Genomic DNA, 72,089 nt, shown 5'->3' with positions numbered 1-72,089 from the left:
TTATACGACCCATTATGCCCGTCGTGATGGGCCTGGCTCTACCTAGTCATGCGTCCAACGTAGTTCCCACTACTGCCACAGTTACCACTTCGCCTTGTTTATGATTTGCGACCCATGCAAACTCCTGTACTCCACCACTCTCCGAGCATCCAATTTGTTGTTGCTTTGGCGTGCAGTACACCGCTTGCCAGTGCAGTCGTGCATCAGAGTAATCTAGTGACGGTACGGAGGTAGTACACATTGTGAATAAAAGTTGTGTTGTGGAACTTATACTGTACAGTATAATGTACACACACGAAGATATGGTAGAAATGTTGCTGATCTATGGAGAATGTACGTTGACGGGAAATACGTTATGAGATTGCTTGTTTGTTGATAGTACTGTTAGCGAACATTATGATTATTAAGTTAATATGTCTGTTTTCTACCCTACTCTACATACCTGTACTGTACCCTGTGTAAGTAGGCTGTTTATGTTTTCTCTATGTAAGTAGGCTGTTTATGTTTTCTCTATGTAAGTAGGCTGTTTATGTTTTCTCTATGTAAGTAGGCTGTTTAGGTTTTTTTATTGGTAACGCCACCTCTGTATGAAAATCACTGGCTGTGCTGTGTGCAGTCTGTGGCTGCTGTGCATTGTTGTAATTCTCGCCATTGTAGTGTTAGGCAGCTGGCTGTGAACAGCGCGTAGCGTTGCGCAGTTGGAGGTGAGCTGCCAGCAGTGGTGGATGTGGGGAGAGAGATGGCGGAGATTTGTAATTTGTCATGAACTGCTATATTTATACATGATGATATCAAGGTAAATACATTGCTTGTTCTTTATTAATATCTTTCATTTGCTAACTATCCCTATCAGTAGTTAGTGCCTTCCATAGTTTGAATCTTCTATTTAGCTGGCAGTAGTGGCGCTAGCTGTATTGCAGTAGCTTGAGCAGCGAAGATTTTTGTGAGGTAAGTGATTTGTGAAAGGTATAGTTTAATGTTAGTCAGGGCCATTCTTTTGTAGGGAATTTTGAAAGTCAGATTGCGTTGCGCTAAAAATATTGTGTATCAGGTTAAGCACAGTCATGTAGAATTGTTCAAAGGGGACGTTTCATATGGCGACCCTGCCAGGATACCTCACTGGAATCTTCTGATTTTTTTTCTTGTAGTTTGTGTATTTAGTGTAGCTTTTGTTTATTGCTAGCGCGTAATTATAGAGAGAATTTCCTTTGTAGTTGTAGTTTTTCATTGTTGTACAGTAAAACAGTTGTGGCATGCATGTAGATTTGCACCAAGTATTTCGCAGCTGCAATTAACTAGATATTATTTTCAGTGCTATTTTAATGTGTTCTCTTATTTTTGATCTTCAAATTGTGTTTTTCTGTGTTGTCGTGTGAAATACTATGATAATAATGGCGTGTGAAAAACGTAATACTAGGCTCCAAAGTAAACTGAGAAATGACAGTGAAAATGAAAGCAGTATGTTAGCGCCACCGCGTGATGAATTAACTGATGTTCAAAGTAGTAATTTGGTAATTGCGCATAGGGAAATGGAGTGGGCTGCAAACAATGGTGTACACAGTGAAACAGGTAGTGAACAGGGAAGCATTATCGATCGATCGGTCGGCAGCAGATCGGCTCAGGAATCAGAAATAACAGGACACAATTTCGCAAATACTGTAGATTCAGGTTTTGGGTCATCACCGTTTTCTCAAATAAGTCAAGACACATTTTCTGCTTGTCAAAATGTGAATGTTGCCGGTGCAAATTCACTGCCGAAAAGCACTGAGGAACATGTTTCAGACACCAATGCATTGTTATTACAATTAATACAACAAATAGGACAAACACAGCAAAAGCTTCAAAAGTTAGACACACTGGAACAAAATCAGAGACAAACACAGCAACAGCTTCAAAAGCTAGACTCATTGGAACAAACTCTTGAACAAACGCGTGAAGATTTAACTACTGAGTTACATAACATTGAATCGAAATGTCAAAAAGTCTGTAATGACGTAAGAACTCAAATTTGTGAGCATTTCCAACCTATTTTTTCGTGTCATGAAAATGCATTACAGAATCACGAAGCAGCCATAAAAGAACTGCAAACTATTGTTCATGAAAATCACAACACCTTGCAAGCTAAAATTGACGCAGTTGCATCTACCGATTCGGTTACGCAACTTGCAAAAAGTCAAGAAAACTTAAAAGACACAGTAGATACGATTTCAACACAAATGGACACTCTGAAACTTGGTTCAGAAAAACACACTGAGGAAATGTGTTCACTATCGGAGAAAGTAGCCGAACTTTCGGATCAGGTCACTAACTTATCTACAAAGGTAGATGATGATCTGAATAACACAACACCTGTAGCCTTCACTGACACTGAAGAGTATGTAGAAATTAGAAAATTCAAACAAAATCAAAATCAAATCAATACACAGTACAAAAGAGAAATCCGGGAAGTGCAAGATCAGTTGGCACAAGTAGTACAAGAATTACGTATTTCAGAGGACACTCGCGCCCCAATACGGGAAGAGGGACATAGAAATACGGAACAGCCCCAAAATAATAACACAGCGCATTTCGGAAGTTATGAAAGAAATTGGCGAGGTGCACCGAATTTTGAAATGGAACCGCCGACACGACGTAACAATGACCGATATGCTACTCGCCGACACGATGATTTTGACTATAAGCTGATCATTACTACACGTAAATTCAAAACATTTAAGAATTCTGGCAACGACATTCATCCACAAGCATGGCTCCATCAATTCTCGCATTGTTTTCCTCCCAACTGGTCGTTAGAACACAGATTAGAATTTATGTGTGGCTACTTAGAGAATGAACCAGCTGAAAGAATGCGATCGGTCATTCACGATTGTCACAGTGAAGGAGATTTTCATCATGCCTTCCTCTCAGCATATTGGTCTCAAGCTACACAAGACCGGGTAAAATATAGCATCACAATGATGAAACATTTCGAACAATCTGAATTTTCCAGTCTTGTGAAATATTTTGAAGATATGTTGCACAAGAATCAGTACCTGTCAAACCCATACAGCCCCTCAGAACTCATCCGCATTTGCTTAATCAAATTACCTGAACATTTACGACACATTATTTTGGCAGGGCGTTGCAAAGACGACATTGAAGCATTTCAGGGACTGTTACAAGAACTGGAAATTGACACTGACAATCGCGGAACGCGAAAACAGGAACACAACAATTACAGGTCACTTCCGTCACAATTCCGTGACGATAGAAGCAATAACTGGACACGACAAGGCTATTCTTACAACGCAAATCGTGACCCAAACAGACACCACCCGTATGACAACCACTGGCAGAGTAATAGTTATAGAGAAAGATCGCATTTCCGTAGTAATGAATATGACAGAGATTACCTTAGAAACAGACAATATGGGAACCAGAATAGTTATTATCAAGGGAGGCAGAATAAATTCAGGCGCAACAGTTCGATGCACATTTACGATTCAGGGAGAAATTCTCCACCACGTGACCGACACGAAAGAAACTGTGTAAACTACCGACAAAACGACAGACCTGAATTCCATCAGAACTGGCGGGATTCGAACAGAGCAGGGCCTTCTCGTCAGAGTAAATTTGTAGAAGTTAGGTCTCCTAATCCCAATAACGACGCGCGCCAACAAAGAGACAGACAATGACTCGCACAGCAGGCAGCTGCGTGCGGCCGCTGGCTCAGGGAAAAATAACAAAGACGCTAGCCTTGAGAAAAGATTTAGCATTCTTTACCGATGTAAACAACATGATAATTGCTTTGAAGTTGAAAGTCTGTGAGTACTATGAAGAGTAAAGGATTGCACCACATTTCACATGTAAAACCGTTTATTGAAAGATAATCTGCTTTTTAACTTAGTCTTTGTCATAAAATTTTTCGCTTCACATTACTAGTATGCTGTGTCAGACTTAAGAAACTGTTAACATTCAACAATGTTTGAAGTTAAATATCCAGTCAAGAACCAAGAGAACTTATTTAAACAGAAATTACGAATGCATTGTTATTGTGAACAGGAGACACAGTGTTATTGTGTGTGTACATTCTTGCTTGTTAGTTGCACGATTACGTAACGACTATCAGGCTTACATACTTAGGACACATACTGGTACTGCTAATGAGATTTTAATGCAACATTTTGGTTTACTTGAAAATACATTCTGGATTTAAAGTACTTTCTGTGAGATACCAGATGAGACAATAGTTTGTTTATGTGACAGCTACACGATTTTATCACGACGCTACTAATGAGTGACAATTTACAATGTTGATTTTGCGGTGTTTCTGTTTTATATCTGCACAGATTTCCGTATTATTCTGGAAAGTAAAACATGTTTTAGTAGTAACTTTTTTGGTATAGCAACAATGAGACAGCCTTTTTCGTGGCACAACAATACGTTACTGTACAGTACTTTCTTCATCACGCCAATAAGCATAATAACTACGATATCTATACGCAAAGCATTTCACTTTTGTTTATCATGAGGTAAGTACATTGACTTCTGCAGAACTTAGCTTTCGGAGGACGATAACTACGACACTTCCACACAGATTATGTTGCAACAAGACGCACATTTAGCGCTACAGTACATGTGTTTGAGTTATTAATTTTGTACTTAAATCATTTATTATTAAAGATATTTCAAGGACAATGATACAAAGGTTTTCCGTAATACATTTCATTCCATTGTTGTAATCTGTAACACCTGAGGGTATAATTACATTTATCCTCAGGGGGGTACACGCCTACTTTGTGTACCATGTGTGTGGCAACCACAAGGAACCCTAGCTAATATGGTATTTGCTTATACAACTTTACACATCGGTACCTTATTTCTCTAACACACAAATTACACAGCTATCTGATTATTTAACTGAGAGAGACAAACATTTATTTTACTACATCAGTGACACATGTTTACGCAATTACACAGCTGGATAACTTCACACTTATGAAACTGTATTTTGTCTGTACTTTGTAAACTGTTCATATTTTTTCGGAATCATTGTGATACTATGAGAGCTTTGAATGATGTATTTGGTATGAGATCATGATTTTTAAAGTACGTTTGAGGCAGCTGACAATTTTGACATGAGCAGAGAATTTTTTTTAGGTTTTGAAATTATTGCAGAAAGCTACGACGTTTTTGAGATTTGACTGAGGTGTTATGATATTTTTACGATGACGATGTGTATTATGCTGTTGTGGTATGTTTATGATCAATAAGCTGATGCAATTATGATGAAATATTGAAGTGTCGTTGCAAGATTGACGTGTCGACGAATATATATATGTGTAATAAGGTAAGGAGTAATGAGTAGTGGGACTTTGACTTAAGAAAAAGGATGTTGGAAACCAAGAATCGTACTTTAAGAGTTGTGAAATATGTGTATATGCGTGAATGTATCACAATGCTGGCGAAAATTTTTTGAACACTGTTATATTTACAGGATTTTTTTTCTACACATTTGTTAAGCATTTTCGACCTGTGAAATGTTTATATGAGACTGTCACTGTAGCGGAAACTGCTGTCGTAAATATGTCGGTAAGAAAGGTAAGTGACCGTGACGTAATGCGTTGCGAGCGGCCAGTTGTGCCAGTTGCCTGGAGGAGAAGCCATTATTGCGAGCCCTTTTCAGCGGCACAGGTGGAAGAGAAGGAAAAAGGGAGGCCATTAAACTCGCTGTTGACATTCCTTTGTAGAGGGCATCGCTAATGCGACACGCTCGTTACTTGGAAACATATGATTTTTGTAATGCGTTGTGGGCACACAGCTGTGTCAAACACCTGGAGAACAAGCCATTAGGGTGTGCCTTTCATCGCTAATGCGACACCCTCGTTACTTGAAAACATATGATTACTCGCACTTTGTGCTAATTACTGAAATGCTTATGAATTGATGGGAAATATTCGTACATCTGCACACCTGATTATGACAAGTGTCTTTCTCCGAGAGTTGAGTGCTACTGACTTACGAAATGCCACATGACTATTGAATGATATTTTTATGCTTTGCTTTTCATAGTTGCTTATTTCACTTGATATCTGGTTTCCAGCTGTGTTGCAGCATTGCTTTTATAAAATGAAATGCATTTGCTAATGTGAACACTTTCTGTCAACAGATCTATTAAATAATTATTTTATGATCCACATTCTTTAAAAAAGGAGCACTTGGAAAGGAAAGAACAATAAGAAGGAACTAGTAACAGTAACACATAATTTTCTTTTCAAGTACATGGTAATATTTTTTTTTTACAATAATTTGTTATGGTGCACCACTTTAATTACTTAGACATTAAGATGTGATTATACATTTCCCTTATCTGCATTGTTATCTTGTACTATTTTTTCTGCTTGAGCTATGTCATGTTTAGGTATAAGTTACTGCTGTTTGCCAGGCATAGTGTTACTGAATTTGACTTTGTGTTACTCTGCTAAGCCAGTTTTACTACTCATTTATTTTTATTTTTGCTGCACAGTGCCCTATATTAGTTGTAATATTGCAATTGCTTTGGCATTTGTATTTTTGTCATTGCTGCTTGTGTTATTTGTTATGTGATGCTGCATTGCCTCGTCCCTTAGTTTAGCATCTGAGCTCATTAGATTTAAGTTAGCTTAAGAGGGGGTAGCCTCTAAGAGAATGAGTTGCGATGAATTGGAAGAAATGCATTGAGAAAACAGGTTTAGGTAGGATTTTCTTGGAAATAAATGTTGAGGTAAGAAATGTGTGAACATATAAATACAGAAAGCATGCTTAGATAGAATTTTTTTGGTGGAAACAAAGGATGAAATAAGAGGAAAGATATATGAAGTTTTGGGTTGGACTGCAGTACCAAATGTTACACTGAAAACGAACCCTGTCCTTTCCTATTGGTGTTATCCCACTATGTGTTTGTGTACCCTTGAGTATTTGTTTTCTTCCTGTCTCTGTGTAGTTTCATAGAATTTTTTCTTCTTTTAATATTAAGCTACATTCACTATGATGAGGAATACTGTTATCCTCGAATATAATTGGCATTAATAATATGTTATTTACTTTGTAAAGATGTTAGACATTATTAATTCTGTTCCGTTCAATGCTCATGTGTGAAGTTGATGTTTCAAAAGTTATTGTGACCCTTTATGTATGTACTCATGTCATAATTCCTGTAACACTGACATATATGTCTATTTCTATTCTTTTGTAAAGCCTGTACTACAAATGTTATCTGTATTATTATGTTCTTTAATGATGTATTTTGTACCTTTGTAATTGTATTTTCATGTTGTAAATTTATAAAATTGTAATTGTCACCAGTTCATGATATTATTAACTTGTAAGTTACATTTCACTGCACACGTTTCTGTTGGTCATAGTATATGGACAATATGTGAGAAGTAGGGACTGTTAGTGTTTGCATGTGTGTTAATAATTCAGCAAGGGACTGGATAACAGCATTGCTCGTTCTAAGGACAATTCCAAAAACTTTGTGAGTGCACAAGTGGTGGTTTATGGACTTGCTATATTCTCCGCAAGACTCTTTGATGGTGAATGTGCACCTGCACAATCGCAACAGATGGCTGCTGGCCATCTCTACAAGGACTACAGTGGGTCTGCACCTCTGGTGGCCCACCAATACCGTAATCTCTACCAGGACTACAGTGGGTCTGCTCTGTGATGACCTACCAATACTCTTCAAAACGTCGAATGACTCTGCTGTGGGTTTGCTCTGTTGTGGCCCATTACCTGTCAGCATGTCAAGAGTCAGCACTGTCTTTCCGCTGGAAGGCCAACACTACTTCTTCAAGACTGCATGGAAATCCACTACTTCTGTGTGCATTTTCTTTTACTGCTCAGACTTTGAGAAAAACACTGCTATTCTCCTGTTATGTACAATTAGGACTGTCTTTATGGACTGTGAGAAAATTTGAGCTTTTGACCAACATAATATCAATAAGTGTGTGCATTTGATTTCTTTGTTATTGTAATTATGAAAAATTTTATCAAATCATTATTGGCCACTGCCCAAAAAAAAAAATTTGTAAAATTTTTTGTGGGGAGCATGGGGGCTATGTAAGTAGGCTGTTTATGTTTTCTCTATGTAAGTAGGCTGTTTATGTTTTCTCTATGTAAGTAGGCTGTTTATGTTTTCTCTATGTAAGTAGGCTGTTTAGGTTTTTTTATTGGTAACGCCACCTCTGTATGAAAATCACTGGCTGTGCTGTGTGCAGTCTGTGGCTGCTTTGCATTGTTGTAATTCTCGCCATTGTAGTGTTAGGCAGCTGGCTGTGAACAGCGCGTAGCGTTGCGCAGTTGGAGGTGAGCCGCCAGCAGTGGTGGATGTGGGGAGAGAGATGGCGGAGATTTGTAATTTGTCATGAACTGCTATATTTATACATGATGATATCAAGGTAAATACATTGCTTGTTCTCTATTAATATCTTTCATTTGCTAACTATCCCTATCAGTAGTTAGTGCCTTCCATAGTTTGAATCTTCTATTTAGCTGGCAGTAGTGGCGCTCGCTGTATTGCAGTAGCTTGAGCAGCGAAGATTTTTGTGAGGTAAGTGATTTGTGAAAGGTATAGTTTAATGTTAGTCAGGGCCATTCTTTTGTAGGGAATTTTGAAAGTCAGATTGCGTGGCGCTAAAAATATTGTGTGTCAGGTTAAGCACAGTCATGTAGAATTGTTCAAAGGGGTCGTTTCACCTGTTGTAGGTGGACGAATTGCTGTTCAGGCAGAACGACTGTACAGAAGACGATTCCCTGACAAGCCATCGCCTTCGCACCGGATGTTTGGTCGTCTCACATCTCGTCTACGTGAAACGGGAAGCTTAAATCCAAGACCTCGACATCGTCCTAGAACACGCACAGATGAACGTGCTGAAGTTGCTGTGCTCGCTACCATAGCTGTGAATCCTCAAATCAGCACACGTCAAATTGAGCGTGAGGTTGGTGTGTCGAAATCAAGTGCACAGCGTATTCTTAAACGTCATAAATTTCATCCCTACCATGTTCATTTACACCAGGATCTTCATGGAAATGACTTCCGCAGTAGGGTAACATTTTGTCGGTGGGCTCAGCAAAAACTTCTGACTAATCCAAATTTTTTTGCAGATGTTCTCTTTGCCGACGAGTCATCATTCTCCAACAAAGGAATTGTCAATATGAGGAATATGCATTATTGGTCCGCAGGCAATCCAAAATGGCTCCGTCAGGTAGAGCATCAACGTCCGTGGAAAGTTAATGTTTGGTGTCTGATTATTGGAGATACCATTATCGGACCTTTCTTTATAAATAGCATCCAAAATGGCAGACAATATTCCAGATTTATTCGGCACAATCTTCCTGTTCTCTTGGACACCGTACCTCTGAACCGGAGAATGGTCATGTGGTATCAGCATGACGGATGCCCTGCACATAACGCCTTACGAGCACGACGACTTCTGAACCGTAAGTTCCCTGGTAGGTGGATTGGACGAGGTGGCCCAGTTAGGTGGCCTGCCCGATCTCCGGACCTTACACCGCTGGATTATTTTCTTTGGAGAGCAGTGAAGGATGCTGTTTACCAACATGAACCAACAACACCAGAGGACATGAAGCAACGCATTATTGATGCTTGTACAGCCATCAAAGAGGAAACAGTAGCTCGAAGTAGGGCGTCCTTCATCCGCAGAGTGACCCTATGTATGCAAGCCAATGGGCATCACCTTGAGCATGAGATGTGAACGCTATGTTTAGTATGTAGTGCTGGTATCACAGTGGAAGTTTCTACAAAGGGCCATTTTACCCAGTGATGTTAAGAAACATTTGTTTGCAACAATTTGTCATTTAACGCATTAGATAAACATAACACTGATAATTATGTGATAATAAAACTAATTGGTTAAACATGTTTACATTCACCTTCTATTTCCTACCTGAACTTCCCAAATCAAAACATTTTTACCTAAACAACGGTAAAACTTTTAGTCCACTTGCTCGTTTCACTAAAACCACCAACATGAATTTTACTATTACGAGTGAATAATTAACTGTCACTTGCGCTAGATCTACCGTAAAGTAAAGTTTTAACGTTGAACGGCATTACCTTTTTAGTAACGGATTAACGATAAGCGAAGTTAACTTTGTGACTAACGTTGCGGTACACAGATATGTCAAAGATCCGCATCACCCCTAGTCTATGGAATAAATACCTGCTGTAATGTACCTCGTTAATGCAGGATGGCAGCAGACCGTATTATTCGTTTCGGACCTCTCGATAAGTATAGAAGTGTGATTACGCATGTCAATCACATTGCGATTACGGGCAGCATGGGGTTCACGCCTGAGCCTCAGGACGTGCGCTAGCAGCGCATCTCGGGTGTTTCAAGCGTCAACTTCGCGTCTTAATTTTTCGGGATGTAATGGGAATATTGCGATGCCGTCAACGCCATTGTGTATGTGCTTTGTCATGCTATGGATTGCTGAAGAAAAAATATAGGAGATCCATTTTAAAAAACATAAGTTTGTGTTAAAAAACACATATGCTTTCGTTTCGGAATGTTTCCAAATATGTACATTCATGGGGCCCCAGCCCTACATTGATACCGGTGAAAGTCGTTTTCCAATAGCTGTTACTGTTCCAGAGATATTTTGGGTGGACAAGATAGGTGGGACTCCTTGTATATAAAATATATTCACCAACAATCAGTCCTGTCTTAGACATCTGCATGTGTTTATACCTTAACAGCTGCGGTTTCCAAAAGCGATTCAGAAACTGTGTTACTCTTTGGGTGCCATGTATCCGCAGTGATATTGCAACTTTTGTGATTCCTCGTAGTAGGAGTCCACAAGCACATTTTTTGCTAATAAAGTTCACAAAACTGAAAAACTTGCATGCCACTGCACTTTTCCTGAGTGAATGTGTTTTCAAATATCCAACCTAGAAGTAAAAGCGATAGACAAACTCGGGTTTCGAAATGATAGCCAAAACACACAACGTTGGTACCACTGTGAGATCGATATATCGGTATTCGTCCAACACCCTTTCATGGTCGTTCGAAATGCCGACAAGCAACGGAGCCGTACCAACGTCGGGCCTCAGTAGCCGGTCCTCCACGGTCGTGATGGTTTGACCGATGTGCGACATGCCATAACTGCACAGGGTACGGTAGAGGCCCACTTTACGCAAACAAAGATCATCCACTATACATCCTAAAACGCACCAAAGTTAGATGGTGGTCGAAAGACACGTTTCTGACCATGTTTTCGCTGAATACGATCAGTACTGTTCGAAATCCTGCCTGTGTAAGGCGAAAAGGTCGTAGACTTTGGTGCCACCTCGGTATGATCATCACTCGCACAGTGCAGTGTTGGTCGGTAGCGCAACGCGCTTCATATCTGTCTTCCACTACAACCATTTTGGCGAAAGGTCACTGCAAGGCGGGCTAACTCAGATGGAAAACTTTCAGGGTCGGAGACGACGTTGGCCCTTTGGACCAAGGTACGAAGCACCCCGTTACACCGAGCTGGATTGTGACGACTATGACACTTCTCTAGCCGTCTGTATTGACCCGATACAGCCACAACATTTCTGCTGTTGCCCAAAACGGAATTACCGCATGTCTCTACCATTCAGTGGATCGCGCTATTTTTTTTTTTTTTTCTTAGTCGTGTTTCGCACTTGAATTTCAGTGCGGGCTTGTGCGGCAGACATGTGCCTGCAAACGGACAAATTTCTAACTTTCGTTTTCGAGTTGACAGTCAAAACATCGTGAATAGCCGTCTTATATGCCTTTGCAAAATGGTTCAAATGGCTCTAAGCACTATGGGACTTAACATCTGAGGTTATCAGTCCCCTAGACTTCGAACTACTTAAACCTAATCAACCTAAGGACATTACACACATCCATGCCCGAGGCAGGATTCGAACCTGCGACCGTAGCAGCAGCGCGGTTCCGGACTGAAGCGCCTAGAACCGCTCGGTCACAGCGGATGCCTTTGAAAGTGCCATAATGTCAGTTATTCAGGGTGGACAGAAACATTCTGAAAAGCTGGTAAGCGTGTTGCATGATATGCAGTGCTGAGAAATAATAGTTGAACCGGGTGACCGCTACGGTCGCAGGTTCGAACTCTGCCTCGGGCATGGATGTGTGTGGTCTCCTTAGGTCAGTTAGGTTTAATTAGTTCTAAGTTCTAGGCGACTGATGACATCAGAAGTTAAGTCGCATAGTGCTCAGAGCCAGCCAAATAATAGTTAAGAAAAAAAATCGATACGTTGCGCCGTTTATAAGTTAATTAGCATTAAAGTTACAGTTCAATTCTTTTACCTTGGCGGTTCGCGCGTGCCCGCCCAGACGCGGGAGATTGCTGCGTTGCCAGTTGTACGTGCCAAGAGAAGCAGCGCCATAGTATAGTATGGTTCGCAAATTTTATCATTCGATTTCACAAAAACTATTTGGCCAAAAAATTTGATTTTTAGACATACTCTTGACTGATACCTTCCCCCCATTAATGACTTAATTTTGGTTCGATGTTCAACGCGTTATTGTGCAGCATTAGATGTAGTAAACCATTGCACGAAATTTTGAAGAGTTTGCAGAAGTAAAAGTCCATAGCGTGTACTTTCCGTATGGTCGATTTTAGTTGCCATAAGAAATTTCAAAAAATTACATTCAAACGAATAAAATTCATGAAGTAAGACACTTCGATATTGTTTTAAATAAAGAAAATATTAAGCATCGATCAAGGCTTGAACTCAGAACCTTTCGCTGAGCAGCCATACACTTAAACCATTATGCTAATGCAGCTCGTCATTCAATATATTTCCTGGAGGGCTTTAAAATATCACTCAAAACACTGACAAACACTGTTGGTATGATTATGAATTACTCACGTTTCGTCGAAGTACAATAGGAAATAAACAATTACCGCTGTTCTTTATTGCAAAAAAGCGGTTAGTGAGAATGGTACAAATACCTTGCCTTGCTATCGCCTGAATTAGGAGGCTTATTGCTTGTTTGGTTTAATTAATTAATAGAATATGAAGCAATTGGTTTAAAGAATGCTTTTTCCAAACTTTCTATAAAAGTAAGTCTGCTGTCAAGACATTGCTTTTATTCAATTACTTTATTTATCACTGAACATTTCTAAAACTGAAGACTCTCGTCCGTGCTCTGCACTGCAGTCGAGCTCTGGCATTGTCGTTCTCTGTTCATTGGATGACTGTGTTTTGTGACGTCAGATGCGCAGAACGAACCTAAACTCGGCCGCCGTTATAAATTACGCCAGATTCAATTAGCGTCAGTTCTGCGCATTTGTGAGCACGAGGCTGCTCAGCCTTTGAATCGGGTTCGAGCCTAACTACCGTCCCGTGCTCTCTTTTTGTATCGCTCTCTTCTTCGGTTTCAGGTAACTAAACGATGTAAACGTTTGGAAGCACCGTCTCTGGCGGGCCGCTTATACAGGGTGAGTCAGGAGGAAAGGTACATGCATTTAGCGGTGATAGTATTAGTGATTGTGAACAAAAAATACTTCATATGGACGTATGCCCTATTCCGAATGGTTTTTGAGATAGAACACATGTAATATCTCTTTTGTACTTTTTTCTTGAATAACTACAAAACCGCACCCTCCAGCGAAAACGTGTCGCAGTACAGAATTAAACTATATTAAATTTATTAAAAAAAGATCCTATTCATTTTTTTTCTCTAGAGCTAATGGTTTTTGCGAAGAGAGCGCAGGAGAGACGCTCAGTAGCTCGATAGGGGCTTTTGTTGAAGTTTGGAGAACATACGTTCACCGAGGAGTCAAGCAGTATATTGCTCCCTCCTACGTATATCTCGCGAAGAGACCATGAGGATAAAATCAGAGAGATTAGAGCCCACACAGAGGCATACCGACACTCCTTCTTTCCACGAACAACACGATACTGGAATAGAAGGGAGAACCGATAGGGGTACTCAAGGTACCCTCCACCACACACCGTCAGATGGCTTGTGGAGTATGGATGTAGATGTAGATGTAGATCTAGAATGTTGAAAAACTCGCTCGACACGCATGCGCTGTAGCTTACGTAGTGTTTGTTGGCCAATTTGGGGTAGGATATTGAGGTAGCAAGTTGAGACGAACAGTTTGATACGTGACACTTGTGGTCCATCAAATCGGGAAACTACCTCAAGGGCAGCCGAAGAAGATATAATTAACGCTCTTGAGCTGCTAACAGTCGCCATATGGAGATGGTACCAGCCAGATGTAGATGTAGATCTAGAATGTTGAAAAACTCGCTCGACACGCATGCGCTGTAGCTTACGTAGTGTTTGATGGCCAATTTGGGGTAGGATATTGAGGTAGCAAGTTGAGACGAACAGTTTGATACGTGACACTTGTGGTCTATCAAGTCGGGAAACTACCTCAAGGGCAGCCGAAGAAGATATAATTAACGTTCTTGAGCTGCTAACAGTCGCCATATGGAGATGGTACCAGCCAGATGTAGATGTAGATCTAGAATGTTGAAAAACTCGCTCGACACGCATGCGATGTAGCTTACGTAGTGTTTGTTGGCCAATTTGGGGTAGGATATTGAGGTAGCAAGTTGAGACGAACAGTTTGATACGTGACACTTGTGGTCTATCAAGTCGGGAAACTACCTCAAGGGCAGCCGAAGAAGATATAATTAACGTTCTTGAGCTGCGAACAGTGGCCATATGGAGATGGTACCAGCCAGATGTAGATGTAGATCTAGAATGTTGAAAAACTCGCTCGACACGCATGCGATGTAGCTTACGTAGTGTTTGTTGGCCAATTTGGGGTAGGATATTGAGGTAGCAAGTTGAGACGAACAGTTTGATACGTGACACTTGTGGTCTATCAAGTCGGGAAACTACCTCAAGGGCAGCCGAAGAAGATATAATTAACGTTCTTGAGCTGCCAACAGTCGCCATATGGAGATGGTACCAGCCAGATGTAGATGTAGATCTAGAATGTTGAAAAACTCGCTCGACACGCATGCGATGTAGCTTACGTAGTGTTTGTTGGCCAATTTGGGGTAGGATATTGAGGTAGCAAGTTGAGACGAACAGTTTGATACGTGACACTTGTGGTCTATCAAGTCGGGAAACTACCTCAAGGGCAGCCGAAGAAGATATAATTAATGTTCTTGAGCTGCCAACAGTCGCCATATGGAGATGGTACCAGCCAGAGTCCATGTGGTTGTCATCGGTGACAGCTGTGGTTGAATTTTAATAATCCTTCCAAACAGTCTCCCATTACCTACGCCAGTTGACTTATAATTCAGAGGCTACTTTTCATCCTACCATTGGGCCTTCGGTGGCTGTGGGTGGATTTGTTCTTATCAAGTGCCCTAGTGCAGATCTTTGGTCTCTCTGTAAGGTTTGGTGGTCAGAACAACAACTGTGTAAGCTGTAAATAACTTTGGTTTACTGTTGCAATCTTATCACAGAAATACACGCATTTACATAGTTTACAAGATGACAATGTTACACTAGTTGTGAAATGAATGCATGTCGTCTTCAGAACGTGAAATAATCCTAAACATCACAAAATTATTATTACGAATACATCATGATGTTCACAAGTACTACCATAAATTATCTGATTCCGGTTCAAAATTCGATACTGTTTAGGAAGACAATCAAGTCTAGGAGGATGGTTAGTTTTGCGACAAGTTGAGCAAAAGATTACCGAGGTCGCTCGTGTTTATAGTGGACGCAAGCTGGTGAATCAACTAGTTTACACCTCTGTGTGTGGTATTTACCATAGCTGCGATGAGTTGTCATCTGCATGGCTGCTCTCATCCTCTGCAAATTCCTGTAAAAACTGATTAAGTCTGTAACCTCCCCACAAAATTTAATAGCCAAGTGTAACCTCCGCACAAAATATATTAAAGTAAATAATATGAATAATATTCTATTTTAGTGTAACCTCACCACAAAATTCAATCACGTTTTGCGTAACTTCAAAACAGAAAAATTCCTAAACCTCTCAACAGTAAAAATTTATAATTACGTCGTTCACATTAAGTGTAACGTCCCAATAAAAAATAAATTCAGTAACCTGGTAATAATAGAATGTAACTAACCTCTCAATTAAATTGTCGCTCACTTATGACTTTTCAATAATTCACTGTGAATTTAACCTGGTAAATTTTTGGACAACAGCAGTGCTGCGTCATGGCCCTGAAAGATCATTCTGAGTAAAAAAGGGAAAAATTCTTACCTCAATGAAGTCGCCGGATATATCTGCTCTTACAATAAATTTTTCCGGCACAGCTCAGTGCAATGCTGGCCGACCTATCTGTCATTTATGAAAGGATGCAACTGATTTTTCTATTGCAATAATCGGGATGATCATGGATGGGAGAAATTGGTAAATTCTTTAAATTGAAATGAATGTTTGTTAAAAGTTACTTTTTATGAGGAAGATTATTATTACGAGAGTTTTAAAACATTTACATGCGACTTGAGATAACATTACTAAATATGCGCGAGGCTGCTTTTTACCTTATACAATAATACTCAGGCTCCGGCATCGCTGCACCGCGACCGGGCCAGCCAACACGATACACCATACCAGACCAGAGCAGACTCCAGACTAGCAACAACTTACTGCTACAGCTACACAGTTCCTACTGCAGTCAACACTGCTCTCTGGTCAGAGACCTTGGATATTGCAGGCAGCGCATGAGCAATACATCGAAATTACATCTGCTCGGACCTCTTACATAACCCTCCACTGGGGGGGCAAACATTTGGCAGCGATGGTGAGTCAATTGGACTTGCCATGAGCTACAAATTTTTCTAAAATCTACTTAATTAACTAAGTTTACAGTCACAGAGTATATATATATATATATATATATATATATATATATATATATATATATATATATGTGCAGAACATGAAATGAAATAGAGTGCACATGCACTGAGTACAGAACATATCAAGCAATGACAAATTGTATATGCAATGAGTACAAAACACATTAACAAATGACATAAAGTGCACACGCACTGTATATATTTTTTTACCATTTTACAAGAACTAGGAAACGCAATGAGTACAAAACATATTAATAAATGACATAAAGTGCACACGCACTGTATATATATTTTTTTGCCATTTTACAAGAACTAGGATACTCAATAAGTACAAAAGATATTAACAAATGGCCTAAAGTGCACACGCACTGTATATATATACAGGGCTATTACAAATGATTGAAGCCATTTCATAAATTCACTGTAGCTCCATTCATTGACATATGGTCATGACACACTACAGATACGTAGAAAAACTCATAAAGTTTTGTTCGACTGAAGCCGCACTTCAGGTTTCTGCCGCCAGAGCGCTCGAGAGCGCAGTGAGACAAAATGGCGACAGGAGCTGAGAAAGCGTATGTCGTGCTTGAAATGCACTCACATCAGTCAATCATAACAGTGCAACGACACTTCAGGACGAAGTTCAACAAAGATCCACCAACTGCTAACTCCAATCGGCGATGGTATGCGCAGTTTAAAGCTTCTGGATGCCTCTGTAAGGGGAAATAAACGGGTCGGCCTGCAGTGAGCGAAGAAACGGTTGTACACGTGAGGGCAAGTTTCATGCGTAGCCCGCGGAAGTCGACGAATAAAGCAAGCAGGGAGCTAAACGTACCACAGTCGACGGTTTGGAAAATCTTACGGAAAAGGCTAAAGCAGAAGCATTTCTTAAACAGGAGATCGGAAAACCGATGGATCGGTCGTGGTGGAGATCATGATCAACAATTTATGTCATGGCCTCCACGCTCTCCCGACTTAACCCCATGCGATTTCTTTCTGTGGGGTTATGTGAAAGATTCAGTGTTTAAACCTCCTCTACCAAGAAACGTGCCAGAACTGCGAGCTCGAATCAACCATGCTTTCGAACTCAATGATGGGGATATGCTGCGCCGAGTGTGGGAGGAACTTGATTATCGACTTGATGTCTGCCGAATCACTAAAGGGGCACATATCGAACATTGGCGAATGCCTAAAAAAACTTTTTGAGTTTTTGTATGTGTGTGCAAAGCATTGTGAAAATATCTCAAATAATAAAGTTATTGTAGAGCTGTGAAATCGCTTCAATCATTTGTAATAACACTGTATTTATATATTTTTACCATTTTACAAGAACTTGGATACGCAATGAGTACAAAACATATTAATAAATGACATAAAGTGCACACGCACTGGATATAATTTTTTTACCATTTTACAAGAACTAGGATACGCAATGAGTGCAAAACATATTAACAAATGACATAAAGTGCACACACACTATATATATATTTGTTACCATTTTACAAGAAGTAGGGTACGCAATGAGTACAAAACATATTAATAAATGACATAAAGTGCATACGCACTGTATATATTTTTTTACCATTTTACAAGAACTAGGAAAGGAAAGGGAAGGATTGCATCATGGTTGTAGCACAGTAGGTTGCACGTAGTTGCACTGAAAGTCCATATCTTTCTACAGAAGCACAACACCAAGTGAGACAATCTGAAGTTCTCTTCCCTGAAGTATTAATCAGTGTAGCCAAGAGACTGAAATGTCGTATTAATATTCAATGTTATCATTTTGGTGGTACATTAGGTACACCAAACAGTGGGACCATAATAACATCTTCATCGTTCAAGGTGGTGGACAGCATGATGTGTCAACACCACATTCTTGTAAGGTACACCAACGTAGAATTAGTGCAAAAACCAAATATAGTGCTCCATGATCATGAGGATAGACAGGACAAACGGATATTGTGGTAATTTCTGGTAATTCGCTCAGAAGGTGAAGGACATTAAGTCTTATGCTAGTCATCATAGAGAATTACACTAGTCTGTTAACCGATTTGAGTAATTGTTGGCACTCATTGCCTAGTTACTAAACACTTCTGTACTATGTATGGAGTATTACAGAACATCATTCATAAGTCATCTGATTACACTAAGTATTGGCACTCATTGGCCAGTTACAAACCATATTTATGCATTGTTCAGAAATCATCATTCAAAACTAGAGTTAATTAATGGCATAGTATTTACATATTTCATCTAATTATAGTAATCATTGGCACTCATTGGCCAGTTACTAAACGTTTATATGCATTATTCATAAGTGACCATTCAAAACATGAGCTAATGAGTGTAGCATCAAGCTACTGGTATTCATATATAATAGCATGTAAGTGACATAAGACAAATTTAAAGTATAAGAAACAGTGGCATTCATTGGCCAGTTAGAAAGTTTTCATATAGTTTTATAAAACATTATTCAGTATTATTCAGAAGTCATCATTCAAAATGAGAGTTAATTATTGGCATAGCATCTATAGAGTACAACAAAAATATTATTTACAGAAATTATTGGCATAGCATTTATGCATTATTACCAAACATCATTCAGTATTACTCAGAACTCATCATTCAAGTGACATAGGACATATTTAAAATGTAACACACTGTAACTATTACTCAAGGTCTGTGTTCCAATAATACATAGATATAATGGATTCAATACATCTGACAAATCTGCATTATATTTAGTACTATCAATACCTCTTAAACCAGTAGCATTATTTGGGACTGGTAATATATTTTTTTGTGCCAGCAATACATTGCGTTGGGATCGATAATTAATTGCTGGGAGATGAAAATATTTCCTTTTGACTTATTGCTGCAAATAACGATCAATAACGCCATTCGTCATGAGTCAGCTGTAGCAATGTTATGAACAAGTAGAGTATATGTGATCACATTCATGAATGAAACACACAAATGGGTAAAAAAAATGCAAGTACTAGAACAGGTTTTATGACTAACTGCTTATAGCACATTAATTTCATGAATAGCTTCTCCTGGAAAAAATACAAAATGGATTATTAAGCTGAAAGAAGAAATGCATATTATACTGAAAAGTAGTGAACTTCGAATTAACAGGTAATGAAACGTGTACTCAATATGTATGTACTCTAGCTGTCCTTTCCTAAACATTCAGTCATTATACCATGCGACATAAGACACACCATCAAAACGAACTGCAACAAATACTTAAATAACTACATAGCATTTCTTAACTAACAGTAAATATACACTCCTGGAAATGGAAAAAAGAACACATTGACACCGGTGTGTCAGACCCACCATACTTCCTCCGGACACTGCGAGAGGGCTGTACAAGCAATGATCACACGCACGGCACAGCGGACACACCAGGAACCGCGGTGTTGGCCGTCGAATGGCGCTAGCTGCGCAGCATTTGTGCACCGCCGCCGTCAGTGTCAGCCAGTTTGCCGTGGCATACGGAGCTCCATCGCAGTCTTTAACACTGGTAGCATGCCGCGACAGCGTGGACGTGAACCGTATGTGCAGTTGACGGACTTTGAGCGAGGGCGTATAGTGGGCATGCGGGAGGCCGGGTGGACGTACCGCCGAATTGCTCAACACGTGGGGCGTGAGATCTCCACAGTACATCGATGTTGTCGCCAGTGGTCGGCGGAAGGTGCACGTGCCCATCGACCTGGGACCGGACCGCAGCAACGCACGGATGCACGCAAGACCGTAGGATCCTACGCAGTGCCGTAGGGGACCGCACCGCCACTTCCCAGCAAATTAGGGACACTGTTGCTCCTGGGGTATCGGCGAGGACCATTCGCAACCGTCTCCATGAAGCTGGGCTACGGTCCCGCACACCGTTAGGCCGTCTTCCGCTCACGCCCCAACATCGTGCAGCCCGCCTCCAGTGGTGTCGCGACAGGCGTGAATGGAGGGACGAATGGAGACGTGTCGTCTTCAGCGATGAGAGTCGCTTCTGCCTTGGTGCCAATGATGGTCGTATGCGTGTTTGGCGCCGTGCAGGTGAGCGCCACAATCGGGACTGCATACGACCGAGGCACACAGGGCCAACACCCGGCATCATGGTGTGGGGAGCGATCTCCTACACTGGCCGTACACCACTGGTGATCGTCGAGGGGACACTGAATAGTGCACGGTACATCCAAACCGTCATCGAACCCATCGTTCTACCATTCCTAGACCGGCAAGGGAACTTGCTGTTCCAACAGGACAATGCACGTCCGCATGTATCCCGTGCCACCCAACGTGCTCTAGAAGGTGTAAGTCAACTACCCTGGCCAGCAAGATCTCCGGATCTGTCCCCCATTGAGCATGTTTGGGACTGGATGAAGCGTCGTCTCACGCGGTCTGCACGTCCAGCACGAACGCTGGTCCAACTGAGGTGCCAGGTGGAAATGGCATGGCAAGCCGTTCCACAGGACTACATCCAGCATCTCTAGGATCGTCTCCATGGGAGAATAGCAGCCTGCATTGCTGCGAAAGGTGGATATACACTGTACTAGTGCCGACATTGTGCATGCTCTGTTGCCTGTGTCTATGTGCCTGTGGTTCTGTCAGTGTGATCATGTGATGTATCTGACCCCAGGAATGTGTCAATAAAGTTTCCCCTTCCTGGGACAATGAATTCACGGTGTTCTTATTTCAATTTCCAGGAGTGTATAAACTTCATCATTATGCTCATCTGCAAAGAAAAACTTCATTATTCATATTACCATAACATCATTACTATCATCACCTGCAAAGAAAAACTTCATTGTTCATATTAGCATATTCTTCATATAAGTATTCATCATCATTCATTATCATCTGCAAAAAAGACACTTCATTATTCATATTACCATTTACTTCATACAACTATTCATAGTATAGAGTTTCTTATTTCTAGCATATTTCATCACTAAAACTAAGATGTGTAGTTCTGTCTGACAGCCTGCATCAATCGCCTCGTATTCTGAAAGAAAAAATTAGGTGAGACTGCTATCATACGATGTGTATAGTATATTTTTGTTAATGGTTGTTAATTCTGATCCATTTACTCTTCATGACGAGGTATTGCATTTTATTTCGTTCATTCAGAAGGTGAAATTCCCATTTCATAGTAATCCACTGTGGTTTGTTTATTTATTTGTTTTACACGTTATTGCTTTCTGAAAATGATGAGTAAGGATTAATATATTGCATTTAAATCATATACCCATTAAATGAAAACTTGTTTCTAGTGATATAATTAAGCACACAGCATAGCATGACAGAAAACGTATTATGTCAAAAACATAGCGAGTGTTCAGGTGCAAAAATGTACTCACAGTTTCATAATTTAGTACCAAAAATGTAAAATAGTCAAGATATTGAGATATCATAAGTAAAAATGTTAAAGTCAACTGGTGTTTGTTATATCTTAAAGACTTCGTAGTGCATACAAACAAAAATTCTACTTTCGGTAGGAAAACAATCATACATACACAAAAAATGGAAAATGTGCACGGTCTGATATATAACGACCAGAAAAGCGACCTGCTAACCTTACCTTGCCTGGCACTTGCCAAGAAAAAATATGATAATCATCAGTAATTGCTCATATAAATATAATTCCATAAGTGATCATATAAAAATCAGGAAATGGCATTACAGTGTGATAAATCATAAAGTACGTTCATTCAATAAAGGGTTTAATATTGGAGACATGGTGATTGCCTTTACTTTTTCTGGTTCTCAGAGTTTCGACGTGTACTACATTGGGGTGAGGAATGCTGCGAATTCTGTATGGACCTGCGTATAGAAGCTCAAATTTACTGCATCTACTCTTTCCTCTGTTGGATAAATAATGTGTGCATACTAATATCTTCTGTCCAATGTGAAAGTCACGGCGTGTACAAACCTGTTTTTGCTGTCTTCTCCGGCGCTCTGCGGCACGTTTGATGTTGTTCAGCGCAATGTCAATTATTTCAAGGTGTCGTAGTCGACGAGATGTAGGAAAGGATACTAATTCTTTAATTTTATTAGGTGGTTCAACATTTTTCAGTATAACAGTCGGAGGTAGCATAGTAGATTCATTTGATGTGGAATTAATTACATCCTGGAATGACAGTATGTGTGTATCCCAATCAATATGTTTTTTATGGCAGTATATTCTACATAGTTTACCAATTCCTTTCAATAGTCGTTCACAAGGGTTCGAAGAAGCGTGATACTTGGATATATAGATCGGAGAAATGTTTCTAGCTCGTAACATACGTGTCCATATAGCAGATCGAAACTGTGGTCCATTGTCGGAAATTACTTTCAATAGATGCCCTATATGAAATAGAAAATGTTTTACAAACGCATTCGAAACAGATTTAGCAGTAGCTTTGCGTAATGGAGTGAAGGTAACAAATTTCGAAGTGAGTTCAACAGCGACAAAGATGTAACAAAAACCTCTATTAGATCTGGGAATCGGACCAAAAATGTCTACAGCGGTAATGTGTCTCAATTTAACAGGTACAATGGGATGTAACGGAGGAATATCTGAAGTCGTGTCTGACTTAGTTTTCTGGCAGATTTTACATGACGCTAAAACTCGTCGAATACGTTTCTCCATGTTGGCAAAATAACAGTTCTGTCTCAGTATAAGAAAACGTTTTCTGGTTCCATAATGTGCGTAACTTAAATGAGTATACCAAATTAATTTGTTAACAAGCTCGTCAGGAATACATAGTAACCAATTGTTGCTGTCAGGGCGAGAGCGGCGAAACAGAATATTATTGCGTACAGTGTAATGGTTTCTGATGGTAACATTATTCCTATCTTGCCAAAGGTGTTTAATTTCTTTCCATACGTTGTCTTTACTCTGCTCTTGTGCTATATCTTGTAATGATGCCGAAATGAAATTTTCAAATGCAACTTGTTGAATATACATGACGCTAAAATTTGCTTGGCAGAAGTTGGTTGCGATGTCTTGCTGATTGTTGCTGAGAGAATGGAATAGTGCGTCTGCTACAATATTTTACGTACCGGGAATATGAACAATTGTAAAATTAAATTCCTGTAAATTAAGTTTCCATCTGCTTAATCTGTCGTGTGTAAATTTTGCTGAAAGTGAAAACTGGATAGCTCTATGATCTGTGTAAACGTTCGTATGTCTTCCATAAAGAATATGCTGAAATCTCGTAAATGCCCATACAACACATAATGTTTCAAATTCTGTAACAGAATAATTGCGTTCAGCAGCTGACAGAATGCGACTCGCAAAGGCAATGTTTTTAATTACTGTAGTACCGTCTTCTTCAATTTCCTGAAAAATGTGTACGCCTAAAGCGGTGTTAGAACTGTCGGTGGCAATGGAAAAATTTGTAGTAAGATCTGGGTGTGATAAAAGAGGTGCGTTCAACAAAGCTTGTTTTAGATTGACAAATTCAAAATGTGCTTGGCTATCCCAGGACCAAATAGTGTTTTTACCCGTCAACTGACATAATCTAGGGGTGTCTAAAGCAGAGTAATGAATAAATTTACGAAAAAAGTTAATTAAACCCAAAAAGCTGCGTAGTTGTTTCTTCGTCGTAGGTACAGTAATGTCACGTAAAGCTTGAAGTTTTTCCGTGTCAGGCGCAATGCCTTCTGCTGAAATTACATGTCCAAGAAATTTTATAGAAGTTTTGCCAAAGTGCGAATTGCTGAGATTAACTGTGAGTCCTTGTGCACGAAAAGTTCGTAACAGCTGTTCAAGAATCAAATTGTGTTCAAACCAGTTAGCTTCTGCAATAAGAATGTCGTCTACATACGTTGTGATTCTGTCTTTTAATTCTGTCGGAAGTATAGTATTCAAACCGCGAATAAAAGCTGCTGAAGAAATAGTTAAACCGAACGGTAATTTGCAAAACTGGTAACAGTCTCCAAAACAAAGAAAAGCTGTGTACTTTCTGCAGTTCGGATGGAGCTGAATTTGCCAAAATCCCGATTTCAAATCTAATGTGGAATAAATAGCAGTACCATGAAATTTCTGTAGAAGTTCTTCTAGTGTTTGAGGGCGATCTGTTTCATTAATCATAATGTCATTGATGTGACGCGAATCAAGTACGAGGCGAAGTGAACCATCCCTTTTCTTAACAATATGGAGCGGGTTTATGTACGGACTAACTGCCGGTTCAATAATTCCTTGGCCAAGCATAGCTTGCAATTCTTTCGTAACTTGTTCTCTGTGAATATACGGAATGGGATAATGTTTGGCTTTAAATGTATCGTACTGTTTAACTTGAAATTCATACATAAATCCGGACATAGTACCAGGGACGTTGTCAAAAACTGGAGCTTGCTGTAAAAGAATATTGCGTAGTTCCGTGCGTTCGTCGTCTGTATTTGCACTACTCTGTTTAACTTTATCAGAAATCATCTGCATAACGTCATAGTCGGCTTCGTCTGGAGTATTATAGTTGTGTACGTACGTGTTTGTGAACAATGTAGAATGACAGTCTATGTAACGTGATATAGAAATGACCTCTGTACGATTAATTGTTTGTTCTTCTGCAGATAAAGAGTGCTGAAATTCTAATGCCAGTTGTACATTTTCATCCTTTAACATTAAATAGGAATTTTGAAAGCCAATAATTGCGTCGTGTTGTACCAGAAAATTCGTACCTAAAATAACGTCTGTTGTCAGTAAGGGAACAATCCAAATATTTGAGTGAAACGTATGACCTGCAATACAAAACGTTAAGTGTGTCTGTAATTTTACATCTACTCGTTTACCAGATACTGCTCCTTTTACTTCAGTTTTGCCTAATGGTAACGTAGGACAGGTGTTCTCTTTGTTACATTCGTTGAAAGTTTCCTCATTTATAACTGATATAGGTGATCCAGAATCGATTACTGCTGAAAATTTGGATGATCCAATCTTTACTTCAATGACAGGGTGTGTAATGTTTTTTTGAATAACTGGTTTTTCATACAAATGTGTGTCTCGGATGTTGTCAAAAGTAATAACATTTTCGTGAGCAAGATTCTGTGTATCTGAAGTATTGCTTACGTTTCTGGAAGATTCATTCTGCACTGTATCTAGTCAAATTCTTTCTGACGTGCCGTTATTTGCGGGAGGATGCTGTGGCATTTCAACTATTTGTACTGTTCTGTTATTTCTTCCTAACGTATTACGTTCGGGATGATATCTACTGTCTGGTTCATTCATGATAATCTGTTGTTGCGGATGATTCTGTTGCTGGTAAGACCGACTGTTATTAAACGTACGCTGAAAATTGTGCTCATTACTTTTACATCTGTCATGATAGTCATTACTATGCGGTGCGTTGCGATAGGAGTTAAAATGGTGTGTTTTCTGTACGTACTGATTTCCTTGTTGCTGTGCGTTACTATTTGGCGGAGCCGACGCTATACGTGCAGGCGGTGAAACATGAAAGCTTGGTTGACCTTGCACATTACATTGTTGGTTAGGTATGCTAACGGGTTGGTTTTGTTGATGATGTTGGGAAAAACCTCTATTGTTACCAAAATGTGTGCCTGTTGCTGATAATTTTGACGATACTGATGAATACAATTTTATCTGTTATTAAAATTACGGCGGTAGTTGTCATTTCGGGAGTGTCTAAAGAAAACTGTCACTTTCGGTAAAATTTGTCATATCAGATTTTCTTTACTCATTTGTAATTCTAGATAGATCGATAGTTGAAGAACTGTTTTGATAGATATAAAGGATAGTAGAAGAGAAGGCAGCTGTGCAGAAAACTAAAGATGAAATAGCACTACTACGGCTCGGGGCCCTGTGCACGCTACGGCACATATTCATCGAAGCGTAATGAATCCCCTGAGGTCACTTACGCGTTGCAAATAAATTTTAGTTTCTGCGTCACAGGCAATACCGGTGAAAATTCAAAAACAAATAGTAGTATCCAGTCCAATGCTAGTTTCTGAATTACACGCCAAGCTGGCGAAAATACAAAAATAAAATGTTATATCCAGTCAAAAGGGTGAATCTGTGTTCTGTCATTCTTAAATAACTTTAATTTTCTCACTGATAGAAAGTGCTTATAATCACAATTATCGTCTCTGAATGTCTGAACAGGTTCAGGATTGTATGTTAATCTGTATGTCTGTGACTGTTCGGACTCTAAGCCACGTACTCTCTGTAAATTACCTATATTATACTGGCTGTGTGAGTCTGACAAATGTTCGGAGAGTGGCGTATGCTGTGTTGTGTTAAAGGCTGAAATATTTTTCATCTCCGTCACTTCTTGCTGTAAAGATGACAATTTTCTACGTAATGTATTATTAGACGAACCTATCTCACTGATCATCTGCTGTAAATTTTGGAATTCAGGTGTTTGATTAAGCAAAACTGGTGACGTATCGTCTGATTTGGTGTCATTATTACTTTCGATAACGTCAATACGACTGGCCAATTCATCATATTTTTCAGTCAGTACTTTTACCTGATCATCGTTTTTAGTATCACAAGCACTAATTTGTTTTTGTATTTTACGTGTGGTTTTGTTCAATTTCTTAACGTCTGCTTTAATGTGATCGGGATCCTGTATTAATTCCAACTTTTCAAGTCTGTTGGTCATTGTCTGAAAGTCTAATGTGTGTGTCTGTTTTTGTTTTAAGATCGGAGATTTCATCATGCAATTCGGTGTTCAACTGTTTGATTTCGTCCGATACTGTAGCAATATTGTTGTCTACATATGTTTTTGCTTTCATAAACAATTTACGCTTATCTTCCTGTCTTTGTACAGTAATTGTTCCCATGACTAGTTGCTTTACTTTATTCTGTTCTGTATAAATTTACTGTAACGCGTTTCACTGTTTTGTAGGTAGTGATTAAAACGTTCGTCAATTTGACTGTTTTGTTGTTCAAGTTTCGTATCTATTTTCGCATCCAGTGTGAGTGAAAGTTCTGCTGACATTAATTTAAACTCGTCGCGTAACTGTGTTTCGTTTTCAGAACATTGTTTAGCGACTGCACTAATTTCATCTCTAAGTAATTTAGTTGTGGCTGCATGTGTATTACTTAATTCTTGTGCCACAGATCTAATTTTTTCACTACTGTTCCTAGCATAAGCCTTAATTGCCTCACGTAATTGTTCTTTAGTATCATGACATTGCACGGCAACGGCTGTAATCTGTTCACTAAGCTGTTTGGAATTGTTGTCTAGTTTTTCATTAAGTTGTTTGTAATTGTTGTCTTGCTTATCATTCGACTGTTCGAGACTTTCATTAATTTGTTGTTTGACATTTTCATTAATTTGTAGCATTAATGCTATAAGTCGATCCATGCCAAAATTAGCTACTGTATTCTCTGTGCTGTGTGATGGTGTATCTGCATTTGTCACGTTTTGTGTAACCATGTGGTCATTCTCTGATTCTTGAGAAGGTTCGCCAATTGGATATGCACTGCTGGTCACTACACCGGAATCAAGTAAATCTGACTTATTTTGAGTACATTGTTCACCTTCATTAGAAACAATTATCTGTTCGCTACGTGAATTTTGCAAACCGGGTGTGTCAAACTGGGCAGCGTTCATTGTATCGGAACGTGCCGCGTCATCAATTGTTAAATTTACCGTGGACATAATTGAATTTGTTTGCTCATCATCTGGAATAAAATCATTACTAGTGGTCGGTACGCACTGATTATCTGTAATTAGGGGATTATCACTATTACACTGAGTGTCGCTAGTATTATCTGTCAAATTATTCGAGTCGGCTATTTCACTCATTGCACATCGCGATGTACTGTTAACAGTTTTTCGCGGCATTTTTCACAAATCAAAATTAAGCACAAAAACGAAACAAAGACGAGGTAAAAATGGAACAAACACAATTACAACAAAGAGCAATAAATTGCCGATGATCTGTGAAAGAAAGAGTAACAAATTAGTAAATGGGTTGCGCCAGATGCAAACTACATTTAAGTAAATAAGAGCAGGTATATGACTACTTCTCAGAGATTCACAAAGAAATACGATCCTTGCCGGTTGTCGCCAAGTGTAACCTCCCCACAAAATTTAGTAGCCAAGTGTAACCTCCCCACAAAATATATTAAAGTAAATAATATGAATAATATTCTATTTTAGTGTAACCTCACCACAAAATTCATTCACGTTTTGCGTAACCTCAAAACAGAAAAACTCCTAAACCTCTCAACAGTAAAACTCTATAATTCTGTCGTTCACATTACGTGTAACGTCCCAATAAAAAATAAATTCAGTAACCTGGTAATAATAAAATGTAACTAACCTCTCAATTAAATTGTCGCTCACTTATGACTTTTCAATAATTCAGTGTGAATTTTAACTGGTAAATTTTTGGACAACAGCAGTGCTGCGTCATGGCCCTGATAGATCATTCTGAGTAAAAAAGGGAAAAATTCTTACCTCAATGAAGTCGCCGGATATATCTGCTCTTACAATAAATTTTTCCGGCACAGCTCAGTGCAATGCTGGCCGACCTATATGTCATTTATGAAAGGAAGCAACTGATTTTTCTATTGCAATAATCGGGATGATCATGGATGGGAGAAATTGGTAAATTCTTTAAATTGAAATGAATGGTTGTTAAAAGTTACTTTTTATGAGGAAGATTATTATTACGAGAGTTTTAAAACATTTACATGCGACTTGAGATAACATTACTAAATATGCGCGAGGCTGCTTTTTACGTTATACAATAATACTCAGGCTCCGGCGTCGCTGCACCGCGACCGGGCCAGCCAACACGATACACCAGACCAGACCAGAGCAGACTCCAGACTAGCAACAACTTACTGCTACAGCTACACAGTTCCTACTGCAGTCAACACTGCTCTCTGGTCAGAGACCTTGCATATTGCAGGCGGCACATGGGCAATACGTCGAAATTACATCTGCTCGGACCTCTTACAAGTCTTTGCTGAATTTTCCAGCAGAAACTCTCCCTATGTTTCTCGTTATGCGAGAAAACACGCACTCATCGCTAGTCTTGTAATATGGCGGTATGCACGCACATGGCTGGAGCAGCGTGCATATTAAAACGCCCTCTCAGTCCTCGCAAGGACAATTAACTAACTGGCTGGTTCGTTTCTCCACAGTGGGAGCTCAACAACGCTTCAGCTAATATCTAGCTGAATGTCAACAACAGTGAACGCAGTGTTCACCCAAATTTCTCCTCTGCATCGTACAGAGCGTTATGCGCCCCGTTGTGCACTTTACGCCAGTTCTGGGAAGAGTCCACGAAAATATTGCTCTTGTCTTTCTCATAGCCGAAGTCCTTCACCACCTGGATTCTTTCATTCTCCACGTCACAGCTTTTTTCGACCAATAGGAACATTCCTCCTATTTTGTGGAAACTCTATCTGCCAATCGCAAGAGCCCTACCATTGAACTGCGTCGAAATCTGGACACTTTATTCTTTCCTAGTTCCTTTCCCCCAATCGGACGCTTTGTGCCCACTCGCATGCGTGCCATCCGCTGTTCACATGACCAACTGCATCACTGGTTTTGTTCGTATCCATTTGGAATTCCGAAACACAGTTTTCTAAACCTTCTTTCTGTCCTGCTTCTGGTGGCCCATTACTTGCTACGCAGTATGTGTGACCTGCCCAGTCACTGACTCCCACTCTGGGATGCCCCCTAAGAGCTTTTAGTGATGCCTCCCGTGGTGCGGCCTCTGGATCTGCCCACACTGGCTTCCACACAAAACGTTTCCTCTCACTGCTTGTTTCAGCTTCTGCTCATTGACATGTATCACACTGTGTTAATACCGTCGATTGAGTGTCATCCCTTTTGCATTACAAACTTATAGGCAAATGTGCTCATTACCGCTGAAGTAAGCTAGGTGTCATATTCACCTTCCCGTAAAGATGTATAAAATTGTTATGTAAGTTGTGAAACTGACCTTCATTGATTCTGCCACCTTACACCACTCCTTGTGCCATTCATTTTAACCATGTATGTAATTACAACAATGAGATCATCCGCTGCGATTCATCACTCTTGTATGTCATTTGTCGTTGCTTCTGTAGCCAACTAGTCAGCTTTCTCACTCTGCACAATCTCAACATGCTCCTCGATCCACAAAAATGACGCCTCCGTACCAGTGCGTCCCATTTGCATTACAAACTTATAGGCAAATGTGTTCATTACCGCTGAAGTAAGCTAGGTGTCATATTCACCTTCCCGTAAAGATGTATAAAATTGTTATGTAAGTTGTGAAACTGACCTTCATTGATTCTGCCACCTTACACCACTCCTTGTGCCATTCATTTTAACCATGTATGTAATTACAACAATGAGATCATCCGCTGCGATTCATCACTCTTGTAGGTCACTTGTCGTTGCTTCTGTAGCCAACTAGTCAGCTTTCTCACTCTGCACAATCTCAACATGCTCCTCGATCCACAAAAATGACGTCTGCGTACCAGTGCTGTACATCTCTGATACAGTGAAAGCTATTTTGAACGATAAATAACTATTCCCTCCTCGAACAGAATGCTGGTTGAAAGCGGACATCAATGACAACGAAATCCTAAGTTCAGATTTGAATGTTTATCGTAAGGAATGGTTAGACGCCAATGGTGGCGGCGTGTTTATTGCAATAAAAAATTCGATAAAATGTAGCGAGGTTATCACGGATTCCGAATGTGAATTAATCTGGCTGAAATTGACTATCAAAGAACGGACAAAAATGGTGATAGGATGCTTTTATATACCACCTGGGTCAGGAACTTTAGTTGTAGAATGCTTCAGATAGAGCTTGCAGAATATCATTAGTAATTTTCCTGATCATGCCGTTCTAATAGGGGGTCACTTCAGCTTGCCAGGTATAGATTGCGAGTGTTACGCAATCAAAACTGGTGCCACGCACAGGGATTCATGCGGCATTGATCTGGATGTCTTGTCCGAAAATCACCTTGAGCAGATAGAGAACCAACTCGTGAGGGTAACATCCTAGACCTCCTGGATGCAAACAGGCCTAAACTTAACGAATCAGTTAACGTAGACGAAGGTATCAGTCATCATAAGGCTGTGACAGCATCTAAGACGACAGGTCCTACAAGGAATGTTAAGAAATATAGGAAGATATATTTGCTCAGCAAGGGTGACAGGATACAAATTTCAGAATATCTCAGCAGTCAGCATCAAGTATTCGTCGACGAGAAAGAAGATCTGCAAAATAAATAGAAAAAAAGTTAGAAGACATCGTTCAATTCCCTAGACAAGTATGTTCCGAGTAAGGTTTTAAGGGATGGGAAGGATCCACCATGGTTTAATAGCCGTATTAGAAAATCGCTACGTAAACAAAGAGCACTTCATCTCAGATTCAAGAGAAACAAAAACCTAGCTGATAAACGAAAGCTGAACGAAGCGAAAATGAGCGTAAGGAGAGCAATGAGAGAAGCGTCCAATGATTTTGAAAGTAAGACGTTGCCAACCGACCTGAGAAAATACCCTAAGAGATTTTGGTCGTCGGTAAGTGGATCAAAATTATCTGTTCATTCTCTCAGCGACCACACCGGAACCGAAACGGAAGATAACAGAGAGAAGGTCGAAATACTGAATTCTGTCTTCTGAAGTTCTTTCACCGCGGAAGATCGTCACACAGTCCCTCCTTTGAACCGTCGTACGAACATCGAAATGGCAGATACTGAGATAGCCGATCGCGAAACTGAAGAGCAGCTAAAATCGCGTGGTAGTGGAAAGGCGTCAGAACCTGATGGGATATCTATAAGATTCCAAAAAGATTATGCAAAAGAACTGGCTCATCTTCTAGCACTAATTTATTCTAGATCGCTTGAGCAACGAAAGGTACCTAAGCACTGGAAAAAAAGGGCAGATCATTCCAGTTTTTAAGAAAGGCCATAAGACAGATTCACACAATTATAGACCTGTATATCGTTGACGTCAATCTGTTGTAGAATTATGGAACGTGTTTTATGCTCAAGAGTTATGATGTTTTCGGAAAATGAACATCTTCTCTATAAAAACCAACATGGATTTCGGAACGAGAGATACTGCGAAACTCGGCTCGCTCTGTTGCTCTATGAAATCCACAGCGCAGTGGACACCGGCGCTCAGGTTGATGACGTGCTCCATGATTTCAATAAGGCATTTGACACCGTCCCGCATTGCCGTTTAATGAAAAAAAAAAAAAAACACGAGCTTACGGAGTATCGGAGTAGACTTGCGATTGGATTCAAGACTTTCTTGCAGACAGAACTCAACACATCGCTCCTAACGGAACAAAATCGACAGAAGTAAAGGTAATATCCGGAGAGCTACAGGGAAGTGTGATAGGACCGTTGTTGTTTACAATTTATATAAATGATCTAGCAGAAAGCGTCGGAGCTTTAAGGTCATTTGCAGATGGTGCAGTTGTCTATACCAAAATAGCAACGCAAGAAGACAGTAAGAATTTGCAGAACGACTTGCAGAGAATAGATGAATGGTGCAGGCTCTGGCAGTTGACACTGAACGTAAATAAATGTAAGATATTGGGAATACATAGGAAGAGAAATCCACCACTCTACAGCTACACTATTGATGACAAACAGCTGGAGACAGTATCAGCCATAAAAAATATCTTGGAATAACTATCCACAGCGACCTTAAGTGGAATGACCACATAAAGCAGATAGGAAAAGCAGTTGCCAGGCTGAGATTCCTATGAACAGTGTCAGTATTGGGGTGTTATTTTGACGAGTTGCGCAACGGATTGATCTGACAAGTACCCTTTGGCTCATGCAAGAAGCAATTTCCACCCCACACCGCGATGCCACACAATGTTCGCTCGCAGGCGCTAACTAATGCTCTGTCTGAGTTCACACCGCACATTTTGCTTTTAAGGTGAACACGCAGGCCATTATCCCTTTTCTCTGACAAAAAAAAACTGTTTTGCTCCCTGGGCAGTTGGCTGGCCGACACAGCTGCGTGCCAACTCACCCTCCTACGGACTTTCCAGCGGGCTGGGTGCCTCCGCCAAACAAAAACTCCTGTGGCTGTCTTGTCTTGAATGTTTGTGTACGCCAGCCTCGACTTTTTAATCTCGGAGTGCACTTGCGATTTATTTATTAGATTTGCGTATAGATTAAATAGAAATATGTAAAATTGACTCTACCCTATCGAGTTTGGGCTCGAATGAAAAGTCTTGATACACAGAATACAATGGTGAGGTCGGAATATGTAAGAGCTGAAGGTCAGGAGACCACGTCACCTTACATATCCCCCCCCCCCTTGTGACAAATATGATGGTGAAGTAGGAATATGTAAGTAATGAAGGTCAGGAGACCACGCCACCTTACAACAGTCTTAAGAAATGTAGCTCATGCACAAAGTAAGTGGTTTATAATTCTTTTGTTTGATCGATCCTTGAGTACTGTTCTTCAATATGGGACTCTTACCAGGTAGGACTGATAGAAGAGATGAAGAATATCCAATGAAGGGCGGCGCATTTCGTCCTGGTATCGTTTAGATGACGCGAGTGCGTTACAGAGCTGTTCAACAAACTCCAGTGGCAGACGTTGCAAGAGAGGCGTTGTGCATCACGAAGAGGTTCATTGTTAAAATTGCGAGAGAACACATTCCGGGAAGCATCGGACAACGTAGTTCTTCCTCCCGCATAAATCTCGCGTAGTGACCATGACGAGAAAACTGTAAAAATTAGAGCTAATACAGATGCTTGCTTACAGACACGGAAGAGGCGATGAGTTAGTGGTACCAGACGTACGTTCCGCCACATACCTCTTCGGTAGCTTACGGTGTATGATGTATATGTAGAAGTTTCTTTTTATGGGATGGGTTCTTAGCGAAGTTCCACACCCCATCCTGGATTACCAGTTAAATTTTTCTCGCGGTGAGTCGTTTCATTAAAGTGACGTGGAAGATATTTGAAGCAGTTCCTTAGGGAGGAGGATGGTGGAGAAGAACGAGAAGGTCTGGGACTTGTATAATGAACCAGATATTGCGGAAGCCAAGAGAAGGTGAGTGAGATGAGCCAGCTACGTTTACAGAAGAGAGGACAGATCGAGATTGAGAGAAGTGTGTGAGAAGAAACCAGAAGGAGGAAGAGCTTTAGGCAAAGCGGAAATAAGATGCAGAGACTAGATTACCGAGGATCTTCAGATACCCGGAGCAAGGGAAGAAGGGGCCAAGTGCAGAGCTCTGTGCAGAAGGCTGACTGAAAAGACCAAAACCCTACAGCGGTTTGTGGGGCCAGGTAAGTAAGTAAGTAAGTAATCATCAGTTACAATTGGCTTGCAAAAAAATCGTCGTGATCTTAGACGTGATTTCAGTCCGCGATCATTTTCGTGATTAGGCGTCCAAAAAGTCGACTGCTATTAAAAAATATGACTGCTGTACGAAAGAGGATGTAAGAAGTTCAGCTTGTGACTTACCTTTAAGCAGAAGCAGCCTTGAACATACTGAAGAATGCAGAATATTCGTTTTGTGAGTATATATTTTTTCTTGTAAAGAATTTATGTTCCCAATGGAAACCGTAAAACTTGACTGGAAATCAAAAAACGGCTTGTGTCAGTTGTTGCAAGAAAATGCAAAGACGAGTCTCAACGCCCGTACCCACCTCATTAACGACTTACGTCAAAAATGTGTGTACAATGAGTTTCATTGTACCAAGAACCTACTGAACCTTTCAAAAATCATTTTTTAAAAGTATCAACACAACAATGGGAATAATTTTTACAGAACGCCTAAAAACGCATGGAAATGTGTATAAATATTAAAAGTAAATATTTTGAGGAACAGTAGCAATTTGTACCAGAGAAAAGTTTTTCTTACATTATCTTTCGTTGAACGTAAAAAGCACGCATTAGTTCTTATACAAGGAAATCTAAGCTAATATGAGGAGAATATCATGATACATGAATCCGTTATGTCTGACGTTGGCTCTGTGGGCAGTGAAATAAATTTCACGTGACACCTTGGGTACTCAATTTCTGTACATGCTAGCCTATGACGGGCGAAATCGGTAATAAAGAACAGTCGTGCCAGTTGTGGCTGCTCTAAAATGTTATTTCTTGCGGCCGCTTTTTCCCCCTGCCGACGATACCTGATGTCGCTAAATTCGTTAAGAGTTTGTTTAATAAACGCTTCCAACTTACTCCCAGGAAGAAGGGAATCGTAATACGAATATCGTCCTCCAGCGACCCCTGTTTATTCATGTAACTAGATTGCTCCTCCAGAAAAAAGAATCAGTCGGTTAAACTACAAATATCAAATGCTTCGAGAACGATAGAATGATCGTAATTCTGTTTTCACCTGGAGGAATTGTAAGAAAGTCGTCACTAAGTAAAGCATAATTGACGGCTGCTGTGGCCGAGCGATTGTAGGCACTTCAGTCTGGATCCGCGCCACCGCTACGCTCGCAAGTTGGAATCCTGCCTCGGGCATGGATGTGTGTGCTGTCCGTAGGTTATTTAGGTTTAAGTAGTTCTAAGTCTAGGGGCCTGATGACCTCAGATGTTAAGTCCCATAGTGCTTAGAGCCATATGAACCATTTGAACTTTATCCTTTCTTATGGTACAAGAATCGGTTCACCCTATTGCTTTGAATTGACAAGTAGAATTTTATGAATGTAAGTTTCCGCCACCAAAGTCCACTTACGCAACTTTCTTTTTCAGTAGTTCCTTTTGCAGCTAACACTAGTACTCGACGTAATCAGTTCTGCACATCTAGGCGTTCTGCACCAATGATAAGTGTAACACATGATGAGTAAATAATATATAAGTGGAAACTTCAAAATGTGTAGGTGTCCACATTGATGAGAATTAAATTGGGAAAAGCACATATTAGAATACCCAAAACAACTTAGTTCAGTCACAGTTGACCTTCGAATCATAGAATATCATGAGGACGGACAAATAAGTAGTTGACACGTTTTCAATAATGTGATATGGAAAAAAGGATGTGGTTAACTCATCTTTAAAGAAGAAAGTCTTCATTGCACAAAAACGTGCTCACCCACTATCATCCTGTAGACGTCTGTTCAAGGAGTTACACATTTTGACACAGTATACATATTCTCTCGTGAAGTTTTTTGGCCGGCGTTCTGGCTGAGCGGTTCTAGGCGCTTCAGTCCGGAACTGCGCGACTGCTACGGTCGCAGGTTCTAATCCTGCCTCGGGCATGGATGTGTGTCATCTCCTTAGGTTAGTTAGGTTTAAGTAGTTCTAAGTTCCAGAGGATGATGACCTCAGATGTTAAGTCTCATAGCGCTCAGAGCCATTTGAACCATTTGAATCATAATTGTTTACTTGTTTTTCAAATAGAACTACAGCGATATCTGCTGTTTAGAGATAGGAATTCAACAGCGTTTCATTTCACCAACTCTGGTAAGTACATTATTTAGGATTCAGAACTTCTCTTTGTGAGGATTAAACTGATGGTTGTCTTATGGAGATGATCGTGATTTAATGCCAAATTGAGGAAATATTTAGGGTCGGATAAGGAAGAGAAGGAATGTTGCACCACAGCGATATCAAAGTCAAAGGGATCTATGCAGGAATTCTGAGAAAATGCTGCCAGATCAATGTCTTCTTTCACTTTGATATTTGAAGTATTTTCCTTTACTTTTTTCTTAGTATTTCAGTCCTCTGCCAGTTTTTTTCTACTTAAGCACAATCACAGTCGTAGCAGTCCGTTTGCCGCAATACCTTTGTGCGAACATCCCAGCTGTTCTCTTAGTAAGTCTTCTGCATTGCCTCTAAATAAGATGCATAATGCATTTTATAGGTTTGCCAATGACACGCGCTTTTTCTTCAAACCAACCAGACACTCGTGAAATACGTAGACGGCATTTAGGTCTGCACGCACTCTCCACTTCTCTTATACTGGCATCACAGCGATGCAACATTCCTTTTCCTTCTGTTCGGCCTGACGTATTTGCTTATTTGTACCAGAAACTAGAAACTTACAGCTAAAGCCGGGGTTAGTTTTGCTGTATCCAACTGATCCGTCGATAACAGTAAAACATCGATATTTCGCTCGGTAGAGTGGCGCTTCTTGCTCTACGCAATACCAGGATCGCCTGCGGCTACACGCGTCTCGCCGATAACGAGTCGCCAGCAATTATCCTCCTGTCTCCACGCAGCCGCGCCCTTCCACAGTCACTTCCCCTCGCGTCTGCGTACCTTCAGTCTCGCCTACCTTCAGGAGTCGGTGTTGGAAGTTACCTCTACACGGTTACGGACTTCTGCTTCGCTATTCCGATTTGGCCGTGTTTTGCCAGTCGCTGACATAGTTACTTGTTACTGTGTGTTCTCGAGCGAACAGTCACTCCCCAAGAGGGATATCCAGTGGGTTATTATTGTGAATTTATTAAATTTCACGAATTCGGCCTGCGCATATATATATATTGGGAAGTCCTGTGTTCAACACTCAGTAATTTTTTCGAAATTTATGAGATTTCAAAGAATGAAATGCTGTTGAATTCACCTCGTCCAGATACTCCACCACAGCAGTAGGAATTATTACACTTATACTGGATAAAAGAAATTGATGCGGATACACACTGATGGAAAAGAATCTCACACAAAATACAATTCATGTAGTGTAATGAAATTTTGGTAACACATTTTTCTAGGTAACGTATGTAAGTGATTAACATTGCAACAACACAGGTTAATATAAGCGCGAGGTAAGTCATTGCAGATATGGAATGCTGGTACGTTAATACCAGGCGTAGCCGCCAGAATGTTGAATGCAAGCTTGCAGACGTGGCTGTTCTGTGTTATACAAGTGCCCGATGTCAGTTTGCAGGATGGAGCTCGATGTATGTTGCAGTTGGTCTGTCAGCAACAGCTCGGTTAATGCTGGTTGTGGATGGCACTGGGGCTGTCGTCTGATGATGGGCCATATCTGCTCGATTGGAGACAGATCTAGCGCTCGAGCTGGCCAAGGCAATATGTCGATACTCTATACAGTATCTGGAGGTACAACAGCGGTAAGTTAACGAACATTGTCATGTTGGAAAATACCCCCTGGAATGATGTCCACGAATAGGAGCACAACAGGTCGAATCATCAGACTGACGTACAAATTTGCAGTCAGGGTGGATGGGATTACCAGGAAAGCGGTCCTGCTGTCAAAGTAAATCACACCCTCGAGGTGTACGTCCAGTGCGTCTAGCACCCATACAGGTTGGTTGTAGGCGCTCGACTGGTCTCGTTCCAACCAACACACGGCGCCGCTGGCGCCGAAGCAGAGCGAGCTTTCATCAGAAAACAGAACAAATCTCCACCTTGCCCTCCAGTGAGCTCTCTCTTGACACCACTGAAGTCTCAAATGACGGTGCTTCTGGGTCAGTGGAATGCACTCTACAGGACGTTTGGCTCGGAGCTCTCATTGATGTAACCGATTTGTAACAGTTCGTTGTGTCAGTGTAGTGCCAACTGCTGCTCAGATTGCTACTGGAGATGCACTACGATGCGCCAGAGGCACACGCCAAACACAATGGTCTTCCCTCTCAGTAGTGCTAGGTGGCCGTCCAGAGTCCAGTCTTCTTGAGACAGTACTTGCCGAAGGAACATCCAGCTTCACGTAGCTCAGTTACACGACCTGGTTCAAACTCAGTGAGGTGTTGATAACGGCGCCTTTGTCGCCTCAAAAAAATTCTTGACTAAGATTAAGTCACCACGTCCAACCTTAAAAGTAACTAACGCTCACGATCGTTACACTATGTACACTACTGGCCATTAAATTTGCTACACCAAGAAGAAATACAGATGATAAACGGGTATTCATTGGACAAATATATTATACGAGAACTGACATCTGATTACATTTTCACGTAATTTGGGTGGATAGATCCTGAGAAATCAGTAACCAGAACAAACACCTCTGGCCGTAATAACGGCCTTGATACGCCTGGGCATTCAGTCAAACAGAGCATGAATGGGGTGTACAGGTACAGCTGTCCATGCAGCTTTAACACGATACCATAGTTCATCAAGAGTAGTGACTGCCGTATTGTGACGAGCCAGTTGCTCGGCCACCATTGACCAGACATTTCCAGGTGGTGAAAGATCTGGAGAATGTACTGGCCAGGGCAGCAGTGGAACATTTTCTGCATCCAGAAAGGCTCGAACAGGACCTGCAACATGAGGTCGTGCATTATCCTGCTGAAATGTAGGGTTTCACAGGGATCGAATGAAGGGTAGAGCCACGGGTCATAACACATCTGAAATGTAACGTCAACTGTTCAAAGTGCCGTCAGTGCGAACAAGAGGTGACCGAGACGTGTAACCAATGGCACCCCATACCATTACGCTAGGGGATACGCCAGTATGGCGATGACGAATACACGCTTACAATGTGCGTTCACCGCGATGTCGCAAAACACGGATGCGACCATCATGATGCTGTAAACAGAACCTGGATACATCCGAAAAAATGACGTTTTGCCATTCGTGCACCCAGGTTCGTCGTTGAGTACACCATCCCAGGCGCTCCTGTCTGTGATGCAGCGTCAAGGGTAATCGAAGCCATGGTCTCCGAGCAGATAGTCCATGCTGCTGCAAACGTCGTCGAACTGTTCGTGAAGATGGTTCTTGTCTTGCAAACGGTGCCATCTGTTGACTCATTGATCGAGACGTGGCTGTACGACCCGTTACAGCCATGCGGATAAGATACCTGTCATCTCGACTGCTAGTGATACGAGGCCATTGGGATCCGGCAGGCGTTCCGTAATACCCTCCTGTACCCACCGATTCCATATTCTGCTAACAGTCATTGGATCTCGACCAACGCGAGCAGCAATGTCGCGATACGACAAACCACAATCGCGATAGGCTACAATCCGACCTTTATCAAAGTCGGAAACGTGATGGTAAGCATTTCTCCTCCTTACACGAGGCATCACAACAACGTTTCACGAGGCAACGCCGGTCAACTGCTGTTTGTGTATGAGAAATCGGTTGGAAACTTTCCTCATGTCAGCACGTTGTATGTGTCGCCACCGGCGCCAACCTTGTGTGAATGCTCTGAAAAGCTAGTCATTTGCATATCACAGCATCTTCTTCCTGTCGTTTAAATTTCGCGTCTGTAGCACGTCATCTTCGTGGTGTAGCTATTTTAATGGCCAGTAGTGTATTTAAAGCAAACCCCATAGTGGCGCTACTAGCGCCACTTTTACGTGACTGGCGCAAATTTTAATAATCATGATCTTTCAGATGTAGAAACACACCTACCAACTGTCATTTAGGTCCTTGATTTTGTTATCACAAGTGACTAAACACCCTTCATTGTTGTATCCCGCTCGAGACAGCTCTCTTTGTCGTCACCAAAAAGGTGGCGCGTAGCTGTGTTTCACTCTCCTCGCTACACCTATGACCCATGATTGGCATGTGGTTGTTGTTGTGGTCTTCAGTCCTGAGACTGGTTTGATGCAGCTCTCCATGCTACTCTATCTTGTGCAAGCTTCTTCATCTCCCAGTACCTACTGCAACCTACATCCTTGTGAATCTGCTTAGTGTATTCATCTCTTGGTCTCCCTCTACTATTTTTACTCTCCACGGTGCCCTCCAATGCTAAATTTGTGATCCCTTGATGCCTCAAAACATCTCCTACCAACCGATCCCTTCTTCTAGTCAAGTTGTGCCACAAACTTCTCTTCTCCCCAATCCTACTCAATACCTCCTCATTAGTTAAGTGATCTACCCACCTTATCTTCAGCATTCTTCTGTAGCACCACATTTCGAAGGCTTCTATTCTCTTCTTGTCCAAACTAGTTATCGTCCATGTTTCACTTCCATACATGGCTACACTTCCTGACACTTAAATCTATACTCTATGTTAACAAATTTGTCTTCTTGAGAAACGCTTTCCTTGCCATTGCCAGTCTACATTTTATATCCTCTCTACTTCGACCATCATCGGTTATTTTACTCCCTAAATAGCAAAACTTCTTTACTACTTTAAGTGTCTCATTTCCTAATCTAATTCCCTCAGCATCACCTGACTTAATTTGACTACATTCCATTATCCTCGTTTTGCTTTCGTTGATGTTCATCTTATATCCTCCTTTCAAGACACTGCTCTTTCAGGTCATCGGCGAACCCCAAAGTTTTTACTTCTTCTCCATGAATTTTAATACCTACTCCGAATTTTTCTTTTGTTTCCTTTACTGCTTGCTCAATATACAGATTGAATAACATCGGGGAGAGGCCACAACCCTGTCTCACTCCTTTCCCAACCAGTGCTTTCCTTTCATGCCCCTCGACTCTTATAACTGCCATCTGGTTTCTGTACAAATTGTAAATAGCCTTTCGCTCCCTGTATTTTACCCTTGCTACCTTCAGAATTTGAAAGAGAGTATTCCAGTTAACATTGTCAAAAGCTTTCTCTACGTCTACAAATGCTAGAAACGTAAGTTTGCCTTTCCTTAATCTTTCTTCTAAGATAAGTCGTAAGGTTAGTATTGCCTCACGTGTTCCAACATTTCTACGGAATCCAAACTGATCTTCCCCGAGGTCCGCTTTACCACTTTTTCCATTCGTCTGTAAATAATTCGCGTTAGTATTTTGCAGCTGTGACTTATTAAACTGATAGTTCGGTAATTTTCGCATCTGTCAACACCTGCTTTCTTTGGGATTGGAATTATTATATTCTTCTTGAAGTCTGAGGGTATTTCGCCTGTCTCATACATCGTGCTCACCAGATGGTAGAGTTTTGTCATGACTGGCTCTCCCGAGGCCATCAGTAGTTCTAATGGAATGTTGTCTACTCCCGGGGCCTTGTTTCGACTCAGGTCTTTCAGTGCTCTGTCAAACTCTTCACACAGTATCTTATCTCCCATTTCGTCTTCATCTACATCCTCTTCCATTTCCATAATATTGTCCTCAAGTACATCGCCCTTGTATAAACCCTCTATATACTCCTTCCACCTTTCTGCCTTCCCTTCTTTGCTTAGAACTGGGTTGCCATCTGAGCTCTTGATATTCATAAAAGTGGTTCTCTTCTCTCCAAAGGTCTCTTTAATTTTCCTGTAGACAGTATCTATCTTATCAATAGTGAGACAAGCCTCTACATCCTTACATTTGTCCTCTAGCCATCCCTGTTCAGCCATTTTGCACTTCCTGTCGATATCATTTTTGAGACGTTTGTATTCCTTTTTGCCTAGTTCATTTACTGCATTTTTATATTTTCTCCTTTCATCAATTAAATTCAATATTTTTTCTGTTACCCAAGGATTTCTATTAGCCCTCGTCTTTTTACCTACTTTGCTGCCTTCACTACTTCATCCCTCAGAGCTACCCATTCTTCTTCTACTGTATTTCTTTCCCCCTTTCCTGTCAATTGTTCCCTTATGCTCTCCCTGAAACTCTCTACAACCTCTGGTTCTTTCAGTTTTTCCAGGTCCTATCTCCTTAAATTCCCACCTTTTTGCAGTTTCTTCAGTTTTAATCTGCAGTTCATAACCAATAGATTGCGGTCAGAATCCACATCTGCCCCGGGAAATGTCTTACAATTTAAAACCTGGCTCCTAAATCTCTGTCTTACCATTATATAATCTATCTGATACCTTTTAGTATTTCCAGGATTCTTCCAGGTATACAGCTTCCTTTTATGATTCTTGAACCAAGTGTTAGCTATGATTAAGTTATGCTCTGTGCAAAATTCTACAAGACGGCTTCCTCTTTCATTCCTTCCCCCCAATCCATATTCACCTACTATTTTTCCTTCTCTCCCTTTTCCTACTGACGAATTCCAGTCACCCATGACTATTAAATTTTCGTCTCCCTTCACTACCTGAATAATTTCTTTTATCTCGTCATACAACTATTTCTTCATCATCTGCAGAGCTAGTTGGCATATAAACTTGTACTACTGTAGTAGGCATGGGCTTTGTGTCTATCTTGGCCACAATAATGCGTTCACTATGCTGTTTGTAGTAGCTAACCCGCACTCCTATTTTTTTATTCATTATTAAACCTACTCCTGCATTACCCTTATTTGATTTTGTATTTATAACCCTGTAATCACCTGACCAAAAGTCTTGTTCCTCCTGGCACCGAACTTCACTAATTCCCACTATATCTAACTTTAACCTATCCATTTCCCTTTTTAAATTTTCTAACCTACCTGCCCGATTAAGGGATCTGACATTCCACGCTTGGTAGGTGTGGTGTCACCGCCAGACACCACACTTGCTAGGTGGTAGCTTAAATCGGCCGCGGTCCATTTAGTACATGTCGGACCCGCGTGTCGCCACTGTGTGATCGCAGACCTAGCGCCACCACAAGGCAGGTCTCGAGAGACGATATAGCACTCGCCCCAGTTGTACGAGGAGATTGCTAGCGACCATACGGACGAAGCCTTCCTCTCATTTGCCGAGAACCAGTTAGAATAGCCTTCTGCAAAGTCCATGGCTACGACCTAGCAAGGCGCCATTAGCCTTACCTACTTTGAGAGTTATAGTATAAATGTCTCAAGAAGAATGCTGTAGTCATCAAATAATAAAGTTAAGTATAAAGCAGCTACGTACTTTTCTTGCTACCATTCAATAGTTATCCTGTTCCAGAATTGACGCCCGTCGGCGTGAGTGTGTACGCGTGCCTTTCTATCGGCTACCCGTCACTGTGGACTGGCTGCCTTGTCAGTCCACTTCAGTAGGTAGCAGTCATCAACTAGTGATCGTGACCGTGAGCTGACCGTACAAGGTATATCATCAACATTTTTACGACTCAGGGTGGCATTGACCGTTCGTATGACGTCGCTGTGGTATACGGAAATTTTACGAGCAATTTTACCGAGCGCAAAGCCGTTATTGCTGTATTGTTACAATGAGCGGACCGTCTAAGCATGAAATGATCCTTGGAGACATTCTGACTCAGTGAACACTATGTACTAGCCGAACTGAGCGTTTCGCAACGCATTCTGCTGAACTACATTAGGAGCGTGGGTTTAGTTTTAGTTCCATTACTTGCTCCGCTCTTTGGTATGTGGTACGCACTACTGGTGTAAGGTTGAATAGGAGTGGAAGGACCGGGCCAAATAAGGGTTGAATATCATTCGTAAAACGATTTTTATTATCTCCTCAGCGAAAATAGCTTTACCAATTAGGTCAACAGGACCTTGACATATTAAGCCAAAACTGTTCAATTAGATAAAATTATTTAAGAGCAATTACCAATAATCGATCAACAATGTTATCAAATATTTCAGTGAGATCAAATAAAAAAAAGTTATAGTGTTAATCCATTTTGTTATATGATCTTTTGAGGCAAATTGAGGAGCTACTTGACTGAGAAGTAGCGGCTCCGATCACGAGAGCTGACACGGCTGGGAGTGCGGTGTGCTGCCTATAGGCCGAGGATGACTCGGCGGTCGGTCAGTACCGTTGCATCCTCCGAGACCTGTTGGGACGGAGTTTTTATTGTTTTAATCCAAACAAATGTTCTCAACTGTTAAGTCATTCACAGGCACATGAAGTATGAAAATTTATTTTTACAACAAATGTTATTCTCTTTTCAAAAATATATAAATCTTGTGTGCCACTGGTTACTATTGTAGAAACATTTAGGCCTACAGCAAATATCAATAACAGAAGCAAGATAATATTTAACCATTTGAAGTTGCATAAGAATCTCTACGAATGTTAAAAAAACGGTCTTCAATAGGTATGCCACAAACATCTTTAGAATGCGTTTGACTAAAGAACAATAATTCCCTAAGAAGTTCATTAAAAGGAAACGAAACAATTAAACCTCATTCATATGAAATGACCACATGTCGGGCGATGTGGTCCGGACAACGGACCCGAAATGGCTTAAGGCAGGTCCGATGCACTGCTCAAAACACTCCTTTTCTAAGCAACTAATGGGCACACGCCCCAAGGCACAAACATAAAATGACAGCCTGATGCACAGAGAAGTAATTTTTAAGTAAAATAAGAAAAACTTAAGTAAGCAGATTACGTGCTGGCAGCGTAGACAAAACTTTTCTGAAAAGACGCTAAAAAGGCAAGCGTCCCCACTTACACCTGATAGTAGAGAAGTTGAGTGCCCAATCGAGATTCACCACCAAATCACGCCACGAGGCGGAAACTTTAAATAACAGTCGTGGCGGGACGGAAAACATAGGTAGAAGGAAGACGCGAAAGGTTGGTCGATGAACATTACCTACGTAAACACAAGCTAGGTTTGGAAGTACAACCCACCAAAATACAAGCAACAAGATTTGCCTGATGAGGTGCATAAGCTCGTGGGCTCCAAATAAGTAATGAAAGTGACTTGGCGGCTTAGGACACAAGACACTAGGCAAGAAAAATGCTTTGGAGGGTCGTGGTTAATCACATTGAGCATAAAAGCAATTTACAAAATCCCATTTACTCAATACCCACAATCAAATCATAGCTTTTTGACAATTGTCAAATGGAAGCTGTTATGCTTTGATATGAGCGACACGCTCCTCAAATCGCCTGGCCAGACACAGGAAGAAGGAACAACAACAACTGGAGGCTGAACCAAGTGTGGTATAGAAGCAGGACGGCACAAATACGAGTACGAAGTGAACCAGTCACAATTATGACGCTCACGACGGGGAGTATAAGTACTTATGATTGCCGCCTGATCTCGGCACCGAAGCAACAAGCTAAAAGTACGAGGGTTGCCCAAAAAGTCATGGACCGTATTTCTATTTCTTAGCCGAAAACAATGCTACGATTGCGAAACGTTACTAATTTGTTATTTGAAGTCTCCTGAGTGAGCGCGCCAAGTTTCCGTCACTTCCGACAGATGGCGTAGCTGCAGGACAGTTTCAAAGTGGCGTCTGTAGGTGTTGTGCGTTACAAGCAACCGTCATTGGATTTCTCATTGCAGAGAAGGAAATTGTGGGGAATATTCACAAACGCTTGTGCTAAGTCTACAAAATGGTTCAAATGGCTCTATGGATCTTAACATCTGAGGTCATCAGTCCCCTAGACTTAGGAGTACTTAAACCTAACTAACCTAAGGACATCACACACATCCATGCCCGAGGCAGGATTCGAACCTGCGACCGTCACAGCAGCGCGGTTCCAGACTGAAGCCCCTAGAACCACTCGGCCACAGCGGCCTGCGCTAAGTCTACGGAGCATCTGCTGTCGACAGAAGTACAGTTAGTCGCTGGGCACGGAGGGTGATGTCATGAGAAGGAGGTTCGGCGGAGCTCCACAATTTGCAGTGGTAGGGGACAGCTGTCACACCTGACATGTTGCAGCGAGATGATGTTGTCATTCGGCAAGAAAGGATGCCATTCGTGGAAGGCATTTTGAGGACGATGAGGAGGTGATGTACACAATGAAGCACTGACTCCGCCACCAGTACAAGGATTGTTACCGACTGGGCATTCACGCCAATGTTTAGCGCTGGAGGGAGGCCATACAGCGGGATGGAGATTATATGGAAAAATGGGGGGGGGGGGGGGCGGTACATAAAACACCATTCTTTCGTGTGTGTAATTCTCATTATGTTCAATAAAGAATTGTTGAAGAAAAAAATGCGGTGAACTACTTTCTGGGCTATCCTCGTAGCTCACTGAGCATACAAAGCCGCTGTGGGCTGACAAACAGTGGAAAAACTGGGAGCCGCCAGGAGATGTGTGGACAATGACCAAGCAAGATCGTAAGAGATGGAGAAGAGCCACCGAGGTACAACAACCGAGTTACAAAACTGCTGTGGAAGCAAAGGGAACTTCACAGCAAACATAAACATAGCCAAAGCCTTGCAGACAAACAAAAATTACGCGAAGTGAAATGTAGTGTGAGGAGGGCTATGCGAGAGGAGTTCAATGAATTCGAAAGTAAAGTTCTATGTACTGACTTGGCAGAAAATCCTAAGAAATTTTGGTCCTGTGTCAAAGCGGTAGGTGGATCAAAACAAAATGTCCAGACACTCTGTGACCAAAATGGTACTGAAACAGACAATGACAGACTAAAGGACGAAATGCTAAATGTCTTTTTCCAAAGCTGTTTCACAGAGGAAGACTGCACTGTAGTTCCTTCTCTAGATTGTCGCACAGATGACAAAATGGTAGATATCGAAATAGGCGACAGAGGGATAGAGAAACAATTAAAATCGCCCAAAAGAGGAAAGGCCGCTGGACCTGTTGGGATACCAGTTCGATTTTACACATAATACGCGAAGGAACTTGCCCAACTTCTTGCAGCGGTGTACCGTGTGTCTCTAGAAGAGCTTAGCGTTCCAAAGGATTGGAAAAGGGTAGATGTCATCCCCGTTTTCAAGAAGGGACGTCGAACAGATGCAGAACTATAGGTCTATATCTCTAATGTCGATCAGTTTAGAGTTTTGGAACACGTATTGTGTTCGAGTATAATGACTTTTCTGGAGACTATAAATCTACTCTGTAGGAATCAGCATGGGTTTCGAAAAAGACGGTCGCGTGAAACCCAGCTCGCGCTATTCGTCCACGAGACTCAGAGGGCCATAGACACGGGTTCACAGGTAGATGCCGTGTTTCTTGACTTCCGCAAGGCGTTCGATACAGTTCCCCACAGTCGTTTAGTGAACAAAGTAAGAGCATATGGACTATCAGACCAATTGTGTGACTGGATTGAAGAGTTCCTAGATAACAGAACGCAGCATGTCATTCTCAATGGAGAGAAGTCTTCCGAAGTAAGAGTGATTTCAGGTGTGCCGCAGGGGAGTGTCGTAGGACCGTTGCTATTCACAATATACATAAATGACCTTGTGGATGACATCGGAAGTTCACTGAGGCTTTTTGCAGATGATGCTGTGGTGTATCGAGAGGTTGTAACAATGGAAAATTGTACTGAAATGCAGGAGGATCTGCAGCGAATTGGCGCATGGTGCAGGGAATGGCAATTGAATCTCAATGTAGACAAGGGTAATGTGCTGCGAATACATAGGAAGATAGATCCCTTATCATTTAGCTACAAAATAGCAGGTCAGCCACTGGAAGCAGTTAATTTCATAAATTATCTGGGAGTACGCATTAGGAGTGATTTATAAAGTTGATCGTTGGTAAAGCATATGCCAGACTGAGATTCATTGGAAGAATCCTAAGGAAATGCAATCCGAAAACAAAGGAAGTAGGTTACAGTACGCTTGTTCGCCCACTGCTTGAATACTGCTCAGCAGTGTGGGATCCGTACCAGATAGGGTTGATAGGAGAGATAGAGAAGATCCAACGGAGAGCAGCGCGCTTCGTTACAGGATCATTTAGTAATCGCGAAAGCGTTACGGAGATGATAGACAAACTCCAGTGGAAGACTCTGCAGGAGAGACGCTCAGTAGCTCGGTACGGGCTTTTGTTGAAGTTTCGAGAACATACCTTCACCGAAGAGTCAAGCAGTATATTGCTCCCTCCTACGTATATCTCGCGAAGAGACCATAAGGATAAAATCAGAGAGATTAGAGCCTACACAGAAACATACCGACGATCCTTCTTTCCACGAACAATACGAGACTGGAATAGAAGGGAGAACCGATAGATGTACTCAAGGTACCCTCCGCCACACACCGTCCGGTGGCTTGCGGAGTATGGATGTAGATGTAGATGTAGATGACGACCCACAGCTTGCCTCCAGACGTAGACCGCCAAAGGAAATACGTGTCCACTCTCGTTTCCAGCGCACGTCCCTTGTGTTCGGAAGACCCTCAGCCCGACCAGTCTGCATATCACACGGGAAGTAGAACAAACAGCCGGCCCGTTGTCCCGCAAACCTACACTGTCCATGTTGCTTCACTGACTACCCTTGCACGGAAAACAGCCTCAACGGCGTCAAACGTGGCACGCCCCTTTACGCCAAAGATTGTGCTCCAAGAGTCAACGAGCGAGCTACCGATCGCGTAGCGGTTCAGTGTTCTCAAAAGAGTACTGATGAGAGAGTTCTCTGTCAGAAAGTACACCAGAGTTTCTTGAGCGGTTTATAAAGACACTCCTAATATCAAAATCACAAAGGAAAGGTTCGAAAGAGGTCTCAGGGAGAAAACTAATTAGGAAACTTAATAGCGTCTTACAACACTTCGCCACAGCTAAGCTTTACAGTCTTCTATCCGTTCGCCTCAGGTCTACTCACAGTAACGTTAACTTCGCGGAAAAGGAAATGATCCCTTGTCAGGCTGCTAGTGTAGTTTAGTAAGGACTTAGAGTCTACTGATGACACAGAGTATATGTCAGTTACTCTTTTAGGAGCTCCTTCGTTAACGCCTGTGTATATTCTGAGCAATTACTTAAGAAAGTCTCGCTGGCATTTTCCAGTTAACAAAATTTAATTCAGTAATTGGCTAACTCTACCATGTAGTGTGTTACGACAGGCAAAGAAGCCTATGGCCACTGGAGAAAATGTCACAAGTTACTCTAACATCGTAACATAACACACACACACACACACACACACACACACACACACACACATGTCATACTAACATATGTAAAGCTGTAAAGCCACCTGATGATGGAGGTTTAAACCTTCGAAACGCGTCGTCGGTATAAATAAACAGTGACTGTTAACAACAAAACTTATTGTTCCATTCGATGTAAGTTACCATTAACTCATTTCGGACAAGTTTAAGCTGAAATGTCACAAAATGTCCGATCTGCCTAAATGAAATGCCACCATCGGAAAATAGATTTTGTAGCATTTATACTTGCACTTGAGAATGGCTATAAAGCTGAAATCAGAATTCTGTAAAATGTATGAATAGTAATTTATAGTCAAATGGCGGAAATTTCTTTCTAAAACAACATGACTATGGTCCCTCACAAAGGAAAAATTCTAAAACATGTCTTCAGTAAGTATGAGCGCACAATAATGCACTTAGAATGGCAGAAAGTTATCGATCCGGATTTTACCTAAACGTAACCAGAAGTATTCTCTTCAGTTTATTCTCATTTCGTATTCTGTGCTCAGTAGACTATTCATCCCACTCAGCTGTTTTCGTAATTATTCCTCACTTTTATAAAGGATGACATTGTCATCAGCGAATCTTATAACTTACATTCTCTAGCCCTGAATTTTAATTATACTTCTGAACATTTCTTTCGTTTTTATAACTAATTACTAACGCTGCCACAGTACATTAAATCTTGAAATATTGTGTAGGATGGCACGACAGTATTTCACAACGTACCCCATGAATCTTCAGTGTTTGCTGCTCTGAAGATAGCAAGCACATATTTGAGTACCTCCTGAGTTAAAGACCTTCGGAACTACCTTGATACCCTATCTACGGGTGAGCCAGTTTCATTTCATACATATTGTACGTTACAGTAACAGGGCAACGGGCAAATGAAGAATTATTTACTAGAATCCGAAATTCTCAGAGACAGTGTGTGCTGTCCCTATTACTCATTGAGTGAAATTTCAGCTCTCTTTCCACTATTCCTATTTTACTATTTATCTAACATCTATTAATGGCTATGGTGGCACTAGGCTCCTGCTGTTGAGGTTCCAGGTTCAAACTCTGATAGGGGCAGAGATTTTCCTCATCCGGGTCCCAACAGAATGGTGCCTTTCCCAGCCAGCATGCAATGAAATAAGTACTGGGGATCTTTCCCAGGGAAAAGTGGCCAGCTAGGAGGAGAGCCACCGATCTCCCCCTCCTAGTGGCGTGTCGAACAAAGACTGCACTCTGCGTGCAGTCAGGCCAATATTCCAATCATGGGCTAGCGCCACAGATTTTACCTTTCAACCAATCTTTAGTGTGACTACTATATTTCTTTATGCCTTTATTTTCTCCAAAGATATATATTGTTGCGTGATTTCTGTTTAATGAGTGATAACTTGGCAAGAAGAGCGCAAGACCGCACATTTATGCAGAACATTAGGTGGTATCTAACTTTGTTTACAAAATATGACAGTTTACATGTGATGTGTTGCGACAGAAAAAGGAACCTGTGACCACTGAAGATAGTGGCACACGTTACGCCAAAACCGTGATACAACACATATGTATGTCATACTAGCGCATGTAAATCCACTTTATCATGGAAGTTTAAACCTTCGAAAAGCATCGTGGATATAAATAAACGGTTAATGGAACAGTATACTTGTTGCTTCATTCGCAGTCAATAACAGTCGTGGTAAAGCCTAACCTAAAATGTTCACATTTAATGGTAATTTGGAGTCAAAAGGCCCAAAATTTCTAAAAGAAAAACATTTTATAATTTAAATTACCGTAGTTGCAGCTCTCTATCATTTTATGTGCATGTGACAAGAAAATGGGAGGCAACGTATTCCCCACTATCATCTCTTCTCTGTTAGCAGTGGATTTATGTAAACTTAACTGTCGAGCCATATATTTTCGCTTCCTACGTTGTGTGGTTGATAGGCGAGTTTTTACTTTTGTTGACTGGTAATGTGTGCTTAACACTTCTCGAGACGTTTCTCCTCCAAATGATATGTACTGATGTGTAAGACTATCTGCAGATTGTCATTTCTCTACTTCATTCCTTCTTATGTTACTACAAGAATCGGTTCAGCCCTGTTGCTTTGAACTGACAAGTAGAACTGTATGAATGTAGGTTTCCGCCACCGAAGTCCACTTCAGCAACTTTCTTTTTCACTAGTTTCTTTTGCAGCAAACACTAGTACTGCAATCAATCCAAAAATACATACAGAAATAGAACAAATGGTAAAAATAGTTCTTAAAAGTACCATTGAGTGGTTTTCTACTAATGGCTTCATTCTCAGTTTCAAAAAGACACAACGTACTCAGTTCGGCACATCTAGGCGTTCTGCACCAATGATAAGTGTAACACATGATGAGTAAATAATAAATAAGGTGGAAACTTCAAAATGTTTTAGGTGTCCTTATTGATGAGAAATTGGGAAAAGCACATTTTAGAATTTTCAAAACAACTTAGTTCAGCGACATTTGCACTTGGAATCGTTGAATACCTTGAGGGCAGACAAATAAGTAGTTGATATGTTTTCAGTAATGTGATATGGAAAAATGTTGTTGTTAACTCATCTTTAAGGAAGAAAGTCTTCATTGCACAAAAACGTGCTCACCCACGATCATCTCGTATACATCTGTTCAAGGAGTTACACATTCTGATTACTGTGTCACAGTATATATATTCTCTAGCGAAATTTGTTGTAAATAATCCACCACAGTTCAAAGGAACAATGATGTACATAATTACAATACCAGAAGGAAAAAATGACGTTCATTACTAAACATTAAATCTGTTTATTGCACAAAAAGGAACGCACATTGCCGCAACAAAAAATTTTTATCGCTTACCCAGCGATATAAAATGTCTGCTAGACAGCAAGATAAAAATTTGAAACCAAACTGGGAAAGTTTCTCCTTGGCAGCTCCTTCTACTCTGTAGAAGCGTTACCAGTACTGTAATCTGTAGAAGATGGTAGGTGGGGATTGCTGACTCACATCTATATTTCTTCGAAAATAATCCTTAGAAACGTTCAGAATGTAACCATATGCATAAATTAATCTGCGATGTGAATGTTAAATGAATCTATCCACATCACTACGACTATTGTGCCAAATGATGCGACTATACGAACTACGTTTTGTCTGCTGTTCCAGCCAGCCTTTAATAATATAAAGTAATGAACTAAAACGTAATCTCAAAGATAGCTGGTTTAAAGCTTACTATTATATTTTAAAAATCAAATTATAGGTTAATAACTTCAAAGCTTATACCTTAAAGAATAAATAAGCTAATGCTTATACTTAAAAAAATTAAATAAAAACAACTAATTTTAAAAAAATTAATTTTTTTCTTAAGACACTAGATATCTTAGGAAACGATTAACATCTCATTTCTATAAATAATTTAATAATAATTATGATACATTAACTACAAATTATTTATAAATCAACCCAAATCGAGACAAGTAAAATAAATACTAAAATTTTGATAAACCCTGATACAAAAGGTACAATAAACAAAACCTACTTTAAAAAATTTAAAATAATGTTTCCTAAAACATTTACATTACCAGTAAACAATAATTTTAAAAAATCAATTCTATAAAATATACTAAGACAGAATCCAACAAAATTGTTTATATTAGATAATTAAATAATCAAAAAATAAATATAATAAAATAAATAATCAAGAAATCCTGATTAGCACAGAAAAATTTTCAGTGTATGTGAAACACTTTACTAATAAGTTATATCTTAGACCTCTTCCTAGATACACTTTCCAGTACACCTATTATGTTACGACTTACCTCATCTAAATTGAAGCTACTTTAAAATAATCAAAATAGAATAATCAATAATGAGAGCGACGGGCGATGTGTACACACCTCAGAGCCAATATCAGTTAAATGAAATAAATCAAATTACTATCAAATCCACCTTCATTAACAGTATTTCACCATCAAATTCGTTATAAACAAAAATCTATTGTAACCCACCTCCTCTTAACTATAAGCTGCACCTTGACGTGAAATATTTTATAATTATAAATCTTGAGAACAATAACTCTAAAAAGATTCTCTGATAACGGAGATAAACAAACAAATAAATTAAGTAGAGTAAATCGTGTATTATCAATCACGGGGTAGGTTCCTCTGAATGGAATGAGATACCGCCACATTCTTTGGGTTTAAAGACCTTACCTAATAGTACCCTGGTAAATATAATTAACATATAAATAATAGGGTATCTAATCCTACTACTTTGGACATGCTGTTTGGTCCCTATCCCTCGAACTGAAAATGACAGCTCATCGTACATGTCAGTTTACTTGTCTTTTCTTTTGTCTCGACTCTTGGGGCAGTGTCTAGCCGAGTACTGATCGACCAGTCCCGGTGTTTCGCGTATAGTACCTGACATTACCAGAGGCGTCCGCAGCGGGCGCCTGCGCGTTGCCGGAGGGCGCGGAGAAAGCCGGCCAGCCGCCTCGGCTCGGCACCTACTCCACTCTCGGCGGTGCGCTTTCCTCGCGGCTCTGCCCCGGGGGCCGCAGCCGATCCCCCCGTCCCAGGCGCCGCCCGTCTCCAGGGGCCTGCCGGCTGCCACACCTGCCGCCCAGCAAGCGCGGCGTGCTGCCTGCGGCTGCGGTTTCTACACTCAATCTGAATACCGGGTGATCAAAAAGTCAGAATACTTTTGAAAACTTAATAAACCACGGAATAATGTAGATAGAGAGGTAAAAATTGACACACACGCTTGGAATGACATGAGGTTTTATTAGAACCACAAAAAAAAAACAAAGTTCACAAAATGTCCTTCAGATGGCGTTGGACAGCAAGACGTCAGTGACTGCGCATGACAGTCGTGTATAAAAGGAGCTGTAATGAGAGAGAGAGAATCAGTTGCGCCAGCAGTCGCAGCATGTCGACGTTACCTGAAAAGGCGCTTTTAGTGGAGCTGTGTTATCAGAATGGGGACTGTGCTAGTTCAGCGTTACGATCCTATCGCCATAGGAAGGGGACTCGAACGGGTAAAGGCCCATTGACAAATGCAGCTGTGGCGAGAATGATTTCGAAGTTCGAAGCCACGGGTTTTTTAGACGATAGACCTCGTAGTGGCCGACCGAGCACAAGGCGTAATGCTGCTGAGACAGTTCAGGAAGGAATGGAGACTGTAGCGAGTTCGTCTATGTACGGGGAAGTCAGTGCTCGCACCGGCATTCCCTACACTACTGTTTAGTTGGCACTGAGGCGTACCCTCCGATGCTATCCGTACAAAATCCATCTGCATCATGAACCTGTGAGGCTGGGGGCATTTGCGGTGTGGGTATTTCAAAAGATTGCAGAAGATGACGATTGGTTGAGTAACGTGTTGTGGACCGACGAAGCTCATTTCACGCTCCTAGGGTCTGTCGACGCCCACAACTGCAGAATTTGGGCTACCGAAAATCCTAGAACTGTCGTGGAACTCCATTGCATGACGAGAAAGTCACGGTATACGTTGGATCTACCACATCTACCGTTATCGGGCCTTTTTTCTTCGAGGAAATGCGTAATTCTGGTTTTGTAACTGCTACCGTGACGGGTGAGAGGTACCACGATATGTTACAGAATCGCACCATCTCCAGCCTGGCTGATAAACACCTGCTGGAACGTACGATGTCTATGCAGGATGGCGCTCCGCCACATATCTCTAGACTCGTAAAAGATCTCTTGCGCGCGTCGTTTGGTGATGATTATGTGCTCAGCCGCCACTTTCGTCATGCTTGGCCTCCCAGGTCCCCAGACCTCAGTCCGTGCGATTATTGGCTTTGGGGTTACCTGAAGTCGCAAGTGTATCGTGATCGACCTGCATCTCTAGGGATGCTGAAAGACAACATCTGACGCCAATGCCTCGCCGTAACTCCGTACATGCTTTACAGTACTGTTCACAACATTATTCCTCGACTGCAGCTATTGTTGAGGAATAATGGTGGACATATTGAGCATTTCCTGTAAAGAACATCATAATTGCTTTGTCTTACTTTGTAATGCTAATTATTTCTATTCTGATCAGATGAAGCACTATCTGTAGGACTTTTATGAACTTTTGTATTTTATTTGATTCTAATAAAACCCCATGTCATTCCAAGCATGTGTGTCAATTTGTAGCTCTCTATCTACACTATTCAGTGATTTATTCAGTTTTCAAATTTATACTGAATTTTTGATCACCCGGTATTTAGAGTGATTATTTTGCCTTCTTCCCAGATACTGGGGTATCTCTTCAAGTTCCTTCTAGGTGGGCAACAACAAACAAAGTATACCTTTTTTACCGAACTATCAGCTTAATAAGTCACGGCTGCAAAATACTAACGCGAATTCTTTATAGACGAATGAAAAAACTGGTAGAAGCCGACCTTGGGGAAGATCAGTTTGGATTCTATAGAAATGTTGGAACACGTGAGATAATACAGACCCTACGACTTACCTTAGAAGGTAGGTTAACGAAAGGCAAACCTACGTTTCTAGCATTTGTAGACTTAGACTCTTAGAAAAACTTTTGACAATGTTGACTGGAATACTCTCTTTCAAATTCTGAAGGTGGCAGGGGTAAAATACAGGGAGCGAAAGGCTATTTACAATTTGTACAGAAACCAGATGGCAGATACAAGAGTCGAGGGGCATGAAAGGGAAGCAGTGGTTGGGAAGGGAGTGAGACAGGGTTATAGCCTATCCCCGATGTTATTCAATCTGTATACTGAGCAAGCAGTAAAGGAAACAAAAGAAAAATTCGGAGTAGGTATTAAAATTCATGGAGAAGAAGTAAAAACTTTGAGGTTCGCCGATGACATTGCGATTCTGTCAGAGACAACAAAGGACCTGGAAGAGCAATTTAACGGAATGGACAGTGTCTTGAAAGGAGGATATAAGATGAACATCAACAGAAGCAAAACGAGTATAATGGAATGTTAAGCATGGTAATGCTGAGGGAATTCGATTAGGAAATGAGACACTTAAAGTAGTAAACGAGTTTTGCTATTTGGGGAGCCAAATAACTGATGATGGTCGAAGTAGAGAGGATATAAAATGTAGACTGGCAATGGCAAGGAAAGCGTTTATCAAGAAGAGAAACTTGTTAACATCGAGTATAGATTTAAGTGTCAGGAAGTCGTTTCTGAAAGTATTTGTATGGAGTGTAGCCATGTATGGAACTGAAACATGGACGATAAATAATATCGACAAGAAGAGAATATGTGGTGCTACAGAAGAGAGCTGAAGATTAAGTGGGTAGATCACAAAACTAATGAGGAGGTGTAGAATAGAATTGAGGAGAAGAGAAATTTGTGACACAACTTGATTAGAAGAAGGGATCGGTTGGTAGGACATGTTCCGAGGCATCAAGGGACCACCAATTTAGTATTGGATGGCAGCGTGGAGGGTAAAAATCGTAGAGGAAGACCAATAGATGAATACAATAAGCATATTCAGAAGGATATAGGTTGCAGTAGGTACTGGGAGATGAAGAAGCTTGGACGGGACAGAGTAGCATGGAGAGCTGCATCAAACCAGTCTCTGGACTGAAGACCACAACAACAACAACAACAACCTTTTGCATATACTTTATGACACTACTTTACATCCACATATGCGGCTCTCTCGGCAATGTACAGTGCATGAAGGAGGGCACTACTATGCATAATCCTACATCTGCAGGGTGACTCAAAAGTGTGTCAACAGTTGAAAATTCAATAGTTCACGGGATAATGTAGGTAGAGAGACAAGTACTGACGCACATGCTTGAAATGTTGTGCGCTTTTATTGAAACTGAAAAAGTACGTAAAAAACTAAGAAATTGCATTTCATATGATATAAAAGCAATAAGTAGCGTAATAATTGATTTTTAGCAAAGACGTCGTTCGTCATATCAAATGCTCAGCATATCGTCCATCATTAACAACAGTGCCTACACTCTAGGGACAATGTTGCGCACAGTGCTGTACAGCATATCGGCTGGTGTGGCGAGGAACTGCCGTCGTATGTTGCCTCTTAGCGTCGGACGACCGCGGTGGACTTGCGACTTCAGGTAATTCTACGACCAGTAATCACACGGATTGATGTCTGGGGACCTGGCTGGCCAAGTATAGAAGTGGCTGCTCAACTCGCGATCCTCATCCAATGATGTGTGCAGGGAGTCTTTCACGTGTGCTGCAATACGGGGGTGGAGCGCCACCCTGCATAAGACTCATACCTTCTAGCAAGTGTTTATCAGCCAGACTAGGAACGATGCGATTCTGTAATATATCGGCGAACCTCGCACCCGTCACGATTCTCATGCGGCTTCACTGATGAGTTGCTGTCCAGTGCCGTTGTTGGTCGGCTTTTGTACTCGTTTTTCATATAACAGAACTTCAGGTCATTTCAAGGAAGGAAGAAAGGAAGACTGGGTTTAACGTCCGTCGACATCGAGGTCATTAGAGACGGAGCACAAGTTCGGATTTTGTCGAGCATGTGGAAGGAAATCGGCAACACCGTTTTAAAGGAACCTTCCCGGCATCTGCCCAAAGTGGTTGAGGGAAACCATGGAGAACCGGAATCTGGATGGCCGGATGCGGATTTGAACTGTCATCCTCCCGAATGCGAGTCCACTGTGCTAATCATCGTTCCACCTCGTCGGTTTCATGTCATTTCAGGCATGTCTATCAAGTTTTACCTTTCTGCCTACATTACTCGCCAAGAGAAGTGTCCTGGTGCTAAACATAGGCCTTAATTTGAAGATTAAACGTTCGAGATTGTACGTTTGGAGCACATCAGTCTATGGTACTGTTGGACAGTGGAAAAACCAGAAGAAAATCGAAGCATCTGAGATCTGGTGCTTCAGAAGAATGTTGAAAATAAGATCGACTGACAACATAGGGAATGAAGACGCTACGTAGCGTCCGTGGCTAACCGACCGCATTCCACGAAGTGGGACCGGGGCTGTTGCTCGGCTAAGTGACGTAGCTTGACATGATACCTTGGTATTTAAGCTTTTTATGTTTGACTGTGCCTTATTCTGGCATTTATTAGTTTATTTTAGGGTTCTGAAGAAGGCTAGATTACTCTAGCTGAAACCTGGGGAAAGACCAGTAACATTTCGCAACTGAGGCGGGTTTTTGACATATCAAGCGAATTTGATTACCAAGACATCAACATCCTTGGCAGACTCCTGAAACGACTTAGAATTATTCAGACCTCACGACACTGACTGTTAACCTGCTAGAAGATGCCATCATCGTCGGAAAAGTCCCCGAGCGTCAAGGGGGCATTTGTTGTGCAACAACAGTTACGTAGGCCATAGATTTTATGGTGCCTTCAACTGCCACCACAGATCACATTGCATTCCAGGTGAATGTCCGCTATTGCATGATACTGCGCCTGCCAGCCTGTGTCCACGGCACGATGTCTCTCTTAGCCGTTTCTAAGATGATTGTTTCCAGACGCCGGGCGGCAACGATCCTCATTTGTCGCTGTCGCTTATGTCGGTGGATTTCTCTATTTGCGGCCCTTATCGTCTCTACTGTGGATCCATATTCATCTCTGCTCCACTCACATACTTTCCTTGCCATATGTCGTAGCCGCATCGTCACTTGACGGTATTCAGTCTCGCAGTGGGCCGTGTTTGAGACAATGACACATTTCTGTAGCCAGGACACAGCTTCTTCCCCAGTCCATTCCCCTGCAGTGTCACTACATCTGTGTAAATCAGATTCAAATGGTTCAAATGGCTCTGAGCACTATGGGACTTAACATCGGAGGTCATCAGTCCCCTAGAACTTAGAACTACTTAAACCTAACTAACCTAAGGACATCACACACTTCCATGCCCGAGGCAGATTTCGAACCTGCGACCGTAGCGGTCGCGCGGCTCCAGAATGAAGCGCCTAGAACCGCTCGGCCACACCGGCTGGCGAAAATCAGATAAATTTGCGACATCACCACCGTTCGTGCAGGGAATGCTGCAGTACAGTGCGGGCAGGCGTGTAGCAGGGCGAGGCCCTGGTGCCTGCGGCTGCTGTCATTAGCGTCTGGAGAGGAGATAGGGCCCGGCCGGTCCATCCGGTGCACAACGCCGCCCCTTCCGCTGAGCGCTTTCCAGAGCCACTGCCACCGCCTCGGGCGTCCGCTTACCTCTCTGCTCGCACACCTCTATTACATACGTCACAGCACACGCGTCACCATACCTTAGGCTGCAAGTGTCAGACGACGGAAATACGAACCAACGCCGCCCACTGACTCCAATAAGAGTGCTGAAAAGAGTCACAGGTCAACTTTCACATCTACGTCTTTTACTTCTTTCCCTCTGTACATTTATTACTGCTTCTGGTTTCACACGCTGTACCCATCACATGTTTTATTTCGAATCCTTTGTACAATGGTTCTTGAACATAAGGAATTTAATTTGTAAGGAGCAATGGAGCGATTGACTGTCTTAAACAAATAATCTGGGGCACTCTTAGTAACAAAGTTAATATAAGCTATAGTCATACTCTGCTCGAAATTTTAACAAGAAAACATTAATTCTTGTTTTGTTGATCCACAAAATTTATAAAATTACGAGGACTTTCAGTAAGTAATGCAACAGTTTTTTTCCAAAAGCGGATTGGTTTTATTCAGGATGCCAGTACTCCATACTCTCACTCTTTTGCCTACAAAACCTGTTTTTAAACATAATTTACGTTTCCAAAATGAGATTTTCACTCTGCAGCGGAGTGTGCGCTGATATGAAGCTTCCTGGCCATGTCTCCGCAAGTGTTAGTTCTGCAAGGTTCGCAGGAGAGGTTCTGTAAAGTTTGGAAGGTAGGAGACGAGGTACTGGCGGAGTAAAGCTGTGAGGACGGGGCGTGAGTCGTCCTTGGGTAGAGCACTTGCCCGCGAAAGGCAAAGGTCCCGAGTTCGAGTCTCGGTCCGGCACACAGTTTTAATCTGCCAGGAAGTTTCATAATTTACGTTCAATGCAACGGTCTTACGCCGCCTTACTGATAGGGTCTATAAGCCCGCAAGGTATGACTTTAGTGGTCGACGTCGGAGCCAATGTCTTGCTGCATCAATAATCTCCCATCATAAACGTACTATTTTCCACCGAGGGTATCCTTCATTGGGCCACATGGATGGAAAGCGGAAGGTGCGAGATCCGACCTGTAGGATGGATGAGGAAGAACAGTTCAACGAAGGTTTGTGGGATCCTCTCGGGTGTGTAGACTTCTGTGAGGCCTTGTGTTGTCGTGGAGAGAGAGAAGTTCGCCGGCTGGTGTGGCCGAGCGGTTCTAGGCCCTTCAAGTTGGAACCGTGCGACTGCTACAGTCGCAGTTCCAATCCTGCCTAGGACATGGATGTGTGTGATGTCCTAAGTTTAGTTAACTTTAAGTAACTCTAAGTTCTAGGGGACTGATGACCTCAGATGTTAAGTCCCATAGTGCTCAGAGCCACTTAGAGAAAAGTTCGTTGGGGCGACGAGCACGCTCATGTCATTTGTTCAGTTTCACGACGATAGCACAGTACATTCAATGTTTGTCGTTGCACCATGAGGGAGGAAATCGAACAAAATAACCCTGTTAAAGCCCCAGAAGATCGTCGCCATAACATTACCGGCTGAGGGTGTAACTTTGAACTTTTTTTTTGGAGGAGAGATTGTGTGGCACCACTTGGTCGATTGCCGTTTAGGTTCTGGTTCGAAATGATGACTCGTGCTTCATCGCCTATGACGATGTCAGATAAAAAAAAAATTCACGATCAGCCTCGAAACCCGCAAACAATTCCACGCAGATGGTTCATTCGTATCTTTTTATGTTCTGTTGGACAGCGAGGAACCCAGTGTGTCAGCACTACCAGCAGAGACGTCCAGTTGTGCAGCGAGGTGCATGAATGCGATCCGTCGATCACCTCGAATGAGAGTGTCCGCACGTTCCAACACTGCAGCAGCCACAGCAGTGTGCGGCTGTCCGGCACTTGGGAGCCAGAAAAGGTCTGCGCGACCTTGTTGTGAAGGTGACAGACGCCTCGCTCAACGGCTCACAGCGCTTGTGTTCACTGCCAGTTGTCTATATATATTCTGCAAGCGCCTATGAGTATCTGTGGGGGGTGGGGGGTGGGGGGCAGGCACCGTTTCTCTAATAAAAGCCCTTTTCTTACCTTTGTAGAACTTCATTAACTTGATTTTGAAATAGTGAGTGAACATTCGTCATCATGAACAACAAGATTCTCAATATAGTTTGTTAATGAGAATTCTTGAACCATTTTAAGAGATCAAAGAACAGCTCTCAGAATCAATTTACAACACTTAAAACTCCAAAACCCTTTTCAAGCAAAGGAAAAAAAATACAAATTGCATAATGCGAGGTTAAATAAAAGATTCTAACGCCAAATGGCAATACTAAAATTTTCGTAGACCTGTGGTCTCTAAAGGAAATAAAGAATTGATCACAAATTTTTAATTAAAACAACTTAAATGCAGCAAAACCTGATTACTGTCAATGTACACTCAAACCCCGTAACCTTCTGATGCGCCCCGTATCACAAAATATTTTCCTTCCTTTTAAACAGTTTACGCCATGAACATCTATTCCTGTGATGCATACTACTGCCAACGAATTATGTAAATAATTAAGCATAAATGTTGTAGTTATCCAGGTATGTGAAACTTCTCCTTACAGAAACACAAATCAACTCTTAAGCTCAGTAGTTACTTCCGTTAAAAATATACAATACGTATCTTTTGATTTCGACGTCGTCATGCGCTGTTGTGCACCGTGCTCTCCTTCAGAATCACTTGCGTTACGGGAAAGAATTTCCACGATGGATAAAACGTTAACAGGGCGCAACGAACTTACACAACTTGCATACTAGGATTACACGTCGATGTGTATGTGGCTCGCCAATCTTAAAAAGGCGAGGGAGTATATACGGTACTACTGGACACTTCGACTATACCGCACCGCACCAAACCGCAGTACATTGGGGTAGATAAGAGACAAATCAACAACTGTTGCAAGGCAACCTCGGCAAGGCAGTAACAAAATATTTGGGACTTTATGCTCTTGAGAGGGCCACACCAAACCACAGAATGACGTCCCAAGCTAAATTATGAAAATACTATCGGCGATTTCACCACAACAAGTAGACCTGTAATTAAAACGATTCATAAGCGTCCGACTGTAAAGTCCCACAGGCAATCATTCCCTTACTACAAACACTTAACAGTACCGCCAAAGTTCACTCGTGGTCGCTACTAGAGTGTCAATTACTCGCTATAACTGTAGATAACAGAGTTTAATACGCTGGGGGCCGACGTAGGTTTCATAATAAGAGAAGCAATGATTCGGTCCTTCCCTTGGATCCACCTTCGATCCGAAACAGCCATTTACCTTAAAGCAGGTAAATAGATGACAATGCCGATATAAACGCTCTCCTCCCAAGCAGCGCTCTAACTGGAGACTGCAGTACCGAAACAAAGCTTACACGACTCACATGTCTGATATAAGCGCCACCTTTATAGAATTCTCACGTTCGCCTCATACACCAAGCTTGCCATAATTCTTCGTCGGAATCCAAGAGCGGAATCAATAAATCACTTTTCAGCCATTGAATGACCACACGATGGTCGCCGTTGGGACAACACGGGACCTCCACAGTAGGATCTTCGAGCCTGCGGCTTTCCGTGCCCAACCGACTGCTTCTGCGGGCCCCACCGACCAAGCGGCCTTGCCCTCTGACACCGATGACGCTCCCAACATGCTCCTTCTTCCTCATTCTGTCCACCTCTCGGCGAGCGGGAACTCGCCCAAAGATATGCCGCGGCCACAGACTCCAATCCGGTCTCGATACTGCGATATTGACATCGCTCACTAAAACAGAAACTCGCCGCGCGATAGACTGTTTCGGATCTGGCTAGTATAAACCCGCAATATCCTCCCGGACTCTAAGTTCTGTACCACTAAATTCACCGGACTGGCTACCCGTAGAACCTCATAACGCCCCAAAACTTGCCGGTATAATCCGCACCACCCTTCTGAGGTAGGCTCGTGTTGCGGACGAACACTCTATCCTCGGGTTTGCAATTAAATTCCTTCCAACCCTTATTATGCCGCCTCGCTAGGCGATGATGAGCACGCTGAATATTAAGCCAAGCCCGCTTCCAACTCCAGCTGAATAACACCAGCATCAGTGCGCTCTGGGAGCAGATCGTTAATCGACCACAAATTGGACAGCGCGGAGTTCACCAAGGAAGCCGGATACGCCTTTACCGACTCGTGCTGCGCTGTGTTAAACGCCAAGTTTAGCGAGCCAAGTGAATTATCCCACTTCGTGCGAGAGCTGCTGTGAAACGCGATTAGGGCAGCTTTTAAAATCCTGTTTACACGTTCCGCAAACTAAGGCTGAGGATAGTAAGGCGTTGGGGTGATATGCCAAATGGCCTGTTCGAAACAAAACCTCCTGAACTGCTTGGAAAGAAAGGCCGGAGCGTTATCACTAACTAGGGTCTTCGGTGGTCCAAATATCGAAATAATTCCCGATAAGTGACGGATGGTAGTCGTAGTTGTGACGCTACTGGTTGGAATAAGCCATGAACATCGCAAAAACGCATTCAAATTTTCAAATGTGTGTGAAATATTATGGGACTTAACTGCTAAGGTCATCAGTCCCTAAGCTTACACACTACTTAACTTAACCTAAATTATCCTAAGGACAAACACACACACCCATGCCCGAGGCAGGACTCGAACCTCCGCCGGGACCAGCCGCACAGTCCATGACTGCAGCGCATTAGACCGTTCGGCTAATCCCACGCGGCCGAAAACGGGTCTACTACCACCAGAACATACCGTTTACCCTGGCAAGTCAGTGGGCCAATCGATCAATGAACCACTTGTCCATAGGGTAACTTTCTCTAGTGGATTGGAGGAGCCCCCTGGGAGGCCCCGAGTCTGGTTTCGCTTGCTTGCAAATTTCGCACTCGCCAACCATACGCCGGACATCTTTATATAAACCGTTCCAAAAGAGCTGCCTCTCAATATTTGCGATGGTCTTATTCGCACCTAAGTGACCACCGACCGGAGAATGGTGGAGTAGCGAAACACCGGCTCCACCAATTCACTAGGCAAATATACGCGTAAAACGTCGGCACCCGGGCCCCTGCAGCACACCAACCCCTTACATAGGGCATATCCTGTTACCTGCTCGCCCGCGGTAAACCTATCTTTAATTTTCCTAATACATGGGTCACCTTCCTGTCTCCGACCTAAGGCGCTATTTTATCGGATAAAATAGCGCCTACTCCAGCCTGCCAATCTGTCCTGGCCTCCTCAGGCTCGCCCTCACTCTCGAACATACGACTTGAGGTTCCCTTTATATGCTTTACGTTACAAAGGAAGGCACATATCCTAATAGTCCACCTGGCTACCCGACCAGTCTTATGCGGGCGGGCCAGCACCCAGCTGAGGGTCTGATTATCCCTTTCGAGCAAAAACTCGCGGTGTTCCAAATTAAATTGAAATTTTTCCAGTGCGAAAAGCACTGCCACTCGTACACCCAGTATTTGGCCTCTTCAGGGGATAACCTCCTGGAGACTTAAGCTGCCGGTTTGGGATGTTCCTTTTGCACTTGTAGCAGCACCGTCGCTATCCCACAATAAGAGACATCAGTGTGCAAAATAAACGGCAGATTGAAATTTGGGATGGCCAACACGGGAGGGTTACTCAAGGCCCGCTTAATAGCCTCGAACGAAGCCTGATGGCTCTCATCCCAAATAAATTTTGCTCCCTTCTTACTTCGTTCGTTCAAAGGAGCAGACAACTGAGCAATCTTCAGCGCGAACTTACGAAAGTAGTTTGCCATCACCACTAATCGTGCCACTCCCTTCTTATTAACTGGTGGAGGAAAACTTTGCCAATCCTTAGTTCGCTCTTGGTCAGTGCGAACATCGTCCCCAGAGACCAGATGCTGACTACGAGCCAAGGGACCTTGGACAGCTTAACAGTAAGACCGGTCCCCCTCAATTAATCCAATACCATCTCCAGATGTTATAGGTGTTCGTGGAAGGTACGACTGTAAACCACAACGTCATCCAGGTAGCTATAGACGCACTTATATTTGAGTTATCCACGCAATTGTCCAACAACTGGGACAAAATCGCTGCTCCGGTCGACAATACAAATGGCACTCGATTGAATTCGAAAAGATTGCAATCAGTGCAGAAGGCGGTTATGTGCTTGAAATCTTCAGCAAGTGTGATTTGGTGATACACCTGATCGAGGTCCAAAACGGTAAGGTACCTAGCCTCAGAAAACCACGTAAAATAATTGTAGATCTCTGACAGGGGAACCGACTCCAAAATTACCTTTTCGTTGACCAGGCGGTAATCGACTACAGGCCGAAATTCTCCCTTACTAGTCTTAGGGACCAAGAACATGGGAGATGCGTACGGCGATGTCGTAGGTCTTATAACCCCTTCTCTTAGCATGCCCTCTATTAATCCACGCAAACTCTTCACTTTCGGGAGTGGCCACCGATAAGGAGGTTGTCGCCTAATCCTATATTTGGCTTGTCATTTCTAACTTGTCAGTCATAACTTCTGGAAAACGCTCTAAAACCTGCTGACTATCAAGATGATTCGTATCATAGTTACCTGTGCTACCGCTCATGGAACAAACCGGAACTGACACCAGACATGACAGTCCGAAATTCAAAAAAATACGACACGTTCTTGGCCATCCAACACTAACCCGGACTTAGCCATAAAATCTCAGCACGGAAGTAAATCTACGGCCAATTTCATGACCACCAAGAATCGAAAAGGCCAAGTAAAATTTCCTATGCCCACACTAGCCATACACTCCTCCACTATCTCCAAACTTTGTCCGTTGACTGAGCGACAAACCCAGGACATAATGTGCGGAATTCCAAAAACCACTGATAATCCACTACTGATATGGCACTACCCGAATCCAGGACAGCACAGATGGGTTCGTGATACAGATGGGCGCACACGAAAGGCAATTGGGTGCCCGTTAACTCCCACTATTCGGCAAAAACGCTTGGGAGTGTTAACCCGCGTATTTGTACTCTCCTTCCGACACCGTTCCAGTCGCGTATGGTTCGCGGGAAGAACGACTGCCGGAAAACCTCCGTGAGCGCTCGAATCTCTCTAATTTTACATTCGTGATCTCCTCGGGAGGTATAAGTAGGGGGAAGCAATATATTCGATACCTCATCCAGAAACGCACCCTCTCGAAACCTGGCGAGCAAGCTACACCGCGATGCAGAGCGCCTCTCTTGCAGAGTCTGCCACTTGAGTTTGCTAAACATCTCCGTAACGCCATCACGGTTACCAAATAACCCTGTGACGCTCTTCTTTGGATCTTCTCTATCTCCTCCGTCAACCCGATCTGGTACGAATCCCACACTGTTGAGCAATACTCAAGTATAGGTCGAACGAGTGTTTTGTAAGTCACCTCCTTTGTTGATGGACTACATTTTCTAAGGACTCTCCCAATGAATCTCAACCTGGTACCCGCCTTACCAACAATTAATTTTATACGATCATTCCACTTCAAATCGTCCCACACGCATACTCCCAGATATTTTACAGAAGTAACTGATACCAGAGTTTGTTCCGCTATCATATAATCATACAATAAAGGATCCTTCTTTCTATGGATTCACAATACATTACATTTGTCTATGTTAAGGGTCAGTTGCCACTCCCTGCACCAAGTGCCTATCCGCTGCAGATCTTCCTGCATTTCGCTGCAGTTTTCTAATGCTGCAACTTCTCTGTATGCTACAGCATCATCCGCGAAAAGCCGCATGGAACTTCCGACACTATCTACTAGGTCATTTACATATATTGTGAAAAGCAATGGTCCCATAACACTCCCCTGTGGCACGCCAGAGGTTACTTTAACGTCTGTAGACGTCTCTCCATTGATAACAACATGCAGTGTTCAGTTTGCTAAAAACTCTTCAATCCAGCCACACAGCTGGTCTGATATTCCGTAGGCTCTTACTTTGTTTATCAGGCGACAGGGCGGAACTGTATCGAACGCCTTCCGGAAGTCAAGAAAAATAGCATCTACCTGGGAGCCTGTATCTAACATTTTCTGGGTCTCATGAACAAATAAACCGAGTTGGGTCTCACAAGATCGCTGTTTCCGGAATCCATGTTGATTCCTACAGAGTAGATTCTGGGTTTCCAAAAACGACATGATACTCGAGCAAAAAACATGTTCTAAAATTCTATAACAGATTGACGTCAGAGATATAGGTCTATAGTTTTGCGCATCTGCTCGACGGCCCTTCTTGAAGACTGGGACTACCTGTGCTCTTTTCCAAGCATTTGGAACCTTCCGTTCCTCTAGAGACTTGCGGTACACGGCTGTCAGAAGTGGGGCAAGTTATTTCGCGTACTCTGTGTAGAAGTGAATTGGTATCCCGTCAGGTGCAGTGGACTTTCCTCTGTTGAGTGATTCCAGTTGCTTTTCTATTCCTTGGACACTTATTTAGATGTCAGCCATTTTTTTCGTTTGTGCGAGGATTCCTTGGACACTTATTTAGATGTCAGCCATTTTTTCGTTTGTGCGAGGATTTAGGGAAGGAACTGCAATGCGGTCTTCGTCTGTGAAACAGCTTTGGAAAAAGCTCAATGCCAGTATCACACAGAGCGCACAGTATGGCATCAAAAAGCCCCCAAATTCACGACTACATTGAGGCTGGTTTCGTACGCAGTAGGTATGGGAGTGAAATGGCCAACATGAGGCCTATTGCCTACCAAGGCAGTGCATCCACACCACTGTCCACTTGCTTTCTGATGTATTCCTAAGACTACAAGATTTTACAGTTAAATATAGTCTAATTTTAGAACAGGACTGCCTCCTGTTGCGTTAGGGGAATGCGATGGAACAGTTCACAGTCTGTGCACGTTGCTGCTGTTGCCACCCAATGGCCAGCGTGCACCAAGATCGTCAATTGCCGTAAGTCTCAGTGCCACCATACAGTGCACCATTTGGGACTTTGACGCTTTCACCTACAAAAATAGAGCAGCAGGCGCCGTCTCATACGATGAGAAATGAACATGAACGTCTTTGCCAGAAATAACCATGCACCCTGCCACAAACAGCATGCACAAAATGGCTGATCAGGGTACTGGTGCATCCTTTTTCAAAATGACAACAGGAAACATATGTACAACAAATCATTGAATTTTCGTGTCAGTTTTATGGGAAATCAAAGAATAACATTTCGAAATCAGTGAAATTTCCACCTAAAGAAGCATTAACTCCCGTTTCCAGGTGGCATCATGGAACTGTATTTAACACCGGCCAGAAGTTCCAAACACATGCTGGCAGCGTAATCGAAGAGCGGTTTAAGATTTGTCCACCTTTCTCATTTCTGCTACAGTTCCAAAACTTCAACAACAATTAGGAAACCGAGAGTTCCATACACAATTTTGGCGAACACTAGTACTAGTGATATAATGGCTTGTCAATGTTTCCAAGAAATCTAACTCTACCACCCAGTTTTCCTGCAGATGCTCTCCTCTAAGAGGCTTAGATGTCCTACACTCGTCGTCTAGAATGCAGCGCCGTTAACATTTCAAAGTAGGAAATCCGTTTCCAGCACGTGACACATTAAACAGCGAAGATCCATACATTATGGTCACAAGCAGACAGGCATCATGATGAATCGCATCTCATAGAAGAACCTCAAACATACGAGAAATCGCAACTCATACAGAGGCATATAAATATTCCGCCATCGATAAAGCATTATTACCAGATGGTTTGATAACTGTTAATGACAGAACGATGTTAGACGCCTACTGTACTAGGAGGAGACATGAGACCTAATACAATTGGACAGCACATTGAACATCTGCACCTATTTCCACATACCCCACGAGCCACCATACGGTGCGTGATGGAGGTTACCCTGCGCCGCTACTAGCCATTTCCTTTCCTGTTCCACTCTCAAAGAGGGCGATGGAAGGACTACTGTCTATATACTTCCTTAGGAGCACTAATTTCTCATATCTTATCTTCATGGTCCTTATGCATAATGTATGCTAGTGGCAGTAGAACTGTTTTGCAGTCCATTTCAAATGCCGGGTCTCTATATTTCCTCAGTAGTGTTCCTCAAAAGGATGTCACCTTCCTTCCAGGGATTCCCATTTGAGTTCTCAAAACATCTTTGTAACACTTGTGTGTTGATCAAATATACCTGTAAGAAATCTAACCTTGTAGGATAGAAAATGATAGGAACGTTTATGTACTTAAACAAACACCATGTACGACGGTCACTACGTCATGTGCGCCAACCACTGCAAAAGCCGAGCATCATAACCCAAAGGTCTCATACCTCCCCCTATTGCAACAAGCGTCTAACGTTGTTCTGTCGTCACCACTTTGCATAAAAACATATCAGCCCATCAGGTTGATGGGAGTTGTAATTGCTCCTGTGCGTTCTTGTCACATGAGGAAGAGGAACAGAGCACCATAATAACTGTTTCACACACAATAACTGCCAAGGAAACTGCTTGAGAAATTTATGTAAAGAGCTGGCAGAATCTCGCCGAAACTATAAGAGTTCTACATTGCACGTAGGAAATGCAACATAGGCAGCAGTTATCTTATGATACTGTCTTCAGAAGTTTTATTATGATACTGTCGTTGGAGTGTGAACAATCGTTAAGGTCCACATTTTAAAATAAAATCAATAGAGCTGTACTGCATTGGTTTGCAGGACACACAAAACTGCATTCATCCATTATATATAACATTTTAATACAGCTTTTCACATGGGGTATTCGCTGCAAGCAGACCATAGTCACATCGTGATAGACAGACAGCACTGACATGCTGATCATGAGAGGTTCCATGCCCTCTTTTGCATGTCTCCTCTCATTTTCATCAATTTTATAAATGTTCTATGTCATTGCACGGTAGTAACAAACCGAACAAGGTTATTGTAATGAGAGTATTTGTACTGAGAGCTCAAAAAGATACTTTTCACTTGATTCCTATACATGTTGGGTTACTTCCCTGGGTGGCTTGTGAGAGGCAAGTAGCGGAGGACGCGGCACACGGCATTTCCGGTTGGGGGCTGCACTTCCCTGAATTCTGAGGGGTTCGTACAATAGGCTTAAGCACCTGGCGGAACGACTGACGTCGGTCGAATTACGCCTATCGTATGCAGGGCGAAACGACGTGCGAGACGTCTGAGTGTCGCCGCAGTTTATGTGTTTACCGTTCCGGCGCGTCTGGAACGAAGATTCCTGGCACCGACTGACTGCATTGTCCTCTTGATTCTGATAATACTTGTGGACCGTGTCCTGCTGGGTGCGACTGTCTGGCGCCGGATGGCCGGTGGTCTAGGCAGGTTGTTTTCGTAGCCGGTCAAACGGCAAGTTCAGTGCCCTCAGCTGAATAGCAGAGGCATGATCTGTCAACTTAAACTGAGGCTAATAGACGTCGTAAAGCCCTGCTCGAAATTGGAGGGGACGGTCGCTATTGGCGCGAATGATATTCTGAGACAGTGTGGGGGAATCCTGGAATCAGAACTGAATGCTGATTCTCGGTTTTCAAGGAGAGTAGGGAGTGCAGCAATGTTGGCTTCGCTCTTGCGTTGTGCGGGCAGTGGAGATTCGGGATGTGATCTTTGTAGGAGTCAGTCGGTCTTGCGAGTTGGTCGCTCTTTTTCGGGAGACGTTAGAATTCTCGGATAGCCTTCGAGGCCAGGGGTTGACACAGAGTTGCTGCACGTCAGAAGTCGGTGCCTACATCATCAGTACGCTGCCTACCGACGACGTGATGCAGATTTCAGTACTCGTACAGTATTTTGCGGCTCCGGCATTGTAGGATC

The sequence above is a fragment of the Schistocerca serialis genome, chromosome 4 (assembly GCF_023864345.2).
Source record: "Schistocerca serialis cubense isolate TAMUIC-IGC-003099 chromosome 4, iqSchSeri2.2, whole genome shotgun sequence".
In the NCBI taxonomy this organism is placed as follows: domain Eukaryota; kingdom Metazoa; phylum Arthropoda; class Insecta; order Orthoptera; family Acrididae; genus Schistocerca; species Schistocerca serialis.
The sequence above is the reverse complement of the archived record's forward strand: the minus strand, read 5'-3'. Positions refer to the sequence as shown.